At 36.7% G+C, this 72,089-nt stretch overlaps 4 protein-coding genes across 5 annotated transcripts; 2 read left to right on the top strand and 2 right to left on the bottom strand.

Annotated features, from left to right (window-relative positions):
- Window positions 1-15,473: 15,473 nt before the first annotated feature.
- LOC145006318 (uncharacterized) lies at window positions 15,474-23,685 on the bottom strand. Of its 2 annotated transcripts, XM_078965413.1 has the most exons (3): window positions 20,878-23,685; window positions 16,763-16,990; window positions 15,474-15,735 (listed from the first exon to the last, which is right to left on the bottom strand). In XM_078965413.1, the coding sequence occupies exons 1-3, from the start codon at window positions 23,636-23,638 to the stop codon at window positions 15,728-15,730; spliced, it is 2,997 nt and encodes a 998-aa protein (XP_078821539.1). In that variant the 5' UTR covers window positions 23,639-23,685; the 3' UTR covers window positions 15,474-15,727. The 2 variants fall into 2 exon arrangements, with proteins under 2 accessions (XP_078821539.1, XP_078821538.1); XM_078965412.1 differs by lacking the exon at window positions 15,474-15,735 and having other exon boundaries at window positions 16,435-16,990.
- A 1,776-nt stretch (window positions 23,686-25,461) lies between these two features.
- On the top strand, window positions 25,462-25,899 carry LOC145006728 (uncharacterized). The gene has a single exon (XM_078965786.1). It carries the CDS (start codon window positions 25,462-25,464, stop codon window positions 25,897-25,899), a length of 438 nt encoding a protein of 145 aa, XP_078821912.1.
- A 21,766-nt stretch (window positions 25,900-47,665) lies between these two features.
- EMB3113 (Ribosomal protein S5 family protein) lies at window positions 47,666-49,368 on the top strand. The gene is made up of 3 exons (XM_078964005.1): window positions 47,666-48,150; window positions 48,525-48,727; window positions 48,873-49,368. The coding sequence occupies exons 1-3, from the start codon at window positions 47,713-47,715 to the stop codon at window positions 49,120-49,122; spliced, it is 891 nt and encodes a 296-aa protein (XP_078820131.1). The 5' UTR covers window positions 47,666-47,712; the 3' UTR covers window positions 49,123-49,368.
- A 2,675-nt stretch (window positions 49,369-52,043) lies between these two features.
- LOC145006250 (VQ motif-containing protein 4-like) lies at window positions 52,044-52,832 on the bottom strand. The gene has a single exon (XM_078965341.1). It carries the CDS (start codon window positions 52,765-52,767, stop codon window positions 52,123-52,125), a length of 645 nt encoding a protein of 214 aa, XP_078821467.1. The 5' UTR covers window positions 52,768-52,832; the 3' UTR covers window positions 52,044-52,122.
- Window positions 52,833-72,089: the final 19,257 nt, after the last annotated feature.

Raw genomic sequence — 72,089 nt, 5'->3', positions numbered from 1 at the left:
CATGCCTGTATCAGGGGCAAGTGTGGAACATAACGTAAGACTATTTGGTTGGATAAACCCATCAAACCATGAATCCTAAAAGCCATTCCAGTAAGCTTTCCATTTAGCTCTGGCAACACCTTTCCCACAGCCTAATTTTTTTATAAAATATAAAAAGATTTATAAAAAAGAATATAAAAATTTACAATTTCGTTTTATATAAGAATAATATATACCTTGGCAGCAAATGACAAGAAACAAGATTTATAAAAAAAGATTTATAAATCTTTTTTTATAAAATATAAAAAGATTTATAGAAAAAAGGCATAAAAGCCCTCCTGATCCTTATCATCAATTGCAATACAAATGACAAGAAACAAGAATATGAATTATAAATTTATTTTTACCTTAGCAAGGAATCCAAATTGACCTAGCATGCAACTCCACTTGATAATGTTGTAGGCATACAGCTAAAAAGAGCTAGCCCTGTAAGAAAATAAAAAAAAAAAAAAAAAACTTCAATTATTGCATCTAACTGTAAAAGAACAAGATTAAAAGATATACAAAGAATTGATTGATGCTAGAAAAAGAATTCAAATATGTCTAAAGCCACACCTGTGTACATAGGTATACACCAGTGAGATTCAAATGAATAACTTCCTGCCATTGAATTGTTGCCTGTCATTCAGATTTTGCTGTCAAATTAGGCCAATTTGCACACTCTAATAAAACTGCACGAATCACTTCAGGGTTTATTCCCTTATCAACCTAAAATCACCAATCAAAACAGATTAAATATGTCATATTTGTATTCATTTCATAACTATAAGTACTTGATTCTAATATATGACTCTCAAGAGCAAAATGAGATGTATATTTTGAACTTCAAAGTTGACAAGAATAATATTTCAGATGTATGAAAACTAATAAGCACCTATGGATATAATGTAAAGCACGAAAACAAGATTATTTTGGTTGATTTTGAAGTTGGGGAGTAATTATCTGAATCTATAAAATTGAAAGGGTTGACAAATGAACAGACATGTCAGAAATTGCTCAAGTCTCCATGTCACAAACTGATGAACCTAAAATTTGGAGAAAAATAATGAAAAATCTATAAAATTGAAAAGGTTGACAAACTGTGACCAATGCATCTCTCTATGTCTGCATACCCATGACAACTGTCACATGCACAACATAGCGAATGCCATGTAATCAATTATTAGTTGTTGCACTGCCATCACTCTGGTCAAGTGTTACACTGAAGGTAGGAAGCATTAGGCCCCAACAGACTTCCACCATAAACCTCAATATGGCTGATCTGCTACAACATAGTAAGTAGATCTACACACACATACAAAGAAATTAGAATGCAATTGAATGGAATAGCAAATTCCAATTCCAATCCTAAGAGTGGAATTATTATCTTACTCTAATTTTCCTGATTTTACCTTGAGTTGTTCTTGGATATGCCTTATAAGAGCTCCATTTGCACCAAATGGTTTTTCTTCAGTTTGTTTCCAAACAAGATTAAGTATACCATCCAACCCTAATAATCTATTAACACTGTTTGTTTGTTTGTTTTGTGGTATTGATGAAGCATCTGCTTTCATCTTAATTTCATTTTTCTCAATTTGATCATAAAGAGCACCCAAATACTCTTCAGCTAAGTCCTTTTCATCATCAATCCCACGGTTGTTCCAAATAAAATCAGCTTTACTCATCTTACATATAAACAAACCAAGCCATCAAAATCAGAAAAATAAATGAATATATAAACTGGGAATAAATAAAAGATTGAAATCCTGACCTTATCTTTGACCATGCTATTATGGGCATCCATATTGAGCATAATCACATAATATGCAAGAACATATGTTGTGTCAGCACTAGTGAAGGAATTACGGTTGCACTTACAATATCTTTCAGCAAATTTTTCCATGATTTTGTCAATTTTTTATCCTTGCTGCCACAAAATTGGTAAAAATGTGAATTTAATATGCAAGTAAGAACAAATTTTGGGGAACCTAAATTGGGGAATCTAATTAACATTATAACCAATAAAGGAAATCCAACAATAGAACATGCTCATCGCACAAAAGCAACTGATAGATGTATAAATACCCATTTTTTCTAATGAATGTGTAACACCGTAAAATTTAAAACAATTTTTCATAGTTTAAATCATAATTTTATTCACAATATTAAAAATCTCATTGTTTCTCATAACAAAACAAAAGTCAAAAGCCCAAGATCATAACATATGTAAAACTCTGCACATGTGTGTACTGATCATGCCGACGCCTTCCCGCGATCCTCACTGGTACCTGAAACACATCACACAAATATAGTAAGCACAAGGCTTAATGAGTTCCCCAAAATACCACACACAACACATACGCCACTCGAGGCTATTTTACGACCCTCTGGTTGATGTGTCTCAACGGGACACTCCAGTCCCGTAGCTCGTTGGACCCTCTGGTCCGGTCATAGCTCGTTGGGCCCTCCGGCACGGTCTGTCTCGTTGAACCCTCAGGTCCGGTCTATACAACACATAACATAATCATAACACATAGCACATAAGCACATACATACTCATAGCATATATGACCCTCCGGTCTACACGTAACTACCACTCTAGGTAATGTATAGTGATAAGACTCGCCTCGGGTGAAGAACAGCTCCTAAAAACACTGCTGCCATGCACCGGCCTCTAACTCTGTACCAAACCCACAATTATCTCAATTAGGAGCTAAGTCTAACTTCCCACTTATCAGATCAAAGGACAGGCCACTGACTAGCCCACCAATGCCCTAAGCCCATTAGGCCCACCAAGGCCCAATAATAAATGGGCCCACACACAGACCAATTACTAAACAGAAAGGCAAGCCCACCCCAAGGGCTCCAAGCACAATTATACCCTCCCTTAGTCCAAAACTCTTTTGCATGACGTCCAAACTCCAGGCCCAACTCCTAAAGCCCAACACAAAGCTTAGCCCAAAAACCCCCAGAAGGAGTTACGTTGGGCGTACCCCCTTTGGTATGCTCAGCGTACCCAGATGCGCATGGATCTGATCGGGGCCTCAAACGCTACGTTGAACGTTCCTAAGCTTACGCCCAGCATAAGTCCCAAACTTACAATTCCTCTGATTTTGATCTGAATGGGTTAAGACAAAAGTTCAAAACTCAGATCTGGACATTCCTCAGTCTCCCAAACCATAAAGTCGAGACCTTTAGGCCTTTTCATGGCTGAAAAGGTTATAACTCACTTCAACCTTTTATCCCCTTTTCTTTTTAAGACCAAACTCATGCATGACTCCATAACCATGACCAAGATTGGATTTTTATGGCACTACAACACTAATATCACTGAAATGGGACAGATCTAGGTCCATGGAGTCCCTTTTGCGCATAAAGTCTTTACCTTTGGGACTTAAACCCTAGAAATGGACCATGAAGCATAAAATAAGAAGGTCAAGGAAAGCTAGGAGCTTTTTACCTCAGATAGGAGCTCCAACCCATGTAGAACTCGGATCTACTCTTGTTCTCCAACTTCAAGCTCTTCCAATGGCCTCCTCTTCACCTTCTTCACCTTGAAATGGCACCATCAAGCTTAAAAACACACACACAAGCCCACTACGGGTTTTCTTCTCTCTTAGGGTTCCCTCTCTAAATAATGTCGGCTGGGGGACAGGCCTTAACATCCCTCTTATAGTGCACAAACCAAAATTAGGGTTTTGAGTCCAGGCCCACTACGCCCAACGTAATTTAAGGTACGCCCAACGTACCGTGTATACTCCGTGTCCAACTTAAGCGCATGAGTATGCACAACGTACTCCTTTGTACACCCATCATACTCATTTGTGACAATTCTCATATATGGGTCAAACTTGACAATTTAGCAGAAGAAGAAGGGTTAAATAAATATACTCCAAATTCTCGGGTGTTACAATTCTCCCCCACTTGAATTAGATTTCGCCCTCGAAATCACTCCTTAACCACATATATTTCAATCTCTGGAAGGCACCTACCGAATGAATCTCATACTACACCAAAAACTTCTTCCATGGACAACTGAACCCACACAGAACTCCCAAAATCAAAACTAATCCAACCACTCTAACGCTGATATGCCCAATCCCAATATCTGGAAACTCTAGTGGCCTGACCCGCCGTCGGACCGTCTAATCCAATGATCACCATGATACTCGATCCTTAAATGTCAAACCCTGATAACTCACTGATCCTCTGACTCTGACGAGACTGAAACCCAAAATCAGCTACCGTTCCCTTATACCAACCCCGTTAAATGATCCGACTCACTCCCCAAGCACAGAAAGGTCCACACCTGACTAGGGCTCATACACTCACTATCTGCTATCTGCACCTATCCGAAAGGAGCCCCTAACACTTTGCCCTCATAACAAAATAATAACCATGCTCGATCAGAAGTGTCCTCACACATCACTCTCATAAGACTCAGCTTCAGTCCCCATATCCCTTTTGACACCACACGAGGTATGACCTCAACCCACACATTGAACCTTCATGGTTACTTATCACATGATCCAACGTCTCACGAAATTCTCTATCATATCAGCTCTCTCTGCCCAGTGACGCACAAGTCACAAAGTTCTCTTTACTCCAAACGGATACTATACTCTCAAATAGAATTGTCTCATGTACCCCATGGTATATCCCGTACCAATGAATTGACCATGCTCAGATCTATGATATCAGGTGACAGCAATAACCCCCCCCCCCCCCTCTCTTAACTCGGAATTCACCTCTACGTCCAAAACTTGCACCGCGTACCTGACGCATCACCACAGCCCAACTCATCTTGGGACTTTGGGGCTGCCCCAAAGTGGGAATTACTCATTCCAACAAAACACCCATCACATAACTCATGACTCACATCCTGCGCAGAAACCACCTCCCTAAATCCCTTTGGTTGTGACAGACACAACTTAATTTGAAATATCGCGATTTCCGACAAGTATGGAGACCCCAGTCTCGCCCCTCGTTCGACCGCCAGGCTCCCAAAACTCAACCATTAGGGCTACCCAAGCCTAAAATTCTCATGTTTCGTGCTCTGATCAAAGAGTATTCCCTCATAACCACCTCTCGCTGACTAGAGAATACTACGACTCCCTGTAGTATTACGACAACCTCCATCTGACTAGTGATTACTACGGCTCCTCGTAGCATCACAACACCCTCCTCTGACTAGTGAGTACTACAGCTCCCCATAGCATCACAACATCCTCCTCTGACTAGTGAGTACTACGGCTCCCCATAGCATCACAACACCCTATGACTAGTAAGTACTACGGTTCCCCGTAGCATCACCACACCCTCTGACTAGTGAGTACTACGGCTCCCCATAGCATCACCACACCCTCTGACTAGTGAGTACTACGACTCCCCATACATCACCACACCCTCTAACTAGTGAGTACTACGGCTCCCCATAGCATCACCACACTACATCCATTAACTCATGCTCCGCGATCTAACATAAATAGATGCCCACACTCATCCAAATCATGCATCAATATTTCTAGCAACAACCGCCAGAACCAGAACACTTTTTCCCGCTGCAATCCTCATTTCTAAATAATCCCTCTTGATGTCAATACCCGAAGGCTTCCATTGGAATCATAGATACTCGGTACACCACTTGCCGTCACAAACTCAAGACTCTTCGGAAATCATGTCATTATACTCGGATCCCTCGAAACACCAATACAGAACATTACAATATCCTGCCTCAACCCCTTATCTTCCGACTCTCAGCATCATGCAGATAAAACAATCCATTCCCTCCGAATCTCATAATTAACCCTTCGTTTTACCCAATGCGCAACCTCAGTGTCTCCAAACACTCCATTGGAACACGGAGAAATCGTTAACGTTTCAGAACGCGTTGATGACCATCCAAAGTTCTTTCCTTTACTGCTCAAAACCCATACAATAATACACATACCGATCTGGGATTTGGCTGCCCGATCATCTCCTATATACCCCAAAGGGCATATAATAATCCATACATCAAACCATAAGTCCTCAATTTCTAACACCCTCCCTACGAGCTTACCACCTTGAACATACCTAACCACCACCAGATTCCTGACCACTGGCCACCTGTCGTGGAGACACTCGTCCATTCTCATGCATTATCTCGCTCTGCACTTCGCCTCGACCACTAATAACCCTGGTCTCATGAATCCGAATCGCAGGTCTCTATATCCAGGTCTCTAACTGTTCTTGAACAAGTCTCTGGTCCCCTCAATAAAATACCCAGTTCTCCCCCACTAGGGTTCGAACCATCCTAACTGACACACTAATAATCTGTTCTACAGACTGTTTCCACCAATAACATCGCACCTACTCTTGGAAGGTACTACCCAATGCCCGATGATCTCCCCTCATAGAGATCAAGCAACCCCAATTATCCTGACTCTCCGAAGAAATCCCCAGGAACTTCTCATCACGACTGCCTCTAGTCCTTCCAACATCTTATACCACCCCACTACCGGACATTTCAACTGTCCAGTAATACCTAGACTATCAGACTGGAAATACTAACTCATCAGACTCCTCATCCTCGACTTCTCAACCAATGTGTGAATCATCATTAGAAAAGGGACTCCACTTCCATGCTCAATACCCATCATACACAAAAGAGCCACCGCCCTGTTGTACTCTACTAGATTACCCGTTGTTACAGCTAACACACGCCCTACTATACTCAATTAGGGTGCATCCAGGCCCTAGACCATCTCAACCCCAACTGACAACCTGCTCATGATATATCATTATCTCGCGGCGGACATGCCATCATATACTTTGGTGGGATATCGTCATCGCTATCAACCCGTAGGGTTTATTCCTCACCCCAAACCGAAGTCTCACTCCCCTTATGTTTTTCCACCAGAAACTGAAATAACACTACTCAGGTCACAGAAGGTGACATCTCTTCTTTGAACTCATTCATCATGGCCTTCTGGCCTCATATACTATCGTATCTGATCCTCACCAAATCAATCATGGCTGGTTAACCGAAAAACCACAAGCATTCTTGCCACAAGTCATGGTACTCAGTCCAGGACATCACCTCTCATTCTGCTACAATGCACGGTACCCGGACCATGGCATCACTCCTCAGTCTGCTACGGTGCATCGTACTCGAACCATGACAACACTCCTCGATCTGCTATGATGCATGGTACTTGAACCATGACGTAAGATGCATGGTACTCGAACCATGACATCACTCTTTAATCTGCAACCAACCATGGTACTCGAATCATGATGACTCCTCTCGATCACCTCTAGATCTCTCGCCCCTACTTGTTTCCCTAGTACCTTAAGGATTCTTACTTTGACTACTCACTGATCCGGTGTCTTCAGTAGTACGGGCCCTATACTACCACCCACACCGCATCATTATTCATCCCAAGTCCTCCTCCTAGGATCCCAGATCACAAGTACTCTGATCTCGCTATGCATAGTCTACTCTCCAGCAGACCTCTCATAAGCTCCTTGCTGCTACCTACTCACTCTCAAGCATCTCATAGTAGCAGAAATCTCCTAGGCTAAGGCATCACAAATCAAGCCACTCTAGTCCTAATATGATTACCTATCCTACTCTTACATGCATATCATATCATATCATATCATAACTCATCACACATAATGTAAGGGTATTTTGGGAAATCACCGTTAGGGCGCTGGATGATTGTACACACTGTTCTGCTCTGCTCTTTTCAAACCTTTTTCTCTTTTAGAAAAAACTTGTTTTATTTTTTAAAAAAAAATCTCTAAAATCCTCAGTTTGAGTTCAAATACGCCCGAAGGTGCATCCGAATCCCTCAAACCAAGGGTCTGATACCAACTTGTAACACCGTAAAAATTTAAAACAATTTTTCATAGTTTAAAGCATACTTTTATTCACAATATTAAAAATATCATTGCTTCTCATAACAAAAAAAAAAGTCAAAAGCCTAAGATCATAACATATGTAAAACTTCGCACGTGTGTGTACGGATCATGCCGGCGCCTTCCCGCGATCCTCACTGGTACCTGAAACACATCACACAAACATAGTAAGCACAAGGCTTAGTGAGTTCACATACAACACATACGCCAACTGAGGCTACTGACGACCCTCTGGTCGATGTGTCTCAGTGGAACCCTCTAGTCCCATAGCTCGTTGGACCCTCTGGTCTGGTCATAGCTTATTGGGCCCTCCGGCCTAGTCTGTCTCGTTGGACCCTCTGGTCCGGTCTGAATCGTTGGACCCTTCGGTCCGGTCTATATCGTTGGACCCTCCGATCCGGTCTATATAACACATAACATAATCATAACACATAGCACATAAACACATACATACTCATAGCATATATGACCCTCCGGTCTACACGTAACTACCACTCTAGGTAATGTATAGTGAGAAGACTCACCTCGGGTGAAGAACAACTCCTAAAAATGCTGCTGCCATGAACCGTCCTCTAACTCTGTACCAAACCCACAATTATCTCAATTAGGAGCTAACTCTAACTTCCTACTTATCAGATCAAAGGATAGGCCACCGACTAGCCCACCAATGCCCTAAGCCCATTGGGCCTACCAAGGCCCAATAATAAATGGGCCCACACACGGCCTAATTCCTAAACAGAAAGGCAAGCCCACCCCAAGGGCCCCAAGCACAATTATACCCTCCCCTAGTCCAAAACTCTTTTGCGTGACATCCAAACTCCAGGCACAACTCCTAAAGCCCAACACAAAGCTTAGCCCAAAAACCCCCAGAAGGAGTTACGCTGGGCGTACCCCCTTTGGTATGCTCAGTGTACCCAGATGCGCATGGATCTGATCGGGGCCTCAAACGACTACGTTGAACGTTCCTAAGCTTACGCCCAGCATAAGTCCCAAACTTACAATTCCTCTGATTTTGATCTGAATGGGTTAAGACAAAAGTTCAAAACTCAGATCTGGACATTCCTCAGTCTCCCAAACCATAAAGTCGAGACCTTTAGGCCTTTTCATGGCTGAAAAGGTTATAACTCACTTCAACCTTTTATCCCCTTTTCTCTTTAAGACCAAACTCATGCATGACTCCATAACCATGACCAAGATTGGATTTTTATGGCTCTACAACACACATATCACTGAAATGGGATAGATCTAGGTCCATGGATTCCATTTTGCTCATAAAGTCTCCACCTTGGGGACTTCAACCCTAGAAATGGACCATGAAGCATAAAACAAGAAGGACAAGGAAAGCTAGGAGCTTTTTACCTCAGATAGAAGCTCCAACCCATGTAGAACTCGGATCTACTCTTGCTCTCCAACTTCAAGATCTTCCAATGGCCTCCTCTTCACGTTCTTCACCTTAAAACGGCACCATCAAGCTTAAAAACACACACACACACACAAGCCCACTACGGGTTTTCTTCTCTCTTAGGGTTCCCTTTCTGAATAATGGCGGCTGGGGGAAAGGCCTTAACATCCCTCTTATAGTGCATAAGCCAGAATTAGGGTTTTCATTCCAGGCCCACTATGCCCAGCGTAATTTAAGGTACGCCCAGTGTACCGCGTATACTCAGTGTCCAACTTAAGCGACTGCGTACGTGCAACGTACTCCTTTGTACGCCCAGCGTACTCATCTGTGACAATTCTCATTTATGGGTCAAACTTGACAATTTAGTAGAAGAACAAGGATTAAATAAATATACTCCAAATTCCCGAGTGTTACAGAATGTGAACGGATTTAGATTTGAAACTTGAAAGAAAAAAAATAAAAGAAAAACAAAGAGATTCAAGCAAAAACAGCTAAATCTTTGAATATTCCATGAATCCTTATCAGTGTGAACTTTCACAATTTTCGGAATTTGATTTCCCCCAAAAGAAGTGAACCCGCGTTTCATTAAAAAAATATAAAGCGACATACTTAGAGGACGCGCATTCTATGTTATGTGCCCTCTGTGTTTTTTTTTTCCTTTTAATGTGACACTTATTTTAGGACGCGCAAAAATGTGTGCCCTAAATCCTTCTAATTTTTGGAAAGCAGACATTGTTTTTAGGGCACATACTATTGTGTATCATAAAATAGCGCATGTCATGGTTCGTGCGTCGTAAAAGACTGTTTTTCTATTAGTGAAACCATTTATGATTAAGTGTTATTGATTATAACCTATTTACACATAATTTTAACTTTACATAAAATTATGGGGTGAATGATCCCGTTTTAGTTTTAAAAGTAGTTTTAATTCCCATAAAACTGTTCCTTTCTTTGTAGTTTTAATTCCCCATAAAATTGTTCCTTTTGTTTGTAGTTTTAATTCCCCATAAAACCATTCCTTTTGTTTGGAAAATGAATGATGCATTAGTATTTATTAAGCATGCCCTACTGGGGCAACCACAACCCTGCTACTAAGATTATTAATGTGGGTTACTGCGAGATGAGTTTATAAACCTTAAAATTTACACTAATGGTGTAAAGACAACCCTATAACTATGTTTGTTATATTGGGTTAAAATGTGATAAATGTTGTAACCATGTTGATTGACGGATGTAAATATGACGACCTTCTGGCGTCGAAATAATGTGACATTTGTCACCCCTCGGCATACCGTATTGGACTGTAGCTAACAGTCGGGGTGTAGGATGGTCTGTCCTTTATAGATCTATACACACAATGCCCGCTCTCCCTCCAGGAGACTCTGGTTACGAAACATGGTAAACAGTGTAATTTGTGCCATGAAGTTGTTTCTCATCTTTTTAGTTTATTTGTTTTAAGTAAAGATTGAACGTTATCCTTTTCTTAATAAATTGGTTTTAAACCTGGTGTACTTATCTAGTAAAATATGTGTTTTACTTGTGTCATAAATTATAATTACTATAATTTATATGCTTTATGTGATTAACATGATAATTCATGAAAGTACCCCTTTGCTTTACTTTGAAGCAAAGGTGACTATATTGGAAATGAGGTAACTTTTACGTTCATATATATACCATATATATATATATATATATATATATATATATATATATATATATATATATATATATATATATATATATATAATCAAGAAGGAAATGACCTTCGGACAAATAAGTTCACCCTAAATACACATCCAAACAAGGAAAAGGAAGTAAGACTATTTATCAGTCCTAAGTCCTTTAAGTCTTATTTATATATCTATACATATGTAAACATGATTTCAGACTATTATTAGGTTAAGGTTTATATATCTATCTATCATGTATAATCATGGTTTAACTGACAGTCGGATGATTGATCCTACCCTAAGCCCACAACCAAACACGGAACAGGAGTTAAGGCAATTAGCAATCATCCTAAGTCTACTAAAGATTATTTATATATAGATACATATATAAGCATGATTCGATAATCTAAGGTTTTGAGAAGTTTTCACAGACAGTTCAAAGTTATTTCTAAACATTTTAAAAGGTTTTAACGTGACTCTAAAAGAGTTTATATGACTTAAGGTCATTTGAAAGTATTTGGAAATCTACGATTATTATCACAATCTTTCAACATAGGTAAAGTCTTTTTGATGTGATTTACATTTCAAATAGATTTTTATAACACAAGTAGATTGTGTTCAACTTGTATTCCCCCCCCCCCCCCCCCTCTAAAAGCATTTAAAATCATTTAAAAGGGTATATTATAGGGGTATGAACTCACCGTTGGTGGATGTTTCAATGGTAGATTCGCTTAAGGATGAGAGATTCCACAAACCCGAGACAAAAATGAGTCCTAAATGACATATAAAGGCATATATATATATATATATATATATATATATATATATATATATATATATATATATATATATATATATATATATATATATGCGCATGAATATAGTGTTTAGAAGCAACTACATGCAAGGAAACACCCTTAGGGACTAGGAAACACTTGGACCAAGTGTTAGAATCACATGTGATTCATCTTATGGGTGTGTACGGCCAAAAAGAGGAGTGTGCGGCCGTAGGTGTGCGGCTGTACACTCATGGTAAAATGTGCACAAGAGGGTGTTTTAATGATATGGAAACGTGTGGGGGTTATTACTCAACAAGAATTGGAACTAGATTCGAACTTTGGAGGCCCTTTTTGGGGTGTTTTGAGAGGTGTACGGCCACACATGGGTGTACGGCCATACACTCTTCTTGTTCTAGATAAATGTCGATTTAAGGATGTTTAACCTCAGTATCTGTGACATCCCCAATTTCACGGCTAGAAAAGACCGATTATGCTTTATAAAAATTAGAGTACCTCTTATAAAAAATGTTGCGAAATTTGTTCCCAGAAAAACATGATAATTACGTTATCAAAACATTTTCAAAGAAATGTGTTTTTATGCATTTTAAAACATTTGAGATGTCTTCGTCAATACAGAAACATAAGCATAAACAGAACTTACATTAATTTACATTAGTGATCTACATCTCTTTAATCTCTCAGTGTAATGTAACTTCATAACAACATCTGTGATAGAAATAAGCTTGAGTGGGTCAGGTTGGGAAACCTTGTGAGTACATAGGGTTTTCAACCCACATAGAATATAATTATTAAGTTTAAACATGAAACAATCAACCCCATTACCCATCCCCATTATCTTTTATAGGATTTATCCTAAGAATCAGCTATTCCTCGTTTTTTCATTCCTAAGGATCATCCTAAGGAAACGAAACGAAGTCCATCGTTTGCCATGGTTTACACAACGGGCATTAACTTTGCATAGTCGCCAAGGTTTAGGCACCAAGTCTGCATGATCGTCGGGGTTTACACAGCAGGCACTATGTCACATAGTCGTCATGGTTTAGGCACCAAGTCTGCATGATCGCCAAGATTCGGGAACTAAATCTGCATAGTCGCCCGTGTTTATAGTACACCAGGTGAACACATCATTCACAACACCTACAGGTTGCGAGCCTGCTAGTGTTCCACTGGACTGTCTAGAATAGTCTGTGGTTGTCATCCATACTCTGCTAGATGACGGGGCCAACGTTTTGGTAAAGGCTTCTCTCATTGTTCACCTCTTACCCTGTTCTCCTGGTCTAATTCACCTTTTATCTCATCGTCCAACTCATATCTCATCTACCCATGTTTTACCCAACGTATTTTGTAGATATAAAATACATATATGGTTTAAATTATTTAAAACATGTATAAAAATCTTTCACCCAGCCTAGACAACAAGTATTCAGACAATATGCACACATAGCACGTAATTTATATTAAATACTTTATATCTATGTGTACGATGAAAGGGACTATGCACTCACCTGATACGGTGGTGACTCGGTACTCGGACAGCACTTTGTTACTCTTAAAAGAATCTTCCTCGGACAAAACCTAGTATCATTACCACTAGAGTTTAGTCTAATGCTCGACGAGACTAATTAATAGTCTGGCTATTATTACTATTATATAAGTACGAAACAATATTTCTCAACCACTATGTACAGACAGGAGCCAGACATGAAACACCGGAGGACAACATCATTTTTTTTGGCATAAAAGCACTTTCTGAATCCAGCAACCCAAGCGGTCCTCCAAACCAGATTCCCTGTACCGCAAGTGATTAAAATATATTATAACGACACTTAAATATCTCATAATAATAGCATAAGTACTCCTTATAAGTTCCTAATAACATTACTCTATTTAATTGAAAGCTATATTAAAAATAGCGTAGGCGTAGCTCACTTACAGCGGGTTTTAAAGAAAACCGAGCTTTGGTCGGAGCAGCGTTTCAAAACTAAAAGACCCTTTTTCTTGGGACTCCGGGAGCCTCGGGGCTTCCTTCGAGTGCTAGGGGTTCACCTAGACTTTAGGGAGGGTTAAAAACCCTAGAGAGAGAAAGTAATTTAGAGAGAGAAGGAGAATGGTGTGAAATTTCCGAGCAATCTTGCATGCCCTTTTATAGGTGTTGGACTTCGGATCTACGCTGCGCGTTCAGCAGTATTACGCTGCGCGTAGCTTCGGATAGGGTTGCCAGCCTCGCACCAGCTGGCTTATACTTGCATCGGACCCAGATAAGATCGAGGGTATGCGGGGCGTACCGGACTTCATACGCGAGGCGTAAAGAGAAGGTGGCATGTCACAATCCGAACCAACCTCTTATCAGCGATGGATGGTCTAGATTGCGCCACGTCATCGGTATTCGCACCAGGTCTCGCAAATTTAAGATCCAACTTTAAAAAATTATATCTTCCTCATACGAGCTCCGTTTTGACGTTATTTATATCCACGTGAAGGTGGGAACGTACTCTATAACTTTCGTTTGGACTCCGTCGGCTAATTTTGACTTTATTTTAAAAGTTATATTATTAACAGGCCGGGACACGATTAGTCCGTTAAAATCTCCATAACTTCTTCATACGACGTCCGTTTTCATCCATCTTTTTATCATTACACTACTATTAACGAGATCTTCGATTCCCGTTTAGGTTGTATCAGCTAAAAGCCGCTCGATCTCATGTTCGAATTCCAGGTTGGGTTTTGTCGATCCGAAACCTAGAAAAATCATAACTTCCTCATACGAAGTCATATTTGGACGTTCTTTTTATGGACGCTCTCGGTTTAACGTATTCTACAACTTTCATTTAGATCGCTAAGGCTAAAAGTCGCTCTATTGTAAATTCACTATTTACGATTCCCGGTATTGTGTCGGTTCCGTCGCAAAACTTCGACGGGCCATAACTTCTTCGTTATAACTCGGATTTCGGTGGAGTTTGTCTTGCACCTTCCACATCATCATATCCACCAACACTACCAAAATAATCTTTCACGTTTTTGTGCTATTTATAAGCTCTTTGGCAGTCGCTCTGTACAGTCGCTCGAACGGTTTCCCACAGATCTGTACCCCGATACATATCAAGATTTAAATATGTCTGCAAAAAAAAAAAAAAAAAAAAAAAAAAAAAAAAAAAAAAAAAAAAACCCTAGAGTATGATAGATATAAGCTAAGGGCGAGGGAGGGCAGATCAGACTCATACTGAGGACTCATGAGCATTCTAGATACGAGCTGAGGGCCAGGAAGGGCATGTCAGACTCGTACTGATGGCTTAGCGGTATTCAGTCTCAGGACTGATCAGGTCGGAGAGCAAGCCAGACATAAGTTGTGGGTCGAGGGCAAGCCATACTTATGATGTGGGCTCAGGGGTAATCCAGTCTGTTAAGTTGTGGACCCATTGCATGTTGTTATTATATTTGTGCTATTTGTTATGTATTGGTATTTTGGGGGAACTCACTAAGCTTCAGGATTACAGTTTTGAATTATGTTTCAGGTACTTTAGAGGATCACGAGAAGGCGAAGGCGTGCACCTCCTTATATTTTGTTTTACTGTTTTGGGATTTCTCTGATGTGAAACTTATTATGAAAACAATTTGTAAACAATGATGGTTTGGAGTTTATTTTAAAAGTTTAAAATTTTCAAGAATTACAGTACAAAAGCAATCCTTGGCCTAAAACATCATTAGAGAACTCCCGGTATGAGCCCAAATCCTCTTCAAATCTTCGATGACCCAATGTCCTTCATGTCTTCATAAATTAATTATCTTAAAATATATGTTTGCTTCTAATTTCAATTCATCAACTATCGTGTTTTGCAACATCTTCAAATGTCACCAAGCTCAATTTTTTTCAATCTGCATGTGTACTTAATTCCCAAAATCCATGATCGTCTCCATTCCGCGCTAGTCTTCTAAAAATCTACAATTAAACACAAAAATTAGAAATTACTCGACATAGATAAAATAAAAAAAATACGCTCAAATAAACTATAAAAAAAAAAGTAAATAAAATACACATATCAGTGTATAAGCTTGCTTAATTTTTAGCTTATTAAAATAATTGTTTGGTGGGACCATTAAATTACCTTATAAGTTATTTGAGATTACTTATTATAAACTAATGAGTGTTTTTAACGAGTTTTCTAAATGTACCTTTATATGTTTGTTTCATTACATTTCAATGTAAAAAAATAAAAATAAAAATAAGCTTATCATATCTAAATTAGGGATTGTGTGATAATAAATGATGAGTCAAATTGACTCAGACCTACTTCTTTTATCAAACCCTATGAAAGGTATATCCTAAACTATAGGAAAGAATCATATGCTTCTAATTTGACTGATTCGGACTTAACCTCTAACAAAACCTAATAAAAACATATCAAACAACATCTTAAATAGTAACTAAACATAATCGATCATATTTTCAATATAGAAAATATATGTTATCATCATAGTTACTTATAACTATTAATTACACATATAAAATGGAGTTGAAAAAAATTAAGCATCTAAAAATCATATTTGAACAAAAATAATATAAAACAAATGATGCAAATAAGTTTTTAGCTTAAAATGAAAAATACCATTCAAATATAATATTTTGAGTTTTGGCTTTCACTTTTGCATGAAATCATAGTAACTTCTAAAAGTTTCAAGTTTAGCTATGTAATTCTTATAAAGAATATGATAAATAGCCTTTTATTCGAGTCTAGTCTTATATGTTTTCTCAACTCTTACATATGAATCTGCTCCACAAGTTTAAATAGAAGATGAAACAAGTGTAGAAGTCCCTAAAATATCATCTTTGACTATGCGAAGTGCTTCGACAACACACTCAGCATCCATTCGATATTGTGGCGATTCCAGAGAGCATGATACTCCGATTTCAAGCAATAAATGCAAACAATTTTGTGTTTTCATGTAACATGTTTTCTCTACTATACCTCTCTCATTCTTTCTCATAGCAAGGTTCTCATCTTCATCATTTAGAAGCAATGGATCTACGATTTCAAGTGCACCAACACCCATAGATTTCTTAGCATAATGGTGTAGGGTAAGTCCATCTCGAAACATGGCATCCGTAGGCTTCTTACTTGTGATCATCTCTAGCAACAAAATCCCATAACTATACATATCGCCACTTGGTGATACGTGGCTCCCAAGCCCATATTCTGAAACAAAGATTTTTTCATTATATTAGTAATATATGTAATCTGCCAATCAATAACAGTAATTAAGAAAATCTCCGAAATTTAGTAACTATTTTTGAATTATTGTTTATGTCCTTCAAACAACTTTTTTAAATTGATAATCTCAATTAAGGAAAACCTCCAAAAATAACAAGTGTTTATTCATTAGATTATTCTTTTTAGAGTCAACCTACAGTGTTTCTACTCGATAGATGATAGGTATCAGAATTACTATATATATATATATATATATATATATATATATATATATATATATATATACTAACTGAGTTTGTAATTGCTTATTTAAAATATTTATTAGTTTATTGGAGTTTGATATCACTAATACGATAAGTTGAAAGTATGTCACGGCAAAATATGTGCTTAAAACCTTTTCTCGGTTTGCTAGCGGAGAAAGGTCTAGTGGTTCCAATCCTCGACGAGGATTCCAATGTACCCCAAGAATTATGTATTTTTTACAAGTTTTTAAATAAACAACATCGCTATTAACAAGTGCTCACTACCTTATAAGTCCTTTGTTTTTAAAAAGTTTTTTAATGACGAAAAAATTATTCTAATACGAGTTGTCATCTACTCACATGTGTTTTTTACATAGTTACCCCAAATTGAAAGGGAGAATTTCATATATATCATTCTTAAATATCAAAATATCATATTTATCCAACTTAATTTCTAAATATTATATTTACCCTTCATAAAATTTCTAAATATCATATTTACCATTTATAAAATTTCAAAATATCATATATATCATTTTTAAACATCATAATATCATATATGCCCTTTTTAAATATCAAAATATCGTGTATGCATTTTTTAAACATCAAAATATCAATGGTAATATCTAAAATATCTTTCATCTACAATATAATCAACAAAAAACTAAAAAATCAAAATATACATTTCATAGAGAGGGTTGAAGATGAATATTTTTGTTTGTCAAGAGGACAACATTCCAACAATTTAGAAGTTCGCATTCCATTATCATAGAACTAAGGATAATATCGTTAATTTTTTTAATTATTATAGTAATTTTAAGTTATAAAAAATGATTATAAAATATTAAAAACATTATAAAAAGGATTTGAACAAATATGATATTTTTGTTGATGATTTTTTTATATAAGTGGCGATGATTTGACACATAACTGATAAAAGTTTTTATGTTATAGTGTTATATGGGTAAGTATACATTTATAGTGTAATGGATTTAAAAAAAAAAAAAAAAAAAAAAAAAAAAAAAAGTATAAGAACATTCACAATAGAGTTTGTTGGAGAGTTTTCTAGATGAAATAAGTTGGTTAAAATCAAACAAGTTATTGTAAAAAGAAAATCACAAGATAAGATTTTACTTTGCATGTAAATTTGCTAATTCTGTACATAAATATTTTTTTAATTATAATGATACTTTGCTTATACTAGTTATCCACGGTACGTATGGACTTATAAATAATATTTATAAAAGAATTTATCATGATATAAATATCTTGAGTTAAGAGTTGTAATAATGTCTTACCAAAAGGCTTTTTTTTGTTGTGGATGCTTTAAGGTTGGATGGAGTGGGCTCTGTAAGAGCTCGACACATTCGAGTTGTATTCGACAAACACTACGCCACGAACTAGGCATATTGAGTTCGGTAGTCTAACTCGGCAATTGTGTTTTGATGAGAGAGAAAGTGAATAAAATTTAAAATTTGTATGGTTTTTTTCAAAATAATTACCGTTTTTTTCTTAAAAATTTTAAATTTTTAATACTCTTACAATCTTTATAAATACAAACAACTATCTTATTTTATAACACACAATATTCTTCAATTTTTCACTCAAACATTTCTTATTTTAAGAAAAAAAAATAGTTTCTTCTAATTTCCCATCCAACCAAAAACTCCAAGAAAAAAAAAACCCCAAAACACAACCACTTCAAGCCGTTCATCAACTACCTTCTTCCAAAATCAAATTAATCATATATATTCACATCCTAGTTATATTATCCTGGTGCGTACTACACTTCATATCTTATTCATATTTCAATCTCAATCTCAATCCTAACCATAGTTTCAATTCTAATCTCAAGTACAATCATAACTAGAAAATGACTTCAACCCATTTGACAACCTTCCCAACTTTCAATTCCAATTCTAATCCCAATCTCAAAGCTAATTCCAAACTCACTCTCAACCTGAAATCATATTTGAAACAGATTTTGAGCATGAAGAAATTGAACCTCAGCCAAAACCCAAGCAAAAGGACAGGTACCTACCAAGAATTAGACACCAAAAGGAAGAAATGGCGTTGGCTCGTGGGTAATTAGATGTTTCGAAAGACCCAAAAGTCGAGAACAACCAAGATGCGCCAACTTTTTATCAGAATGTGAAGGTGTTTTCTATTAGAAATGAAGCTTGGAACTACATAAAAAAGATCAATTTTACTCGAAGTGGATGTGCACCAACAAAGTTGTCATGGAGTTTAATGTGATATGTGTAAGTGTGAAATGGTAGTGACAAAGTGGTGCGAACGATGAAACAATATTGCAGAAAGCTCTATCACTTTACCAGACTGATAAGAGTTCACCTTTCAAATTTCTTCATTTTTGGAATATTGTGAAAGAGTCGAAAAAGTGGAAAGATATCAAACTTCGGAATCATTCACGGGTGGTTCTAAAAGAACCAAAACATCTGAAACCACTCATAGTCAATCGTCAAATGCGTATTTCAAGATTGACCTCAACGAAGATAAGTCTATTGAGGTTCCAAAAGCTAGTCATCCCATGGTAAGAGACCAAGCAAGGGTAAAGGATTGCAAATAGTTCGAGTGACATCGAAAAAATAATAGTCGGCATGAACAACTTAATAACTACTTCGAAGTAACACTTGAGTGTTGCGAAAGAGAAGGAAAAAAGTCGTGACATGAAAATCTTAATGAAAGATATTAGTTACCTTACTCGAAACGAAAAAGAATTACGTTAACTCCCCGTTCCCAAGTTCAACTCAACGAGAGAAAAGAAATGAAATGGATGGAAGTGAGAGGAAAGTAAAAGAAATTAGTGTTCCCGAGTTTCATTAAAAGAAGGAAGTAGAAGGAAATTGAATAATCATTTTCCTTCCTAATTTTCCTTCTGATTTGGACGGATTTAAAGAATAAAAACAAAATGTTTAATTTTCCTTTCATTTCTCTCTGACTTGGAAATACAAAAAATAAATTTATTTTCCTTTTATTTCTCTTCTTTTCTCTCTTACTTTCTTTTTTTTTTCTTATTTTCTTTTTCATAGCTAAAAGCCGGGAACGAGGTGTTGTCAAAGACGTGATTGCAAAAAAAATATAATATGTAGGTTTATCTATGTTTCGTAGTTTTAATATATATGTTTCGTATTTTTAATATCTATGTTTTATTTTTTTATTTTTGTTAAGTATTATTGTAATTTTCCTTTCAAGTTAATGAGATTTTAGTTTTTATAAAAATTAATGTGTTTAAATTGATTTTTTTTATATAAATTAATGTTAGTTTTAAAAAAAAAAAGTATAGCATTACAAAAGTGACAAACGATTCCTTCTAATGATAAACTTTTGAAGAGGCCTAGCAAATGTGACGTAACGTAGAAAATTTAGTGTATCAAGAGTAGCACCACACCCTTTACTCCCTTTAGTCTAAACACTAAAGGTTTTCTTTGCATTTTGAGTTGCACAATATGTAGTAGAAAAATAAAACTATATCATGATATCTTTTTGTATGTCTAGATATGGGTATATTTGTATTATGCATATGTATATGTGTATGTCAGTATGTGTACGTATATATGTACGTAAATTATGTAAATCAGATAAATTAGTTGAGGTATCAGCACAACATACCTGGAGCTGCATATCCGACGGTTCCTCTAACTCCAGTTGAGCTGCTATGCTGTGTAATTGTGTACTCAGGTTGAAGGATCTTTGAAAGCCCGAAATCTCCAACATGTGCAACCATGTCTTCATCAAGTAGAATGTTGCTTGGCTTCAAATCACAGTGCACAATAGTCTTTCCAGCGTGACCATGAAGATATTCAAGTGCGTAAGCCACATCCAATGCTACACACACTCTTTGAAGTAGACTGAGTCGAGGGAGCTTGTTTTCCACGTCATGCAACCATTGATCTAAAGTTCCATTAGGCAAGAACTCATAAACAATGGCTTTAAATTCATTGCCTTGGAAGTCGATGCCACTGCAACAAGTTATAACCTTTGCAAGGTTTCTATGTCGGGCATTTTTCAGAGCTTCACACTCAGCGATGAAACTCTTGGAACCTCCTCGACGATGGAGGTTAAGTACTTTGATAGCTACAATCCCACTATCTGCATCGAGGTTTCCTCTATAAACTGATGAAAAGCTACCCTCACCGATGAAGTTTTTAGTGGAAAACCCATCAGTTGCTTTGTAAAGCATCTCGTAAGAAACCTGAATGAGAGACTCTCGGGTCATAGGCTCATGACTTACATCATCTTTGATTTCACTTTTTCTTCGATAAAACACAAAAAAGACCACCACAGCTATGCCAATCAGAACTGCAACTAAAATGATAGCTAATATAACTGCAAATCTCCGCCAGTTTTTCCTCTTTGGATTTGTAGAATGGCACTTGGGCAACCGGAGTTCAGGTACGCCGCCACAAAGCCGACTGTTTCCAACAAGAGATACTGTACTTGCGTTAGCAAACACTCCTTTGCTCGATACCTCCCCTTCAAAACCATTGAATGATATGTTGAGATTCTCCAAAGGAATTTCTTCAAGGTAAGTTGGGATCTTCCCTGTAAAGTTGTTATGCGAGGCGTCAAAAGTTTGAAGGGCACGCAAAGATCTCAACGACGATGGAAGAGTTCCCTGAAAGACGTTGCTGCTTATGTCAAGATTCACAAGGCTGCTACAGCTGCTAATGGTGGTAGGAAGATCTCCTGACAATCGATTATTTGCCAGAATAATTTCGTTTAAGTTCTTAAGGTTGCCAACCTCTTGTGGAAGTTCTCCCGACAATTGATTGCCACCCAAATTCAAGCTAATGGATAGCGTTGAGAGTTCAAATAGTTTCCTGGGTATTTCTCCAGTAAGGTTATTTCGATCGATGCTTAACGTAATCAGCCTCCTGCAGTTCCCTAAACTTGATGGCATGCTACCATTGAATTCATTTAAGCCCAGGTCGAGTTCAATCAATAATGAAAGATTTCCTAAAGAACCAGGAATGTTCCCTGAGAAAGAGTTATTCTTAAGATCTAGTTTCTGTAAACTTCCAAGATTGCTAAAGTTCACCTGATTAATTGTGCCTGTGAGTTTGTTATTAGACAAGTCTAGAGAAGTTAGGCCGGAAAGATTACCAATCGATGAAGGAAGGCCTCCAGAAAAAGCATTTGAAGCGAAGCTTAGAAAACTTAGTGTATTCGACAAGTTTCCTAGAGAATATGGCAAAAAACCTTTCATCTCATTGTAACCAATATCTAACATTCTTAAGTTTTTGCAAATCGACAAAGCCTCTATAAACGTCATTTCATCATCCTCCCCGCTCCCAAAATGATTCGAACCTAGGTACAAGACTACAAGATTACATGCTTCACGAGAAGTGATTATTAGTTTTCCAGAGAAGTTGTTTCGAGAAAGATCAAGGATTTCAAGATTAGGGGAACTGAGAACAGATGTGGGTAAGGGACCTGTAAAGTGGTTATCGGGAATAGAAAGTGCCTGAAGATGAGGCAGCATCGAACCTAAGTTCGTGGGTAGTCTACCAGTGAGTCGATTATCATCTAGAAGTAGTATCTCTAAAGAGGAAAGATTGTAAAGAGAAGGTGGGATGGAACCAACAAGTTTATTTTCAACCAATACGATAAATGTGAGGTTACTCAACCGGTGAAAGACATCTGGGATGCTTCCACCGAGTCCACATTTACCAAGGGAAAGAATTTCAAGGGATGTAAGATTCCCGATGAACCTTGGAATCCCACCTGATAAATTGTTGACCGGAAGTATGAGTTGGTTTAGCATCAACAAGGAACCAAGTTCATCTGGGATCTTTCCAACCAGATTATTCTGACCCAAAACAAGCGACCGGAGGTTGGAGCAATTCGATAAGCTGGCGGGAATGTTTCCAACCAGAATATTTTGACTCAAGTCAAGCAATTGGAGACTTGAGCAATTCGATAAACTGGCTGGAATGTTTCCCTGGAGAGAATTGTTATAAAGAGATAGTTCTTGTAACAGAAGCAGCCGGCCAACTTCAGGTGGAATCTCACCGGAAAGGAAGTTGTTTTGGAGCTGAATCTCCCTGAGAAAGGTTAGATTTGCGATGGAAGGAGATAAGGAACCGAGTAAGCCTCCATCGGAAAGATTCAAGGCGATGACTCTTTGGTGGTTGGGGTTGCATGTCACACCTTCCCATTGGCAATGAAGGGAATCGTTCCATGAGATCATGAGACCTTTTGGGTCTTCTTTAATCTTGGATTTGATTGCAAGTAATGCGACACGATCCCCAACACAGGTGGTGCAGTTCTGTGCGTGGATGACTGCCGGAAACGCTGCAATGTTCATCAAAGTGATGAAGAGCAACGGGGTTGCATGTCCCTTAAAGAATGGTAGCCGTTTGGCACTCATTTTTTGGAAGCTATGGCAATGGTGAGTGTGAGTGGGTGACTAACGATTTCTGGTACTACTTTGTGCTTTATTTTCTTTAAATTTACTACATATAAAGGAAGTATCTGTTCAGCATTTTACATTTTCATGGCGTCTCGATTGTGACGTGAGTGGCTGATTTTTTGTCTAACATATTATAGATATAAATGGAATCAAACCATTGTCAACGGGTGCATGTTTTCATACTAATTTTGGTGTGTTCTTTAGATTTTTCTTGAAATTGAATGCTCCGTATAGGAGTCACGATCGACAAAATCAAAACTATACGTCCATCATATTAGACTTTCATTGCGTCTCGACTGTGACGTGCGTGGTTGATTTTTCTCAAAGAAATTTATGGATATATGACATAGACTCGTAGTAAACGAAGTCAACGAGTGAATAATAAACACTCATTTAAAGGAAGTCGAATTTGACTTTGTACATACACATTTCCATGCGTATTAAATATTAAATTTAGGAGTTATAAGAGCATTCATAACCGTGAGTTTAATGGGAGAGTTGAATGAGGTGGTAATTCTATGTGTCATTCAATGAATGAAACTCTACCATTATGAGATGTCACCTTGGCATTCAATAGATTTGGAGTTCAATAACCATTGAACTCTTCAATGGGAAAAAAGAAAGTTTTATTCTTAAATATTTACTATAAATTATATTTTGTAACATTCTACTGAACTTTGTAGAGTTCAATGCATTGTAGGGAAAAAAATAATAGACTTGTATGGATTCTAGAAATATGATGTGGCAATTCGTTAAACTTTATGGAGTTCAATGCATTGTGGATGTCCTTAATACAAAAGTGGTTTCCTTTTTTATGCCATTCTTTTAATCTACAAAGATATAAGAAAAAAAAATATTTTTTAATTACCAAAAATATATATAAAGAGAGAGTGAGAAATGAGTTGTTTGTTTTTTTTCTTAATTTATCAATTGCTTTTTTTCATATATAAAAAAATATCAATTTCTTTTTGTTTAATTTTTCTTTTTATGATGTTGAACACCAATTTTCATTATCACCTTGAGTATTTAAGTTTTTTTTAATAGTGAAACTTTTGAATCTATTCCAATCATTTACAAATGGAATCAACAATCTTATGACAATGTCCTTTCTAATGAGCTTTAACATTTAAAACTTGGAATCCATTCCAAATACAAATGGAATCAACAATCATATGACAATATACTTTCCAATGAGCTTTTAACACATTGACACTTTGATTCAAAACATAAAAACCCTATTCAGTAATCAAATGAAATCAGCAGATGATACAAATGAAATTAGCAATATAATCAACAACTTATAAAAAAAAATTGAAACACATGAAATAAACTATATGATCATCACATTTTGAACATACTAAAACAACAATATAATCAAAGACCTTATGAACCGATTGAAACAAATAAAATCAGAAAAATCAGACAATTGATATCAACAATATAACCAAAATGTCCTTATTAGATGATTGTAAATATGCAGAAGGGTAGTTTAGTAATTTTGTAGATATAAAGTTGTAACCACTTGTTCTAGTAGTTTTCTTGTACATATAGAATAGCAGTCATCATTTTTTTCAATCGATGAGAAGTTTTTGTTTCCATCTGTTCTCTCTATCTCTAAATACAAAATGGTATCAGAGCAAAATGCTTCAGATTCAAGCTTCACACCTTTGATTTTCTAAGTTTTCCAATTCAGGCTTATTTATCTTCTAAACCAGATCCGATTTGAAGATCCTCCTTTTCCTTTCACGACAGATTCATTGATTTCTTAAAAAAAAGCAAGCATGTCGACTTTAAGTGCAAGAAATTCAACTTCGTCTGAATCAGTTATGTCTCCTATTGACGATCGGTTGCATCCATATTACCTTCATCATTCAGATAATCTAGGTTATGTTCTTGTATCTCAGCCTCTTATCGGAGATAATTACTCTTCGTGGTGTCAAGCAATGTTGATTGATTTGTCTGTTAAGAACAAAACTGGTTTTATCAATGGATCTTTTCCTAAACCTTATATATCAGATTCTATCATGTATAATTCATGGACGCGAAATAATAATACGGTGATATCATGGATTTTAAATTCTGTATCCAAAGAAATCTCTGCAGGTATCATGTTTGTAGAGACGGAGTTTGAAATATGGAATGATATAAAAGAGCGTTTTTTACAATCCAATGGACCTCGTATATTTCAGATTCGTAAGGAATTAGTTAATCTAATTTAGAATCAAGACTCAGTTGGAGTGTATTTCACGAAATTGAAGTCCTTATGGGAAGAGTTGTCAAATTTCCGACCACATTGTTCATGTGGTAAGTGTGAATGCAATGGTGTCAAGGAAATTGAAAAGTATTTTCAAGATGAACAGATTATGAATTTCTTAATGGGACTAAACGATTCCTATTCACAAACAAGAGGTCAAATCCTTCTCATGGACCTGTTACCTCCTCTCAATCGTGTGTTCTCCCTTGTCACTCAAGAAGAAAAACAAAAGTCCTCGTTTACTGATAATCACAACTCCATGGCTCTTTTGGCTACAACTAATGTTCGAAAGCCTCAGGTTGGTAATCAATGCAAAGAACGCCCCTATTGCACTCACTGCAAATTTGCAGGACATACTGTTGACAAGTGCTACAAAGTACATGGCTACCCTCCTGGATATAAATCAAAGGGAAAAACTACTTGTGTTGCTGCATTCACTGGAAATGATACTCCCACATATGATAGGCCTGAATTGGAAAATGTTGTTCGAGGTTTCTCACAAGCTCAGTGTCAACAACTCATGTCTGCCCTTACCAATCACATGATTTCAATTAATCCAAACGAAGAAACTCCTTAAAGTAAATATGTTTCTTTGTCAATTCACAATGGGTTTCATTCACAAATTTGGATTATCGATTAAGGGGCAACACATCACATATGTTACGATGTCAATTTGTTTATCAATAAATGAAAAATTAATCATTATACTATTACATTTCCAAATAAGATGGTAATTCCTGTTCATATTATTGGTGATGTTCGAATTGATCATCTTTTCATCCTCAAAGATGTCCTCTATGTACCATATTTTGATCTTAACTTGATTTCGGTTAGTTCACTAACAAAGATACAAAAGTATATGATCAAATTTACATGTGATCATGCCTATATTCAGGATGTGAAGCACAAGAAGATGATTGGCAGGGCTAATTGTATTGAAGACTTGTATGTTTTGAAGAATACTAAAGCAAACGTGAGTGTTGTTTCTCTGGATACTTGGCATCGGTGTTTGGGACATCCATCCAATAAATGTATTGTTTATATTTGAAATCAATTAGAAAATGTAACTGGTACTTCAAACTTTCATAAACATTGTTCAGTATGCCCACTGGCAAAACAGAAAAGATTACCCTTTCGCCCTTTAAATAATGTGTGTGATGAAAATTTTTCTTTAATTCACTGTGATATATGGGGACCTTTAAAAGTTCCTAGTTCACAAGGGCATCGATATTTTGTCACGATTGTTGATGATCACAGTCGGTATACTTGGATATACTTGCTTAAGCAGAAATCTGAAGCCCAACAAGTTATTCCCAGGTTTTATCAACTGGTCCTTACTCAATTCAATAAGAAAATAAAAGCTTTTCGTTCAGATAATGCCCGAGAACTTGATTTCTTGCAATTCTTCAATGAAAAAGGTGTATTACATCAAAAGTCTTGTATGGAAAGGTGACAACAAAATGTTGTCGTTGACAGGAAGCATCAACATCTTCTTAATGTTGCTCGTTCACTTCTTTTTCAATCGAATGTATCAATCTCATTTTGCACAGAATGTATACTTACAGCTGCATATCTCATAAACAGAATACCTTCTGAATTCCTAGGTGACAAAACCCCATTTGAAAAACTTCACGATAAGAAACCATCTTACTCATACTTTCGAACTTTTTGATGTATGGCTTATGTCTCAACATTGGTTTCACAAAGAAACAAATTTTCTCCATGAGCAAAACCTTGTGTATTCTTGGGTTATCCACCTTTCATGAAAGCTTAAAAGTTTCTTGACACTCGCTTCACATCAGATCATATATTCACGGGATGTTATCTTCCATGAAACAATCTTTCTATTCAAAAACACCAATTTGGTTCCATCAAATGATCCATTCTCTGATGTTGTCTTACCACTTCCAAGTGATGAATTTATACCCATGTCTTTTTCACCAAATTTACATGTCAATCCTAATAATTCCAACATTGATCTTGTTCCAGTCAAACATGTTGAACCTTCTTTAAGTCGTTCTTCCCGCAACCATTAACCTCCATCATATTTGCGAGATTTCCATTGTAACATGGTCCAAGTTGCTTCTTGTAAATATCCTTTACAAGACACCTTATCATATGATCATATTTCATCAAAACATAAGGCTTTAGTTATGGCTATTTTGCCAATTTTGAGCCTAAGTGTTATATGCAGGCTGCCAAATCTAATGAATGGCCTGATGCTATGCAATCTGAATTACAGTGTAACGCCTGGTTCCTGGTATGTATTAAAATAAGAATTATTCATATTTGCTAAGGGACTTGATGATTTGGAGACCCCAAACTCGTTGAGTAGGAATTGGAAATGTTGGACGCATGACTTAAAGTCTACTCAACAAGTCAAGGAGCCTCGACTCGACGAGTAGGTCTGCCATAGTGAAATCCTAATTTTCAGGGTTTGCACCCTATTTAAACACCTTAACACACCATTGTGGCCTCCTTCATCGCCTCCCTTAATCCAAAAAACCCTAAATCAAACCCTAACCCATTTTGAGTGTTCTTGAGCCATTTTTGTGTGTTTTTGGTGGTTTTGAAGCTTGAGAAGGAAGAAGAAGCTTGGGAGTTCAAGAGGAAGCAAGTAGATCCAGAGGTTGTGTTCGATTTCCAGCTCATTTGAGGTATAATATTTATACATTGACCATTCATCTATTAGACTTCTTCTTGGAGTAGTTTAGGGCCTTAAGGAGCCATTTTTGGAACCATTCATGGATGCAAGCATGTTTTGGGGCATTGCTTCAGATCCAGAGCCTTTGAGGGACTCCATGGCATAAAGGTGCCAACTTTGTGGCCATGGGAGTCCCATGCATCCTAGGAACCACTTTTTAGGGTTTTTTGAGCTAAATAACCTAAGCATGCACATAAAGTTAGAAACTTTACGTGTTATATCGACCCTAGGAGGCCAGATCTATGTTTTGGATGTGTTAAGCCCGATTGGAATCGACTGTATAGTCTTGGATCATAGGGGACTCGACGAGTCGTTCTTAGGACTCGGTGAGTCGGGTCGTGGTTTCCCAAACTTCTCTATTACTTAGCAACTTGTTGAGTCTAGAAGATGACTCAGCCAGTTAGACATGTTTTGGACTTAAAAGTCAAGAACTTGACAAGTCTAAGGATGAACTCGCCGAGTCAGTGAGCAAATGTCCCGACTGTATAAAGGACAACTCGACGAGTCCAAGGAAGGACTCGACGAGTTCAAATGGAAAGTCCCGATTCTGTCATAAGGAGAAATTCGATGAGTTAGAGGGTAACTAGACGAGTCAGATCGTGAATTCGAGATTCTATGAATTATGGAACTCGACGAGTTGATGGACCAACTTGGCGAGTTGAGTCAACCAGGATGTTGACTTTGACTAGGGTGTTGACTTTGACTTTGACCATTACCCAAGATTGACCCTTAAAGGGGATACGAATATGAATGAGTAACTAAAGGAGACTATTATGTGTAGCAGTTTGAGGAGAGTTGATCCCAGCACCGAGGACAATTCAATTACTACACAACATTGAGGTGAGTTAATTTCCCGTAGAAGTGGGTCTAAGGCCACGATGTCGGCCTACTAGTAGGAGTTTTCTTGTTAGATGATTTTCTTTGTGATAATTGTCTGGTATGCCACTATCAGTTATGTTTATGTGCTAGTAAGTTATGATGTTATATGATAGTGGTAGTAGGGGGAATAGTCCTTGTATCAGTCGAAAGGACCAAAGGGCTAGTTCGGTCACCTCGGTATGCTTGACAGTATGGTTATGTTATGTTGTTATGTGGTAATACTAGTAGGGGTGGAACAGTCCCCGTAACTGGTTGGGATAAACCGGAGGGGTAGGTCGGACACCCCGGTATGCCTAGCATGGGTAGGTTGAGCACCCCGGTATGCTAAGCAAGGTAGGTTGGGCACCCAGATATGCCTGACAGTATGTTATAGTATGGTATGTGGTATGATAGGGGAACTCACTAAGCTTTGTGCTTACGGTTTTCAGTTTTTGTTTCAGGTCCTTCTTATTTGAAGGGAAAGGAGACGGCACAGTAGCAGCACATCACACACATGATTTTCCGCACAAGAGATTCTTGGGATTTGTACCTTGACACTGTTACTATTTGATGATATGGTTTTTAGACATGTGACCTATGGATTTTATGAAATGAAGTAACTTGATGATGTTTTTCTATAAATGATTTTATGAATCGTGATATTAAAAATGAAAATTTTGGTCTGTATTTTTTGGATGTTACAAGTTGGTATCAGAGCCATGGTTTGAGGGATTCGGACACACCTTCCAAGGTGTCTGGACTTAAATCGATGGTTTGAAAGATTTTTACAAAGAAAATAGTTTTTCTAAAAATTAAAATAAATAGTTTCGAGAAAGAACAAGGTGTGTGTGGTGCGTGCGATCAGCCAAGCTCAAGTATGTTTTCCCCAAGATACTCATACATGTTATGTTATGATATGTTATGATTATGAGAAGTGCATGCTAGAGTAGGGCTGAGGATCTAGGAAGGATGTCTTATGTGCCTATTATATGTGTATGAGAACTGCATGCTAGATTAGGCTAAGGATCTAGGAAGATGCCTTATGTGCCTGCTATATGTGCTTATTGAATTTCATGCTAGAACTGATTAGTCAGTGATAAGATGGCCGGAAATGCTTGGTTTTGTTACTCAATGCTCGAATGCTGCTTGCTTTGTGCTTTTAGGAGCTCTAGTTATCTTTAAATAACTGATAAACAAATACATTGAGTTACATATTGAGAGGACTATATAATTTCAGAATTTTAGTTCTAGCCCTATTTCGCAGCTCTTTTTTGAATCCAACCATTGTAGGGTAGGACCTCTCATTCGAAGAATTATCTAGTTTGAGTGATATGTAATGGTATTCACGAGCTAGTTAAGTAAAGGTAACAGGAAATTCTTATGTAGATGATGGTAGAGAGTAGGTTGGAGAGTTACCCTAGGGTAAGGCAAACCTTGAGGAAACCTTGAGGAAAGTAGAAGGGACATGGTGAAGTCAAGGCAAACCTTGAGGAAAGTACGGATAGATGTGGAAGGTAGTATGGGCCCATACTACTGAAAGCATAGGATGCATACTTGAGTCAAGGAGAGCCGAGATAGAACCAAGGAACTTGTAGAATGTGTGAGGCCTATCGAGGTTATGTATGACCCTGACGATTATGTGTTTTGTTTCAGAATGGTAGTGACACGTCATGGAGCAGGAGGTTCAAGGTCTTGTCAGGATCATGTTCAGGTTCAGGTTCTGATCCAGTTGATGATGAACTACGCAATTTAATTGCGTCTGAGATCATGAGAGGCATTCTTGAGGCGACCCCGGTGATTTTTGGGTCGATCAAGGAAAGGATTATCGACCGGATAGAGGATTGCCTCAGGGCATTTCAGAGGGACATGGCACCTAGCCAGTCAAGGAAATGCACACTATCCTTCAAGGACTTCAGGGGATGTGGTGCACCAGACTTCCACGGGGTGAAGGACCCCATCGTGGCCAAGAGGTGGATTGCAGACATGGAGTCTGCTCAATTGACGAGCTTCTTCCCTGAGGGGTCGAAGGTCCAGTACGATGCAAGTGGTTTGAGAGACATAGCTCAAGATTGGTGGGAGGCGGTCAGTGATTCCTTGGGATCCCCAGCCATTGAGGCTATGACTTGGTCAGACTTTGTGACCAGGTTTAGGGCTGAGTTTGCGCCAGCTATGGAAATTCAATAGACCTTGTCAATCATATCATCCAGGGTCTTGCACCATGAAAAGCTCACAAACTCCCGGATATCATCTCTCAACATAACATGATATCTCATCTTCATCATCTCCTCATCCGCAGCGTACTGTGGAACCAACAATGCACTATCCCTAAACTTATCAGTAATCTCCGCCACAGTCTCTGTAATCTAGTGAAGGTCCTAGAACTCCCTCACCAGCTACTGCACCTCAATGGCCGGTGTAAAATCCCTCAAAAAAATCCTCTCATGTCATTACTGTCACAAAATCCTATCACGACTAGCAATTAGGTCCTTAGCCCCAAAGAAATCAGGCACTCCGTATTCCTTGAACTCCCGGAATGAGGGAGTTCAAGTCCTAATCTGACATGCAACGATCTTGGCTCGAAAGGACCAAAGCCGCTCCTCCATAATCTCCATGATCCCCTCCTTGACGATACCGAAAATCACCGGGGTAGCATCAAGGATGTCGCGAGTAACCTCGACTGTGATAAGCTCATGTAGCCTATCATTAATTGGCTTTGCACCGGAAGCTGAACCTGATCCCGAACGTGAACCTCCTCGTGTAGCCATCACCATCTTGAAACTGAAAATACAACATAGAAAAGAATCGATAAGGAAGTTCGAAGGGATTCCTCCTCACCGGAATCCTTAGAGTTCCCAGGTCTTCCCTTGTCTCGGGTATAGGTCATGTGCTTTTAGTAGTATGGGCCCAATACTACCTTCCACACCTACCTGTACCTTCCCCAAGGTCATACTTGATACCCCTAATTCACCCAACCATACTCAAAACATGACCCACAAAACACAACACATACGCATATCCTAGACTCTTATTGGATTTCTCAATCCTCAAAGAACCAGAAACCTCAATCAACACCGCAGGTTGCCTTATGCATGCAAGTTATACATAAATAGAATCACATACACTATCAAATAAAGTTTATACCTTAAGTCCACAACTAAACAAGGACCACGAAATGAGGCAGAATCCATCATTCTAGGACTATGCAATCCTAAGCATATATAACTTTGAAACCATACACTTAGCAAATAACAAGGTCAACATTGATTCCTAGAAATATATAGCATCGAATTTCCTAAGCTATAAGGCATCACACAAATCAAGCAATTTTATCACATAATTCCTAAAGGTATCCTTAGCCCTATTCTATAATGCACTTCATATATTAACATACTAGTTGAAATTCATAAGCATGGTTTAATTTTGGGAAACACTTACTTGAGCTCGGCCGATCGCACACATTGCACTCTCCTTCGTTACTTAAGAAACTGTTTTCAGAAAAAACTTGAATTTTGTTCTTTGGAAAAGGTTACAATTTCCTCAGTTTGAGTTCTGACACACCCGAGGCTGTGCCCTAATCCCTCAAACCAAGGCTCTGATACCAACTTGTAACAACCCAAAAACCAAATAAAATTTTTCATTTTTAAAATAGGAATTACAATCATAATTTGTTTCCAAAAACCCATTACATCATATAATGTCAAAATATCAGAGTATCAATATCAAAAAATACAGAAAATGTTGGAGAGAGTGAATGTTGTGCCATCAAGTCAGGCCTTTCCCTTTAGTATCGGAAGTACCTGAAAACACCCAAATAAACTGTAAGCAAAAGCTTAGTGAATTCCTAAAATATCACATAACATACAACCACAGAATACCATGCGACATACATATAATTGCCATGGGTTACCCCCATGGTCTTTACCTGGTGAGGCATGGGTGTTGGGGTTTGTATACTACAACATCCTATGGTGCACATACAACCCTAAAAACTTTGAAGCTATGTTTTCTCTAATTATACATGTAATATTGTTTCCAAAGCTTTAAACCTACAACTAGCATATAAATGTTATAAACTACATAAAATACTAGTTAGAAGTTTACCTCTTTGTGTAGCTTGTAGAACTTGATGAATTTGGCCTTTAAAAGCTTATCCCTAACAGTGTGCAAGCCTCAAATGGAATCGCAACACATCATAGACAAAGGTGAAACTTGATAGAGAATTACATGCACCAAAAAACACCCATGAACTCCAAGAACATGCATGTAGGCATTTTTAGGTTAAGAACATGTATTTTGTGACAACCGTCAAATTTCGGTCAAGTCAAAGTCAACTAAAGTCAGCAAGTCAAACCGTTTGACTCAATTTGCCCTTGGGTACTAAAATTTACACTATGAAACTTCTACATAACTCCTTATTCTAATGAGAAATCATAAAGCAAAAAGTGCGAACATCTAGATCTCCTTAACCTAAAATTGTGGTACGTGGCGAGCCAAACCGATAAAACAATGATGCATACTCATAGGGAGTGTGTAAGATCCTTAAACAAGGCTTAACAGGGTTTACGAACCATGCATTGCGATGCCGGACACTCACAATTGTCACACATGGAACCTCTCTCAATCGTTTTCACTCTATCTCTCTCTATGTCAAATCTCTCCCAAATCTCTCCAAGTATGTGAAATCTCTCTCAAATATCTCTCTGTATTAGAAATCTCTCCAAGGATGTCGAATCTCTCCCAAATCCCTCTAAGTATGTGAAATCTCTCTCAAATATCTCTCTGTATGATAAATCTCTCCAAGAATGTCAAATCTCTCCTAAATCTCTCCAAGTATGTGAAATCTCTCTCAAATATCTCTCTGTATGAGAAATCTCTCCAAGAATGTCAAATCTCTCCCAAATCTCTCCAAGTATGTGAAAACTCTCGCAAATATCTCTGTGTATGAGAAATCTCTCCAAGAATGTCAAATCTCTCCCAAATCTCTCCAAGTGTGAGAAATCTCTCCCAAATCTCTCTCAAAAGTTTCCCGTAACTTTTTGGAATCATTCGGGTCATTCCAACCCTTAACCGGGTCAAAAACGGCTTAAAACGGGGTAAAAACGAGAAAACGGGACCTTAGGAACCGAAACCCTTCTTAAGGAGCCGAAGCTCCTTAAGGCCGAGACTAGGAACCAAAAAGGCCCCAGGACCGAACAGAGCCTCTGTTGGCTGAATCCGGAGGACCGAGCCCCTGTAGCTGAGACCGAGCCTCTGCCTCTGTTCGCTTCTCGCACTCTCTGTTCGCCTTCCGCCTCTATGTCGCTTCCTCTCCTCTATGTCGCTTCTTCACTCTCTATCTCTACCCGCCTCTCGGTCTCTGCTCTCTCTTCCTTCCTCTCGGTCTCTACTCCGCCTCTCTGTCTCTTCCCTCCTCTCGGTCTCTACTCCGCCTCTCTGTTCTCTCCTCCCCCCTCTCGGTTCCTACCCTCTCTCTTCTCCCCTCTCGGTTCCTACTCTCCCTCTTCTTCCCTCTCGGTTTCTACCCTCCCTCCTCTCGGTTTCAGCATCAGAAGGCCGAACCTCGGCCAGAATTCGGAAATTTGTCACTTTTAGCCATTTTTGATATTTTTAACATTTTAAGCCCGTTTTTCGTGATTTTAAAGCGGGATTTTCTCCAGAAATTATATTTTAACATAATAAACTCTAAATATTCATAATTTAAACATATTTTGATGAAAATCATTATTTTAATAATAAAAATCAAATGGGTGAATTATTAAAGGTGGAGTGTTGACTTTGCCTTATCCAATGTCACAAGCAACCACCCCACACCCACTCTTTGACTAACCACACCTCCCCACCTTACCTAAGTCACTTCAATGTCCCTTACACTCAAATTACACTCATTCCCACGTTTTTAGAGCTGGAACAAACATCCTCTCTCCTTATTTCTCTCATTTGCTCTCATTTCACTAAGTATCAAACACCACTTTTCTCTCAAACTTTTTCTCCACCAAACTCGAGATTCAAGGCTGATTATCAAGTGTTCTTCCACATTTGGTAATAATAATCCATTCTCCTTATGATTATCTCACTTATTTCCACTCAAATCATGGATATCTTACACAAACTCCATCATATTTGTGTTAGAGCTTCGAATCTTCAAGTGATTCTTCAAGTGTTCTTGGCTTGAACACTTCTCTCCTTCAACACTTATCTACTGAAATCACTCAAGGTGAGTTCATACCCCTACATTTTTATGTTTTCTCAAGTTTTCAGGGGGGAATACAAGTTAAAACACCAAGAACATAACTAAAATTTTCTAACAGCCTTCATCAGAAAAGTTCAACTCCATTCACGGACTGTTTTGGGCATCTTAAACATTTTTGTTTTCAAAACTGTACAAGGTGCAAATAGTTCAAGTTTTTAGCTTTAAAATGACTATTTGCACATCTCCATACGATTTTTCTACAATTTATGGTGATTTTTACAAAACTGCCTATCATTTCAAACAACAATCCGGACCAGTTTGTGATTATGGACTTTTTCACCCAAGTTGGAGGTCATTAAAAATCGTGATAAAAATTATGAGTAAACTAGACACATTTTTTGAACTCTCAGAATTTACGGATCTAGTTTTCGACTTCATATGATTTTTCTATGATTTTTCCAAAACAGGGCTGAATGGCTAAAGTTAGCCAACAGCATGTAAATATCATAACACTTTGTATTATGTTGAGCAAAGTGTATAAACCTAAGTTCTAATTATTGAATGTGTTTCCTTGTTAGTTTGTCATCATGAACTGAAACTAAGTCATTCATAATAAATATTGATTATTCATTTTCGAACACGTATATCAAACTATAAAAGTATAGTTTAATAAATTCATAACACTAATACATTTCCATAAAAGAGTTCATACATATTACATACATTTTAGATAAACTATAATAGGTATAGTTTATGATACATCACTCAACACACTCGTACAGAAAGAGTACATTCATACAAGAAAGATTTATATTCACACACATTTCACGTAAATTTGTTAACCTATATTGTGAGACTCTCTCTCTCTCTCTCCCCGTACATCCGAGTGCGGGATATAATTCCTGGTAGTTATAATCAGAATCTCCTTGAGGGAGAACGTGATACTTGTATATAGATCTATATTGGGTTTGACACCCCACACCTTGCTGCTAGCTACAGTGGGACCTACAGGTCTACGGGTGACAAATGTCATTTTATTTTTCGCGACGCCTGAGAACGTCGTGGCAGGTTCACATAGTCATAGTATGATTATAGCGACTCACATAGGGATATAACAATCCATAAGTTTACGGGATTTTATTTTTAAAACCTAAATGAATTTTATGTCGATTTAAAATCACTTTTTATCTCTATGAGTACAGATATTACTGTACACTTTTGGTTTTGGTAGTTACGACTACACATCATTTGAAACCACATTTATACTTTTAAGTATGGTCAATACTTGTTATTTCTCGGTCCTCTAATTTAGGACTACATATATATAAAGTATTAACGAACATGAGAACATACAGAAATTTCATTTAATTCAAACGCGCCCATGTCCATTTAAGTACATAACATTTTCTATTAATAAGAAAGGTTACTTATACATTTTGGTCTTTAGTCATAAGACTACATTACGCAGATTTTAAAGAAAATATCGGATTTTCTGGATACATATTCTAACGCTTTTACAAGGAAAACGATTTACTTTTCCAACGAAATCTCTTATGAACTCACCAACCTTTGTGTTGACACTTTTCAAAACTACTTGTATTCTCAGGAATTCAGTGAAAACAGGAAATCAACAACGTTTTGAGGATGGGACGATAAATCGTCAAACAGTTCACTGTGTATTATAATGTAATTGATGTGAATCATGTAACCATGTGCTTTGATGTAACGTTTTCAATTATATTTGTGTTGGTTGTATTTACTTTGAGCACTATTATACTCATTGTTGTGATACTCTACATGAAGTCCTCCACCCCCGGACGTTTCCATCATCCTTGGTTTGGGGGTGTGACATATTTATATGTTGGATTTCAAGAGTCATGGGTATAACCCAAAACCATACCCATGGGTTTTATGATCCATGGTTCATGTGGCCCAACTCTTTATGTATCCATACATAAACTTGGTCCAACATTGATCATAAACCCAACACATATAAATATAACTAATTACCATAATTAGACCCCATAGATTTAATTAGTCTTATTTGATCACTAAATTAATTCCAAATTAATTCTTGATCAATACTAATTAAAAATATGATTTCATATTAATATATTATAACTTATAATATATTAATAAATCATATATATAACCTTCTCTCAAGAATCCATTCTAACAAATTAACCTGATGATATGCAACCCAAATGGACCATGCTATTCTCGGGTCAAGTACATACCAATAATAGGTATGGGCTTATACATCTAATCCAACAGTCTCCCACTTTGATAACTCTAAAACTATTATTGCAAGTACGACTCCAAAACCCGACTAGCAATCATAGCTCTTAAAAGCCGCTGCCGAACTCTACCTAGTCAATGACGTGTCCATTAGATAAGGGATCATATATTCCTCCATTCTAGATATTATATAGACTGAGACATGGATTCAAATCATTCTCTCTATCCATCTGTTGTTTCCCGATTCCTGATTTGTGACGACCGACTAAATGAACAAATCAAATCAGTCCAGGCCCGACCGAGCACTTAGGGTTGTCATCACTAAATCATCGAGGGGCCCACAGATATCGCTTTTATCCACATAAGGTAAAAGGAATGGACAAACTTCAACCCAAATACTCGCTTGTACTCACTCATCAAATTACACACAATGATATGTTTATGACATCCAAGTTACTGGTGTGTTTACATATGTCAATGTGCAATTTGTAGAATCTAAGAATCGAGTTTGAATCTTAATCAGAGTAAGTAATCAGAAACTGAATGAAAGATTGAACACCGATGTAAATAAGATCGTGATTCAGCTCAATATTACGCTTTAGGTTTACAGAGTACAAAATTAGACAAGACTGTAAAAGCTTATCTAACTCTAGTAAAGACTCTTATTTATAGGAGAGTAAAAGCGTACAAAAAATATACTAAGGACTAGACATCAAAGCTTCATATAAAATTCCTTAGTAAAATAGATATCAAAACATACGAAGAGTACATACAAAACTTCTACTCTTTACAACCAAACTACCCATACATTCTCCCCCTTTGTAAAAAGAGTTGAAGACTTCAGTTTGTAAGAAGTTGAATGGAGTACAACATTACTCTTCGTATCTCAGTATACCAAGAGATAATCTTTTTAAGTTCCTTCTTGTCACCTTCATTATTCTTCTTGCAATGGTTCATATGAACAATTAAGTTCGTATATTGCGAAGTAGAATATCTTTCAACTTCACTTGCCTGGAACAAAAATCTCTTTGACTTTCCTGACTTGTCCTTTCGAGAGAAGACTAAGCCAAAAGGCTTCAAGCATATATCACCATTAGCATATTTCTTCAAGTCTGCTTGAGTCTTTGAAGGAGCCATTGGTGTTGTAATTTCCAGACCTTTTGTTTTAGCTAACTCCACATCTGTCATTGCCAAACATTCATAATAATTCTCGATAAAAATTTTGATGTGAGTAACTCCCAGCTTGTATTCGTCAGGCTCAATGTTTTGAATATATGAAAATGATCTTTCCTTCAGCAGTAATGCAACTTGTATAAGATCATACAAGTTCATCAAAGGAAAGTCATCTATTGTAAACTCGCACACATCTCCATTTGCCCTGGTCATAATATACTTCATGTTTTGGACTGTGTTTTCGAAAACCACATCCTTCTTTATACTGATGACCTTCTTGATCTTGACTAAGGACCACACTTCTTCTGCAGGCTTGGCAAGAACCGCATGAAATCTTATCTTCATGTGTGTGCCTTTATCCTTCTCCTTGAATTTACTTTCAGCTTTGAACTGAGGCATGATGAACATCATTTCGTTAATTGGAAATTCAAATTGGCTTGCATCCGTATTCGTGACAATATAACTCTGTTTAGGCTTCTTATCAAACGAATACATGTGATTGAATGCAACCTTGTCTTCAATTGTTTCATAGTTGTAGTTCTTCGATGGATCACCCTTGTTCATACAAGGAGGATCACTAGCCCTCTGAGTCATGATGCTTTGTATCATCCTCATCTTCTCAACTTCTGCTTCAGCCTCTGCCTTCTTTTCATCTTTAGATTTTTCAATTAAAATTGACTTTCCCTTGCCTTCGAACCTGATTCCTCTATCACTTCTCTTCTACCAGTATCAATAGATTTACCAATCACAATACCTTTCGAAATTGGTCTTGTAATAGGCACAGTTGTAACAATTGTAGAAGTAATAGGACCAACAGTTGCTATAAATGGTTTTGAAGTTGGAATTTTGGAAGGAAATACCTTACCCACAACCTTCGCATCTTCATCACTAGGCTTCGTACCTTAGACTTTATTTTCTCACTCTTGCACCCATGTGCTAGCAGGTGGGGCATCCATGGTAGGAAGAAGGCTTGATATTCTGGAAAGATGAGCCAACTACTGAATAAGTAAGGCTTCGAATTTAGAAATTTTGTAGATAAGATCTTCAGAAGAGAGTAAAGAAGACGAAACAGGTGCAGAAGATAAAGCTTTAAGCTCCTTTAGCATTGAAAAAACCCCCATGAAATTTTTATTCTCAGTTGTAGAAAGTTGAGTAATTTGACAACTCAAACTTTCATACAACTTTGCGAATTTAGTAACAGCATCGCAGATGATATCCATCTTTTGATTTAGAGATGCAAATTTAGTACGAACATTTGCAATCTCTTTCTCCATATCTTGACGCAGTTTTTGGAGTTTGTAATTGACATCTTCTCTCACCTGCTTCACATCTTGAATAAACAAAATATGTTGTTCCTTTGCAATTGATTTTAATGACTTCAGATCACCACTAAATGTAGATTTCTGAGCATTGACCCTCAGCTCATTATTCTGATCACAAATGTCAATTTTATCGAGAAGACGGGACTCATAATCCTTAATCATGCCAGACACTTTCGAAGAAAGCCTTCCTTCAATCATCTTCAACATACCATCGACTTCAAGACTTGTTATAGAATTTCCTCCCCCGAGATCTTCCTGAGACTGAAGAATTGAATTGAGTTTGGTATTCAATATCTTGAACTGTTTCATTGTCATTAGCATATGATCTGTAAAGTTTGTCTCTTCTTCATGAAACTCTAAATTTTCAAAGGTTCCACCAAAACCTTCGGACTCGTGTCCTGTTTCCATGAAAGAAGAATCTTTGATTGGAGAAGTAGTGGTAGGTGGATCAGTTGATTGTGAAGAAAGCGGAGATGTGAATGGTTGTTGAATAATAGTTGCAAAAGTAGGAGAATCGGTTGTGGATGTTGTTGGAATGATAGGTGTAACCTGTGAAGATAAAGAAACAGTTGTGTCTGGGGTAACATTCGAAGATTTACCTTTGTCTTCAACATATGAAGCATCCTCACCCATTGTGACACTTGCATCCATATTAGATATATTTACAATAATGTCAGAAGTTTGTGCCTCCACAGAAACGGTCTTGGCAATCGAAACTTCGAGTGGTATTACAATATCTTTTTGAAGATCAGCTCCTGGTGTCTCTGGAATGGTTTCAGTTTCATCAGCTATAGATTTTGATGAAATAAACACTCTTCCCTTCGTCTTCTTTTTTGAAATATGTTTGGCCATGTCTGTTTCCCTTCGCTTCTTAGAAGACGGTGATGCAGGGGCAGGAATCTCACGAAAAATGACTCCTTGATGCGAAACGTGCGGTTTACGAACAACATTGGTCAAATGTGAGCGACTGTTGTGCTTAGACTTCATCTTGATTCTTCGAAAAACTCCAGTCTTCGAAGGAATAATTCCCTTTTGAGTCGAAGGAGTGTCAGCAATAACAACATTTGGTTGGATTGGCTCAAGCTCTGAGATTGGTACTTTCTTTGGACACTTTGCTGATGTAGATTCTTTAACAAATTTCGTAGAAGATTCAGCAACAACCTTCTTCAAACATTTTGATTTCTTATCTTCCTCTCTAGCCAATAGAACCCCGGTTTCAACAGAAGTATCAATGTTTTGAAAATAAGTAATAAGAACGGTGTTGGTTGGATCAACTCTCTTCAGCATAGCATCCGGAATGCGAGCAACAAATGGGAATTCATTTGTATCGTCAGTTGGATCCTTCGTACAACTATATATATGAAACACCGCCTTTTCTTCGTCTGCTGGTACCAAAATTCCTTCTTTCTCATAAAAATATTGAAAGATCAAGCTCCAATAACGGGCACACGAAATGCCATGAATAGCATTCGTGTTCTCTCTACTTTTCAAGAACTCCTTCCATAACTGAGTAGAATAATCGACCAGAAGATCATAGTATAGACCTGCAACCATTGCATAAACTTCCATCCGCCCTTTATCCAACCCAACAATTCTTCCGGTCAAGGATCTAAGAAAAATTCTGAATAAGAAATTACATACACTCGGAAGTCCTGACTTATCCTTTTCTTTGCTATCAATGGAATCATATAAAAAACAATTTTTCACAAATGTCATTGTAAGGAAATTTAAAATAAATAAAATCAAAACTTTTCTTTGATTTTAAAACTTACGGGAAAAAAAACTTATCCTTACAATGCAAATACATATGAAAACTATGTTGTTATCTATTCCTAAGCAATCTATCATAACTCGTAAGCAGCAGCTCAAAATTCTGATCTTCGAATCATGCGATCGAAATCCATCTTCGCGATCAGATTCAACATACTCTTCTTCTAAGCTTCCTCTCCATTTTTTATTCTACAAAACATCAAAATGCGACCTAGTCACATCATGTAATAAGAATCTCCAAATAGGAACTTAATAGAGTTAGATAGTGGATTTTACTTGAAGCATAGTCAAATTTATTGACTTTTACCATCCTAGTGAACTTTTAGGTAAATAGGGTAGCTTCACAACCAATGCCCCTTCCTTTTGGCAATAGAAACATATGGACTCTTTAGGAATGGTACACATGACTATCTCAGACTTTGCCTTTCTCTTTACCATTGGATCAGATGACTTGACCATGGTCGATCCCTTTCCATTGGAAAGATAAAGCTTTTCTAGATTTCTACTGTTACCATTGTCAATGTCCATAGAAGTTTGGGAAGTAGATCTTCCAATCAAATTTGCCTTACCGGTGCTCCAAATCATTGCTGATTCAGTAGCAACAAGAAATAGGTAAGATCATTAAGGGTCATGTCGTGGTCTGTCACATAGTAGTCCTTAATGAACTCACTATATGACTCGGAAAGCGATTGAAGAACCCAGTCAATAGTCAACTTCCTTGAGAATTTGACACCCAACTCTCCCAGCTTGTTAGTATGAGACTTTATCTTCAAGATGTGAGTACATATAGACAGTTCTTGCCAATAGGGATTGAGTGACCTTGAACTATTCACGAATTTGTGGCTCAGGGAGAATAATTGGAGGAGGTGGAGGAAGTGAAGTATGATTTCCAGTCCCATTAATGCACAACAAAGGGATTAATCTTTCACCTTGATTGCCATTTGGGATATCATCTTCATTAGGAAAGCTTTATCCAAAATGATAAGGAATACCATATTTGTCATAACTAGACATCTATGAGGGAGAATTTCAAGTTTAGTTGATTTAAGTCCTTAATATAGCACCCAATATAAAATATTAAGGCTAGGGCCCAACACAATATTTTATAACTTGGAAGAGGGATGTCGTAATCCAAGCTACAAAATATTTGAAGGTAGGTAAATGACGATTTATCAATTCCCACCATGAAAAACAAAATTTAACATTAGGTTTTAAATTAATTGAAACTCCTAGATCTTTTGATATTCATTGACCTATTCAATGGCATGTTTAAATCTCGATTGTGACTTTCAAGTTTGTGACTGGGATGTCGAGGATCACAAACAATGACTGAATAACCATGCAAATTAGCTTGGTACACCCAATATTACAACCACCTAATCAATGTATCGGTTAACCATACACGCTCCATTGATCTATGATTAACATCAAGATACCCTTTGCCACACACTATCAGTCCCAAATTAGTGTGCCGGTTAACCAAACAACGCTTCATTAATGACTTAACAAGGTGCAAAGTGTAATTTCATGGGATAGCACCAAATTCACATTTTCCTAAAGTAACTAAGATTGGGAATTTAATAAAGTTTAGTTACTTTATATTTATCATTATATATACTTTTAATGAAGGGAGAATTAATGTCATGTCCTACCCATTAGGCTAACGACCCTCCACCAGTTAAGGAAGTGGTGGGTGAGAGTGGACACCCATTAAACTGTCATTTTATAGGCAGTAACCTTATACCCCCTTATAGACCGACTTCGTGAATGAGGCCTACTAACGGTAAGACTGACTTACTCTTATATATATATATATATATATATATATATATATATGTATGTATATTATACCTATAATATTATAATAGTATAAGGTTTGAATTTTAAACTTTTAAAATTCTAGGGTTTAATTTGCAATTAAAGTATTCATGGGGGGAAACTTTACAAATTTCAAAACTTGAGGGCAAGTTTTGAACAATTTAAAAAACTTTTGGTTTCCATAACTTATGAGTTTAATATGGTTTTTATGGAAGACTTTTCAAGTTCCATAACTTGAGGACAAGTTATGGAAGACATAAAACTATTTTATGATGACATTAAAATAAGACCTTTCATTTTTTTTCATAACATATGAATCTTAATGAACTTTTAAAAGAAAAACTCTTCATTTTCCATAACTTGAGGACAAGTTATGAAGTTCATAAAAACCATTAAGATCAAATATTCCAATTAACACAATAATCAAATAATTTTTCCATGATCTTGATTAAACTCATAATAACAAGATAATTTATATCAACTATTTTACAAGAAATTAGTCTATTACACAAACTAATAAAATCTTGAAACTATGAAAATTATTTTTTATTTGGATGAGGATAATTATTTTCACAACATAAAATCGAATTTTTATCAAGAAAACATTTTATAGTAATTATCCAAATCCAAATTAAGTCAATAAATCCAAAAATATGCCAGACCCGTCACCACCTCGTGGTAATTTTGACCACCTCGTGGTGATCAGGCAGAGTAAAAAAATGATTTTTTAGCTTTGAAAAAAATAACCAAGCATCAAATATAATATAAAACAACTCATATCTCTGATACCACTGTTGGGTTTTGTATACTACAACATCCTTTGGTGCACATACAACCCTAAAGCTTTGGAACTATGTTTTCTCTAATTATACATGCAATATTGTTTCCAAAGCTTTAAACCTACAACTAGCATATAAATGATATAAACTACATAAAATACTAGTTAGAAGTTTACCTCTTTGTGTAGCTTGTAGAACTTGATAATTTTGGCCTTTAAAAGCTTAGCCCCAATAGTGTGGAAGCCTCAAATGGAATCACAACACATCATGGGCAAGGGTGGAACTTGAGAGAGAATTCCATGCACCCAAAAACACGCATGAACTCCAAGAACATGCATGTAGGCATTTTTTAGGTTAAGAACATGTATTTATATGTTGGATTTCAAGAGTCATGGGTATAACCCAAAACCATACCCATGGGTTTTATGATCCATGGTTCATGTGGCCTAACTCTTTATGTATCCATACATAAACTTGGTCCAACATGGATCATAAAACCCAACACATATAAATATAACTAATTACCATAATTAGTCCCTATAGATTTAATTAGTCTCTTTTGATCACTAAATTAATTCCAAATTAATTCTTGATCAATATTAATTAAAACATATGATTTCATATTAATATATTATAACTTATAATATATTTAATAAATCATATATATAACCTTATCTCAAGAATCCATCCTAACAAATTAACCTGATGATATGTAACCCAAATGGACCATGTTACTCTCAGGTCAAGTACATACCAATAATAATTATGCGCTTAGACATCTAATCTAACAATGAGCTACCCCCATGGTCTGATATCCAAGTGTCATGGGCTACCCCATGGTCTTCATACAAGTACCACAGGCTACCCCCAGGGTCTTCAAACAATTAAATACATAAACAATTATCAATCTACATATCAGGTAATGGGCCGGCATTGGTGCCTTCAACCCATTAATATAGTGAGAAGACTCACCTCAAACTGCTGATAAATAATAACTGCTCGGTTACTGGTCCGGAAATCTCACACTGAAAATATACAATTTACCCAAATTAGAATTATGATACAAACCCACTCATGGGCCCAAAATCCCTATGTCCAAGCTCTTCAAATAAGGCCCAAAGGTCTTTCGCCTTTAATAGGACCAATTACCCTTGGTCTAAAATCAATAAAGGGTCATAAGGCCCAAAAGGCCAAACCTTGCCACCTAAGGCCCATTTCATGACACACAAGGACCACGAAGGAAATTGAGCCAACCTACCCTAAAAGGGCCATGGCCCAACACTAGATAAGGCCCAAGAGTCCCAAAAGCCCAAATCTTGTCCCATCTCCCCAGAGGACGTACGTACAACGTACACCATCAGTACGCTTAGCATACTTGGTCTTAAGGCAGTACACACAATGTACATCCCAATATACCCAACGTATAAGGCTGCTAAGCATAACCAACCATTAAGAGCTTAATCCATGTAGCCACTATGTCAAATTCCAGATCTTGGTCATTTTAAAGGTCCTAGGGCATAAAGTTGGCAACTTTATGCCTTTGCATGCTTCATGGGATCCCAACATCCCATTTTGTCCAATAAGACTCACTTTAAGAACTCCAACCCTTGCATGGTACCATTTACAACCATCAAGATAGCATTTTGATGCTTCTAACATGCTAAAGGGACTCAGATCTAACATTTCTAACCTCTGGATTTGCGCAAACTCACAAAAGAGGATCCATGGACCAAAAATGAACTCACTATCAAACCCTAACTGAAACTAGCAAAAGGATTATCAAGGTCTGGACTTTTTACCTCCAAAAGCTCTCCAAGAAGATGTGGATGCAGGATCTAGAAGTTCAACCACGTCCAAGGCTTGCACACCAAACTCCTCTTCTTGCAAACACACTAAAATGGCCACCAAAGACACTTTAAAGCTCAAGGATCACACTCACTAGCAATTTAGGGTTTAAGGGACGATAACAAGCAGTTGAGGCTGATAAGAGTGAGGTCCAAATGACATAAGTGAGCTTAAATACGGCTCATGCCCTAATATTAAGGTTTTTATCTCTGGCCACGTACGCCCCACGTACACCTTAGTACGCCCAACGTACGTGGTTAAAGTCCACGTCCAAAACACCCATGTACGCTAAGCGTATACATATGTGCACCCAACGTACGACCGAGCCTCTCATGCAAAAATAAATTTAACCCAAGGGCTAAAATGTAACATACCTGAATTCTGAGTGTTACAACGTTGATCCTGCTCATGGGATACCTTGCATGACCAATACTCTGGTTGGAACTTGTAGCCACAATCGATGAAAAAAAATCAGTCGGCTTCTTGGGAGAAGCGGTTTGATGGTCTAGTTAGTGTAGGGGATAATAAATGTGAGTGAGTAATGAATGTGATTGATCGAGAGAGCTCCCCATCGCATGGGTCGTCCATTTTGTTTTATTTATAAGGTTTTGTGTACCTGAGGTGAGTAATAGTGTAACGGTAGCTTAAGTACCGATACCAACCATGCAACATGATAGTGGTGGGGATAATATGTTAGCTAATATCATCTTACTCACATATACCATATAATATAACGCATCATATAATATAACACATTAGTTGTTACCTAAGAAACCAATGGAACCTGGTACCAACCCATTTTCGGAATGTCTTCCTAAAGTTAATGACAACATAAACAAATTTAAAAAAATAGGGCTTATTGCAAATGGGGTGTAAGCTTAAAGATATTTAGGCATTAACCTTTTTATAAATAAAAAAAATATGGTTTCTAACCGAATACATTCGAACGCACTAAATTGGGTCTTAATTTAAATTTCTCAAACTTTGAGGGGGGCTTCATGCCATTTTCTCAGTATCTTCAAAGATAAGAGTCGGAAAATCACCTTATCTATCCTCTTCGACCTTCTCTTCGACCATAACCATGGCTGCCTCTTTTACTTCCTCCCTCTCCTCCACCTTCTCCTCCCTCTCTCTCCGCCGCTTCTCTCTCCTCCCCACTCACCAACTACCCAACTCTCTCTCCCTCCCAAAACCCCTAAATTTCCCCTCCATCAGAGCGCAGTCTACCGATATCGACACCACGTACTTCGACAATGTAGACCCAGATGAAATCACGACCTTCGACCCTCCGGAAAAACCGGAGGACTTCATCCCTCCGCCATCTTTCGACGACGGACCTCAGGAGTCTGAAGATGAAATAGCCGCTGCATACGAAGAATTATATGGACCAGCCTATAGCGGAGTCAGTGTGTTGGGTAATGACGTATATGTGATGGATTCGAAAGTAAAGAAAACAACCTCTTTCGGAAAAATAAAGAAAGATAAAGTCAGAGATGGATTTGATGAGAGGGTGGTTCAGGTGAGTAATTTCTTCCAAAATTAGGGATTCTAACTACATTTTGACTCTTAATGTCAATAAATCAATTTTCAGTTTCAAGATTATACATGAAAATTTTATTTGATGAAATATGATTTCCTTTGCTTGTTGTGACTGTTACTACAAGTAGATTGGTTATGTTGTAGAATTTGAAACCAAATTCATATTAATTTTGCGTCGTAGAAGATAGGTTTGACCTCAAATGTCAAAGGGTACAGTTTTTAGGTGAGGGATAGAAAATTACATCGTCAAAGAATTCCTTATATGATCCAAAACTGATATAACATCATCTCCAATTACTGTTTTGAATGTCCAAAATTCGATATACATGTCTTTAAATTTTGGTAATGTTGCAGGTGAGGAGGGTGACGAAGGTGGTTAAAGGTGGGAAACAGCTGCACTTTAGGGCGGTGGTGGTGGTCGGTGACAAGAAAGGGCAGGTGGGAGTTGGGGTAGGCAAAGCTAAAGAAGTGGTTGCAGCCGTTCAAAAATCTGCAACAAATGCTCGAAGGAACATAATAACAGTTCCTATGACAAAGTACTTGACCTTTCCTCACAGGTATAAATATAAATATATAATATATAATTCAGATTTCTGTGATCTTATTATATCATATCAAAATGTTTAATTAGGAAAACGTCTGAATGATGAAATTCAAAGGTTGCTATAATTTGGTTTATTGACTTTTGTTGACCATTGGCAGGGCGGATGGAGATTATGGGGCGGCAAAGGTGATGCTAAGGCCCGCGTCCCCGGGTACTGGAGTGATTGCTGGCGGTGCTGTTAGAATCGTGTTGGAAATGGCAGGTGTTGAGAATGCTTTGGGGAAACAACTCGGGAGTAACAATGCTCTTAATAATGCTAGAGCAACTGTGGTGGCTGTTCAACAAATGAGACAGTTTAGTGAAGTGGCTCGTGATCGTGGGATCCCGATGGAAGAATTGTGGAAATGATTGAGATGATTGTGTTTGAATGTGTACAATTTGTGTTCTTTTTTGTTGATGTTGTTGTTCGGAAGGGCATTTTGGGAACTTCATGACTCTAAATGGGTATTTTGTAGATCACTTGCATATCCCAAGTCTTTTATGTTTATCTTTAGTTTCATTAATCACTTAAAAACGGATATCTTGTGGATTAAAGGAAATGTGTCGAGTAAAAGCAATTGGAAAATGGAATAGAATTCTTTTCTATTTAAGAAAGTGCTTTATTTTTCCCTATGAAGGCTTTTGTGCTTTCATGTTTTTTTTTTATTGATAAGTATACCAAATCTGAATCCCATATGTTATTGATGATTATGAGTTGATTCTAATGCTTGGAGTGTACTTTAGAACATCATGGGTTTGCTATTCAACTGATGAGTGGTTAAATTTCATCTCCATTGATGGAATTGTGTGATTGTAACCCTAACCTCATGATTTGAGTTGTACATTAGCTTATTGTCATAACAATTGATGCAAATGTAAATTAGTTAAGTAAATGTTAATCCATGTGTGGTTTTGGTTATGATTCCATGAAGTTCCATTGTTTTTGTAATTGGAACTTGTGTTTCCAATGGTAATTTACCATTGGAATTTAATAGAGTAATTTGGAAGGAGAGTTTATAATCAAAACATGGTTTATATTACAAAGGAAACACGTAATGGAGATCTAGAATGATTTTTGATTGATTAAAGGATGTTTCAAGTCTTAATCGCTTTTGCAATTTCAATGATGGAATGGGTTCAACAAAATTATATAGGTGTATTGAGAATCACAATGGAATATGGAATGATGGAATCATAACTTAGAAATGGAATTGAGAATCACATGATATACTTATGATTTAGTGAATGTGATCATCATAAGTTCATGTGAAGATAGGTGAATTATTAACTCATTGAAGTATGTGTATTATGTATCATGTATGTATGTATGTATGTATGTATGTATGTGAAAAGTTAGTAATAGAAGCGCATAGTGGCAACTTTTGTCTTTGCAATTGGCATGTCCTTAATCATCAAAAGAGTCGAGATTCCATCACCGTTCTTTTACTTTTCTTTTGACAAGCAATCCGGCTCTTTTTTCTCGCACTATCCATGCCAATCTTTTGCAAATCTGATTTATATTTTATTATTTTTAACTAAAATAAGCAGATTTTAGTTATGGTAAAAACAATAAAAGTATACTTTAATTTGTTTTTTATTTACAATGTTAGTTTTAGTTTATTTTCTTATACCTAGTAATTATAGTTTTTTTTTTTATAAATATTATAGTTTCAAAAAATCTATGTTGATTTTTATTAATAAATTATAGTTTTCTTAATTGACCTAAGTATTACCATTCAAACTGTTTTGTATTCAAATAGGGTGCTTTAATTAAATAGAACTTTTAAAATATATTGCTGTAATATGAATAAATGAAAGTAAAATGAATAATAAACAAATTAATGAAAATATATTATTATCTCAATTATTTAGCATTTTATAAATTACCTAATAATATTTAACCAAATGCTTTAATTTGTCACTTTGTGTCCAACATGTGTATTGAAATATGTCCGGAAGTTCAAATCTTATACAGAACAAATATATACATTTAGTAGTAGAATAGAAGTTTTTGTGATTTATCAAATAGGGAGGAAGTTTTAATTATCTTATCCCCATCAATGTTGGTTTTGCAAACCACAAGAGCTACAAAATCAAAATATGTAAAAATATAAGTACTTTTAGGCTGAATAGAGTGTGAAAGTTAGAAAGGTTTGTTATGCTCGCTACACTAGCTAGAACACCGTTTCCCTAGCGGCTCGTTAGGGGGCTCGCTACCCTTTGATCGTTAAGCTTTTGGCGAGTTGAGATAGAATGAGTTTATGCAATTTGACCGGTGGAAGCTTATTTGAGTGGATTGCAATCTGCACTTTTATTTTATTAAAAAAAACATTATTTTTAAAGGAGTGTTATTATCCTCTATCAAATACTAAAAATTAAGTGTTGATAGAGAAAAATAATATGACATTAAAAAAGATGATGTTGGAATGTCCTATGATTATTACCACTCCTCCCAATCTTATCGATAATAGGACAAAATACCTTATTGCTTCATTCCATTTGTCATTTTTTTTAGGGTTGTTGACACCGTAACACAATAAAGTTTGACCATTTTACACATTTAGCCACTCATTTTTTGTGTGTGTGCGTGTGCGCGCGCCTAATAAACCATTAAAGTTGAATTTTATTTATCAATTACACTATTATATGACCTGATATAGAAACAGTCGGTCACTTGAATGATTAAATGTATAAATTCGTTAAATTTTATTGTTCTACAGTACCAAAAACCTCATATGGGTTTTGCTCAAAACATTCAATGATATCATAATATCACCTTTAAACCGGATACAATTTCCTCAAAACTCTTAATTAGCGGGTATTTTCTAACGTTAATGACCAACTGAACATAAAAAAATACTTGAATGGTTAAATATATAAATTCATCAAACTTTATTGTGCTAAAGTGTACCAAAAACCTTTTTTTTATTATATGATTATAGTCAATCTTTATAAAGAACGATAAACCTTAGTCCTTTATAATAATTAACGTATTTTATGCTCAATACTTCCAACAAATAAACCAAGTAAATTAATTTCCCTCGAAATTGAACCTAGTTTAGGAGAGTTTGCCCGACAAAAGGTCTTAGTTATAACAATACATTAACGTGTTAAAAATCATTTTTTAAATACATTTTCAAATACCAGCTAAAACAAGCCATTAGATTTTGTTGTTTTATAATATTTACATTTCAATAAATTATTTTTAGAACGATATAACATTATTTTTTTAGCATTGAAAACGCCATCGTCAAAAGTCTACTTTAAAGTGAAGAAATACTCCAAAGTAGTAATATCCAACGAAAACTCTATTTATTAAAAAACCACTACATTCATAATTAACCAAAAAATAAACTAATAACTCATGGTTCACGAAGAGCTTGAAGAGCCGGAAAATCTTGGTGAAGTCACGGGGAACAAAGGCAAAAGCTGAGGTTCCGATTCCCTCCTCGGAGTAGTCGCCGGCGACGGATGTAAGTAAAATCCTTTCTCTGCAATCGCCTTTTCTTCAGCCTCAACGTCCAAATTTGGGGAACATTCATTCGCCGGAGACCTGTTAAACGGATCGGAAAGAAGAGGTGTGACCGGACTAAGCACCAACGACGGAAAACCAAGAAGACTTGGGGACATAATCTCCGGCGCGTTGGGATTCCGTGGGGATCCGGAGAACCCTCCGCCGTTTGTGAATCCAGGAGGCAACGGACTGATTTTGAAGTTCTTGAGACTGCTCCGCCGTTCGTACAGCTTCGATGGTTGTTTGTTCGGACCCGTTTTCATGTCAGGGATAGGGTTTCTCGCAGCTAAGTCTGTCCTGGTGGTGGCTGTGGATTGTTTGACTGTTTCAGATGATCCGGTTAGCATTTGAACTACCTTTTTGAAGGATGTTGTGTCGGCTTGGATGAAGGTTGTTGGGTACGGGTTGTTTGGATTGGAGATCGTAACGGGGGTTGTCGGCGGTGATGGGTGGTTGATGGTGGTGGTGGAGCCGGAGGTGGAAGCAAGGTAATTCTCCATTTTAAGAATCTAGCGATGGATAGAGAGGTATAGAGGTAGATAAAAGTGTGTTGAATAAAAAATGGTATTTTATACTTTGTAGGGATTCATAGATAAATGAGTTGTAGGTGGGTCCTAATGGATCGATTCCCCAAGACGTGTGAGAAACTCACGCGCACATTAGAGACTTGTGTCCTACGTGTTACATGGTTACCGTCGGATTGCAAGTAAAGCCTTTAGCCTTGTATGGTGGTGTAACACACGCGGTATTGAAAAGAGTGGTTGTGGTGAGGAGAAAAGGGCACTCGTGACAACGCGATTGGTTAATTACAACTATGTTAGATTAGATGTGAAGTGTGATTGGAATTTGGAACCAAGTTTAAGCCAAAGTCCAACAAGGTTGTAGCTCGCCGTTGACTTTCCTTTCCCATTTGATTAGTTTTTGACGAAACTGTAAAATTGTATCTGCCGTGTTCACAAATACTTTGAATAGTCTTTAAAATTTTCAACTTAGCATGGTATAAAATCATTTTTTTTTTTTTTTTGGTTTTGATCTGAAGAACTTAAAAAGATTGTTTCGCTATTATTATTCATCTTTTTTTTTTCTTTGTATTTTTTGTTCTTAATGGTAGTGTTGTTGATTAGGAGATATCATAAGGATAGAGATTTATGATGTGTGAGAGAGAGGAAGGGTGGATCCGATTCTTTTCTTTTTATTTTTTAATTAATAAATTATTAAATGAATTATAAAAAAATACAAAAAAAGCGCAAAACAATATTTTCAAAATTTTCAGATACCAAAACCAAATGAAATTCTTTATTTTGAATCATTCATGCAAGTTGGAAACTTTTTATATCTATCCAATTTTTTTTAAAAGGCAAAACTACAAAATTTGTCCATGTGGTATTCAAAAAACTTTGGATAAAATTCAAAAAATTTCCAACTTGCATGGATGGTCCAAAGTTTTTCTTTAGTTTTGGTCCTGAAAATATTGAAATGTCCATTTTACCATTATTATTTATTTTTTCCATTTTTTTAGTGTGTTTAGAATTTAAAAATTATAAAAAAAAAATATATATCACCCTACCCCTCTTACTCCACCCACTGTACCCCCTTCTCTCTCTCTCTCTCTCTCTCTCTCTCTCTCTCTCTCTCTCTCTCTCTCTCTCTCTCTCTCTCTCTCTCTCTCTCTCTCTCTCGCACGCGCGCGCGCGTCAGCAACCAATAACACTCACATTTATTTGTTCTTCAACATTCAAGAACACCATTGTATCTTCTTCGCTCACATCCTCTCTCGACTCCGACTCAGGCGAGGATTTGCTTTGTAATTGGTTGTACGATACCTTCCTCTCTTCCGATCCACACCTTTGCCTTGTCGTCCTCACATTCATTTATTTTGTACTAGGAAACAAAGAAGACGCGGAAAAACCATAACTATTTCACCATCACTAGAAACCCTAGCTCTGCAATTCTGGAGATAACCTCCATGGTAGGCGGCACTGCGAAGCCTATATCTCAATGAAACCCTAAAAACGAAATGAAAAATGAAGTCAAGATATCGATTCCTCAACAAAACTTTGTCTCTGTCTACCTCCACCTCGATTCAGGAACATCAATGGCCAAATATACATCACTATCATCTTCTTGTAATCTCCAACCTATTTTTTAACCGATTTTTGATCTGAAAGGGTTGAACATCTGAAATCGAGTTTTGAACCAAATTCTGTTCGTCGGGGTAGCTCTATGGGAGAAGATGAAATCTAAAGTTGAGTTACATAGCAAAATCGGGGGCCCAAAAACACGCAGATCTAACATCAGAGGTCCAAAAAGAGGGATTTTTTGGAAGTGTCCCAGAGTCTACGATGAGGAATCTTTTTGTGCCTTTTCGCAAAACTCCATTGTTGTTTTGGCTGTTTAGGCTTTGAACGTGAAGATTGGGTGGTGGGGGCTTTGGTGGTCCTAAATCCGAGGAGTGATTTGAAGAATTTCAAGTTCTTTCCCATTTTGAAATGTGGTTAATGGTGGTGTATTTAGAGTAGCTCCGGCAAGTAGTTTGTTGGGGAATGCATCTTACTGAGAGAGAAACCGATCTGTGTTTTTGGGTGTATGAGAGAGAGAGAGAGTGAGAAATTATTTTTTTATTTTTATAATTATCTGAATACAAAGTAAATAAAGAAAATAGAAAAAAGAAACGAAAATGGCAAAATCGACTTTTCAAGTGTCTCAGGGACCAAAACTCAGAAAAACTTTGATTTTGGACATTTCATGTAAGTTTGAAACTTTTTGGACCCTATCCAAAGTTTTTTACATACCATAGAGACCAATCATACAATTTTATCCCAATTTTATAGTTTTGTCTTCTACTTTAGTTCTCAAAGTAATTTAAGAGTGACGAGTGACCACTTTAGTAATTTAAGAGTGTTGAGTGACCATTTTTACCATGTATTATCTTTTTACACAAAAGAACATTTTATATAAAAATTAATATAAAATTAAAATTTCCATTAAAATACCAGAAACACATATATTTCAAATTGATAAAATTGTAAATTTGGTCCCTGTGGTATGTCAAAAAATGTGACTTTTGTCCAAAATGTTTTGGATTTGCACTACAGGTCCAAAATGTTTCATTTGTTGCGACTTTGGTCCAATTTGTTTTGAACATATTTAAAATGACAATTATGCTATTATCTTTTTCTTTTTACTTTTTTTTTTCAATGATAATTATGCCCTTATCTTTTTCTTTTTACCTTCTTTTTCAATTATATATTTATAAGAAAATAAAAAGTAAAAAACTCACCCACCACCTCCTTAACACATTTTGTTTCTCTATCTCTATCTACTCTCAACACCACCATAACAACCGAGCGGAAAAACCTAAAAACAATTGCCACCACCACCTTCTGGAAAATTATAACGCCACCCCCACCACTTACCGAAAATTAGAATGCGGCCATGAATAGCATCTTAGCATCACCTTCTCCAGAGAGAGAGAGAGAGAGAGAGAGAGAGAGAGAGAGAGAGAGAGTGTGTGTGTGTTTGTGTGTGTGTGTGTATATAGGAAGAGGGATGTGGGTGGGTGGGGTTTATATTATGTATTTTTAATTTTATTTTAATTAAATAAGTAATAAAGGAAATAAAAAGTAAAGTAAAAAACAAATAGAAATGGAAAAAAATGTCATTTCAAACACATTTAAATCTGACATGAACAAAAAACGCAACAAAAAACTTATTTTGGATCAGGAGTGCAACTCTAAAATATTTTGGATCAAAGTCCCAATTTTTGACATACTATAGGAACCAAATTTGTAATTTTACCTTTGAAATTAAAAGACAACAAAGTTAAAGTTAAAAAAACACTAAACACTAAAAATTAAAATATTTTAAACATTAGAACAAGCTTCAAATTAAAATAAAACACAATACACGTACATTTGAAATGTTGACATCATTTGTCACACCGTCTCACAACTTGTCAAAACTCAACAAACCGAAAATATTTGTTAGTTTCTTCATGGAAATCCTCAAGAGCATTGACAAACAACATAATCCTAATTAAAAAAAACTAAATACACACTAAATATTTTGGTGAATAAAATAACCTTTATATAGTGTGTCACAATTAGGGTTACACCATGTAAGCCCTAATTATCATGACTTTTCATTTCAATGACTCATGGGTTATGTAACCTCCATGGATCATCCGTGGAGCATCTTGTGGGTTTAACCTAACTTGATAATCCATGGAGCTTTGACCCACTATATAAGTTATGGATGATTGACACAATCAAGCCATATATTTAATTAGTCTTCTTTTGATCACATAATTAATTATAAATTAATTATTGATCAATACTAACTAAATATTCTTCTTCTTATTATTAATATATTAGAACTTATAATATATTAATAAACCATAAGTGTCTTATTTCTCTCATTTAGTCTATCCAAGTGCATGATGCCATGCAACCCAAATGGACCATGTCGGGTCGGGTCAAGTACATACCAAATATAGTTATGGACTTAGACACTATATCCAACAGTAAGTTCAGCCGCTACGTCCGAATGTTGTTTTGTCACAAGAGAAAAATCCAAGAGAGTCTAAAGTTGATAATCGAAATCCAAGACATTTAATAAGTGTGGGGTGCATGTCGATATTTGGAGGGATTATTATTAGAATTCTAAGAGTGTCAATTCTGACTTCATCGATTTCCACAACGTAGAAGAGTTGTTCCCACGCTATGGAGTTTTCTTTCAATATTGATCAGAAATGTCATCCCAGCTGCCACGAAGTGGTTGAAACTTTCCCACGTCGTGGGGGAGGTTTTCATCATGAGCGGAGATTGCCATCCTAGATGCCACGACGTGGTCGACACTTTCCGATGTTGTGGTCATTTGTTCGTAATTCAGATTTTTCCTCGCTCGACGCCACAACGTGGTTGACACTTTCCCACGTTGTGGTCATTATACATTACATTATTTTTCAATCTTTTGCACTACATTTCAGAATTCAATGTTCTTGGTTTTATTTTTCGGTACATTCAAAAGCAACATTCCAGTTTCTAGTCTTCAAACAAATTTTGGAGCAACTTTTAGCAACCCCTATTCATTTCGATCTCGCCACTACTAGTGCATGGGAGTCTATTCCAATTTCCCTCTTTATTTTTATGTTCTTTAAATGTTTATGCATTCAATGGGGACATTGCATGAATTAAGTGGGAGGTAGGGGCCGAAACCTAAAAAGAAATTTCAAGATTAATTGACATTGCTAGATTGGAAAAAAGAATTAATTAAAATAATAATAAAGACTTCTAAAAATAACCTAATTTTGGAAATCTAGTTACATATTGAATTAAATTGTTGTATTGTTGTGTTGATACCTAGGTTGTAAGTGCTATGTTGGATGATCTGATGCGATCTTCGATGTTTATTTGAGCCAACATATGTTCTAGTGTATTTTTAGCTTCCCTATCTTAGTGAAATCATGGGAAAAAAACATAACATTGTTTAGTTTGCAAGACATAATACGTTTACAACCGTGTACCAAAAATATATCTAGGAAAGCTTATGTAGTCATTGCACTCTAGACTAATGCCTTTAACCAATAAGGGTTGATGATTAAGTTCCCTTGCTTAAGCATATATTTTTCTTAGGTTTTTATGAAACACCCAGTTTCCCAGGTATATTGACTTATTTCGCAATTCTTTATTTATGTAGGGTGACTCGATGAGTTTGTGCTCAGACTCGTCGAGTCTGGTCGCGACTGGATGATGTGGTTAATGAGGGGACTCGACGAGTCAGAGGAGTGACTCGCCGAGTCAGAGTTGATGAAAGAAACCCTAAGTTATCGGGTTTGGGACCTATTTAAAGGCCCTTATGGCCTTCATTTGCGGCTACCAGTCCATAGAGAGAAACCATAGAGTGCTTGAGCGTTTTGAGAGAGAAAGGAAGCCATTCTTGACCTTTGTGGTGTTGTTTAGGAAAAAGGAAGTCCTAACCAAGAGAAAGCAAAGGAGGTTGCTATTCTGTGGATTTGAAGCCAAGATCATCGCATTTGAGGTATTAACTCGGCTCATCTCCTATTTTATGAAGTATATATGGATTTAGGGTTTCTTGTGCCCTTTGTTAGGTTGATTTGATGTCCAATAGTCCCTTTCTAGTGATGAGGCTTTGGATCTGGATCCATAGAGGTCCAGAGAGCCTCACTCATCAAGCTTTATGGAGAGCAATGGAGGTTATGACCTTGTGTTGTGGTATTTGGGGCTAAATCATCATATATGGTCATATAGATGTTGCATGTACATCAAGATAAAGACTTTACGTGATTGTTGAGCTTGGAAAGGTTAGATCTAAGGATTAGAGGAATAGATCTAACCTCAGAAGGTTGTTTGAGGTTGTGCATGAAACAAACTCGCCGAGTCCATAAGCAGACTCAACGAGTCGGAGCGGGTTGTCCCATGATTCAGATCAGTGGATGACTCGCCGAGTTAGGTGAGTGACTTGGTGATTCAGAAGGGATTTAAAGGACTCGAGTTCATGTATGGACTCGATGAGTCTATGCAAGACTCAACGAGTTGGGTCAAAGGTTGACCGTTGACCAGCGTTGACCAGGGTTGACTAGAGTTGATTTAATAGTGTTAGTCAAACTAAGTCAGGAAGGTATTAATTAGAGATGTACTTATGTTATAGGAGGCGATACATCGGGGAATCGAGCTCGGGTGATTATCCAACATCAGCGAGGTGAGTCTTCTCACTATGCCATACTTGATGGGGTAACTAGGTTTGACCGGAAGGTCTTATGTGTATGATGTTTAGGTGATGCATGTTATATATGTGATATGTTATGGTATGAGTATGATGGTATGGACCGGAAGGTCAATAGAGTATGAGCCAGAAGGTCAACAGAATTATGGGATGGAAATCCCCTGAGACACTTGGATCGGAAGATCTTATAGAGTTATGGCCTGGAAAGGCGTATGTGTTGTATGTGGTATTTTGGGGAACTCACTAAGCATTTATGCTTACCGTTTGTGTGTTATTTGTTTTAGGTACCAGTGATGATCGCGGGAAGACACCGAAATGATCAGTACACACTTGCAGATGGCATTTTTTTTTTTTTTTGAGATCTTGGGATATGGATTTTGTATTATGTTTTTGGTGAAAATATCGGATATATGATTTTGGGATGATTTGGAAAATGAAATGTTTTATTAAAATTAAATGAAAAATTGTTTGAAATTTAATGGTGTTACATTTTAGTTTTGTGTGAAAAAAGTTAGTTGAAAAAAAATGTTGAGTGAACAAACCTTATGAAGATTGAAGAATAAAGCAAAAATTGCCAAGAAGTCAATTGGGTATTTTATTATATTATAATTTTTCTTTTCTAGATTATTTTTCTATATGTATGCTTGTGAGTTTAATAAAAGATTACCTTGAGGTTAAGAAAGATTTATGAGGTTATATACAGAGGGATGCATAAAATGAATGTTGTTTAAAAGAAGTAGGGAAGTGTTTATGATGATTGTGAGTATTTAGGATTGGGGAAGTTCTTAGGAAAATTTAGACACAAATACGTGCATTGCGATCTTGATGTATTGGAGAACTTTAAAATGGTTTGTCTGGTGCGATGTTAGTGACTAGGGTTTTGATGTGATGATATGATAATATAAAAATCAGTTTTGCTTGGGGGAAAAAATGGATCTTGATGTAATGGATAACTTTAAAATGAATTGTCTTGTGCGATGTTGGTGACTACGGTTTTGATGTGATGATATGATAATATAAAAATCAGTTTTTCTTGGGGGAAAACAAAAGACTAGTGTGGGGTAGTTTGATAGCGTTAATTTTATACATGTATTTATGGAATTTTCTTATTATTTTATACTATGTTTTTATGCTATTTAGAGCTAAAAGGTACTTATAATGCTTTAATTTATATTTTATAGGTATAACATGTTGCTATTGTGAAAAGGAAGTGAAAAGGATGGAAATTGGAGTTGGATTACAAAAATGAAGAAATTGGCTAAATTAGCCCATTAAGACCAAAGTAATTGTTGTACGCCTGGCGTACGTTGCTGGGAGAAAACGTGTCTTTCATTCAGTATGCCATGCATAATCCAAAGTACGCCCAACGTATGACGTCGGTTTAAAAATGTATATACAACCATTTTTCGGTAACCTAAAGGGAGATTACTGTAACATCCCGGAAATTCAGAAGAAAAGTTGAAGGGCTAAAAGTGTAAATAAGAAGGTCGACTCGGCGAGTCTACGGATAGACTCGACGAGTCGAGTCGCATTTCAGGTCGCGTAATGAGTGACCAACTAGGCGAGTCACATGGATGGACTCGGCGAGTTGGTGTTGTGTGAAGAAAACTCTAATCCCGGGGGTTGAGCCCTATATAAAGAACATAATACCCTCTCCTCAGCCTATTTACCTTCCCTTTGAGTTCCAGAAGCCCTAGATTCATGTGAGCTTTCCTTTGTGAGTAATTAGAGCCTTGGAGGAGGAAATCTTGGAGGGGAATTGAAGAGCAAGAAGATTTGGAGTAAGGGGATTTATAGAGATTTGGTCCATTCTCCAGTAGGAGCTTGCATTAGAGGTAAAAGATCTGTTCTTGAGCTTTTGTGCATCTAGATTTATCAGTTGTGGGGTTTTTGGAGCATAAATGAGGTCCATCTCGAGCTTGGTGTAAGATCTGAGGTTGCTACCTCAGATCTAGGGTTGTAATGGTCCAGGAAGCCATAAAGTTCATGCCCAAGAGTTGTTAGTGAAGCCTTCTTGTCCCAAACCCTAGCCCAATAGTGTTTTATGCTTAGATCTCTTTGGATTCACGTAAAGTTTGCAACTTTACATGAGGAATAGCTTGTGGAAGAGTAGATCTATGGATTGGAGCCCCTGCATGGCTTGGAAAGCCTCTGTATGGGTTAAGAGCTAGTGGTACTCGGCGAGTCACATGGGTGTACTCGGCGAGTTGCATGAAGATAGGAAGAAACTCGGTGAGTTGGAAGAACAACTCGGCGAGTTGGTTGAAGATAGCCTTGGAATCGGTGAGTATGTTCTTGGACTCGGCGAGTCTGGTCTTTAGGTCCTAACCTTTTTTGGTTAAGCTGAGAATCGGTGAGTCAAGGGATGACTCAGTGAGTTGAGTACGATTTGACTCAGAGTTGTGGGACTCGGCGAGTCTTGGGGAGACTCGGCTAGTTGAGTCGTGTTATGAGAGTTTCAGAGCATGGGGACTCGACGAGTCAGCGGGTTGACTCGGCGAGTAGAGTTAGTCAGGAGGGTTTGCCTTGACTGAGGACTTTGACCTTGACCAAGAGTTGACCAGTTGACTTCAAAGGGTAATTTGGTAATTATTGGTATTTATTGGGTTCAGTCTTTTGGTATTATCAGTGGTGGAGTTCGTGTTGGAGGTTGGAGCAGTGTAATCTTATCTTTTCAGTCAACAGTTGCAAGGTGAGTTATCCTCACTATATCAATAGGGTCTAAGGCACCAAGGCCGGCCCTTTATCGGATTGTAATCCATGTATCGTTGTTATGTTGTTGCTTTGCTATGTTTGCATCCCGGTAGTTAGGATGGTATATGTTAGAGACCTGGTTAAGGTCGGTATCCTGGTATATAGGATGATGCTATGCTAGTGACCGGTAAGGTCGGTATCCTGTTTAGAGTATGTTATGTTATGTGATCTGCTAGATTGGTTTGATTGGATGTGAATTTTTATATGATTGTATGTTTATGTGCACATGGTTGTTTGACTGGGGTTGGGTTGAGGCGGGTCCTGCTTTGTGCTGTAGGCCAATATACCCAGGGCGGACCGGTTATCCCAAAGGCCCAACGAGCGGTCCAGATAGGCTGTAGGCCCCACAAGGGCAGACCAGACGTGTTGAGGCTCGGAGAGTGGACCAGACCGACTGAAGGCCCGATGCGGGCGGACCAGTCATACTGTAGACTCAGAGAGTGGACCAGGTGGGTTGAAGGGCCGGTGCGGGCGGACCAACCACACTGCAGACTCGAGGGATATGGCTAGACTCGGAAGGTGGACCAGGTGGACTGAAGGCCCGGTGCGGAAGACCAGTCACACAGTAGACCCGAAGTGTATGGCTGTTGTGTTCGGTTATGATATGTTATGTGTGGTATATGTGGTTGGTATTTTGGGGGTATCTCACTAAGCTTTCAGGCTTACAGTTGTGGTTTAATGTTTTTTAGGTACTTTAGAAGACCGTGGCAAGGCGAAGGCGTGATCGTACTGCTCCTCATGTTTATGTTTTACGATATGGTTCTGGGAAGACTCTGATAATAATTGTATTGAAAACCTTTTTATAATAACTTAATGAATTTGGGTTGTTTTTGAAAAGTTTAAATTGGTTTGAATTTTTAGAGTGTTACAATTACGTTTTTTTATCTGTCCTTGGTCGACAAAAAACATTTTTTTTTGATGTTTTGAGGTTCTAGAAGGTAGTTGGATGGCCGTTAAGCTGATAGGAATGAAGATCTTAAGGATTGGAGAGTGGATTCACGTCGGAAATCATTTGGTTCGTTGTTCCGACCATGATTAACGTTCCAATGTGATTCTATATGCATTTACTTTCTGATTTATGGATGTAAAAACCCTTTGCTTTGTGTTTATGATTAGATGAATTCTTGAATCTGTGGATTAATTGCTTTAAGCTTTATTAGTTCTTATTCAATTTAATATGATTGCTTGATAAAGATCCTTATGTGTTGAAGTTGTATTCTTATCTGTTTATCGTTGAGCATTGTTAGGTTAGATGAACAATCTAGTTTGATGTGCTTGAATCATATGAGTTTATGAGTTATAAATTTGTATGACTAGTGTTTGATCAAAACTAGGGTTAAACAGTAAGTTTACGATTAAAATGTGTAAGTATACATGTGATGACCATTCATATATAATTAGCTTCATGATCTTGATGCTAGTAGTTCAAGTCTCTCATAATACAAACTGAATACTAAGTTTTAGGATAATTAGTGCACTTGATCACTCTTATTAAATGTCTTGAAAGTCAAAGGGTTAGTTGTTTATACCTAGAAACTAGTCATATTAGGAATCGGTGGACAAATAATAAATAACTTCTGTGTGAGCAATTATCTATGATTTTAAGATTTAATTTTGTCTAAACCAAAATACCTAAAGAGATTTTTCTTAAATCAGTTTATCTAGATTTGCTGTTTAGTTGTTTATTTGAGATTTAATTCCGTAAAAACCCTCTTTATTGTTTTTTCTGTTTAGTGTAACATATAATCAAAAATTCCAAATTACTTCATCACCGTTCCCCTTGTGTTCAACACCTGATCTTACCACAACTATACTATTTCACGATTAGGTACACTGTCTAGTGTGTTTATTAGTCCGGTTGCAAAAAAAAAAATCATTTTTATAAATTTAAAAGTTGAGCTATTAAAATATATACATAAAAACACACATCGGTTGCATAATTTGCAGCCTTGGCATAAGTTGGTTTCTCGTTGTCACCTATAATAATCCCCCACGTAGTATTTTCTTGCTAGAAATTCTTCATAACATAACTCTAATATGCACAGTTCTTGTCATTGATTTGGATACCAATGGACTGGAGAGAATAATTTATTGGGGCCATATTTCCAATACCAATCAAACGAGAATAACCAAAACATCAGTAAATACGAATAGTACCATCAATAATCAAGATCTCGAAATCAACAAAACTAACAAACAAAATGAATCCCTTGAAATCGACGAAATAAGCAAATCAAATCAAATGGAATATAGAAACGACCAAGAAAACCATACCCAAATTTGCACAACCCTCGAAATCAATCCGCGCAACTTTGTGTCTGCTACAACTCAACCCCAAAAATGAAAGTACATATGATAAACTATGCAGTGATACCATGTAAAATAATAAGACATAGAACGGTTAGGGTTTTATATTATTATCAAATGATAAGTACAATACAATAAAAGGAAAATACATAATAAATAGACTAGCTAATTTGGCTTTTCTAGCTAATGTGCCAACATAAAATCTAAAACAAAAAAATAAAACCCAAATCTTATGAGGCTCGCATTTAGCATGTTGCAACCTCTCAAAACCCCTGTCAAAACTTATATTAATCATCCCTTAAACTTTATAATCCTTTTGGATGTGCAAACTCATGAAAACAACACCCAAATACATCTATGGCCTTATTAGGAAGGAAGGAATCCTTCCCTCCCAATCCACTCAACCCACTGTCATACCATATGTTCTCTCTCCTATCTCTTCCATCTTTCCCAACCCACAACACATGCAAACCATATTTCTCAAACCACTTAACCTACTCAATTAAATAAATACAAAACAACAAAGGTACAACTCTTAAAACACATGCTACAAGAGAGAGAGAGAGAGAAAGAGAGAGAGAGGGGGGGGGGGGAGAGTATGAAGTGGGTTAGTGAAACCAAATAAACAACCCGCCGCTCCTAACCCTCACAACCCACTTAAGAGGGAGTGGTATCTTGAAGGACCAATGTTACCTCTTCTCCATTTTACTATGACTCCCTCCTCCCTTATATTAACAAAAAAAGGGTGACCATTTATGACTTGGTGATGTTAATTTATGTGGTAGTGAAAGCAAACCTACAATTATATATTATTTAATTATGTCCAATAGAGTTGCAAGTGTGCATAAGCTAGAAAAAGTACTTGAACAGTAAATAAAATGGTATAGGTGATTTTTATCATATATATATATATATATATATATATATATATATATATATATATATATATATATATATATATATATATATATATATATAGGAAAATCTCCAATAAATCCCTGATATTTTAGATCAGTTTATGGTTTAGTCTGAAATTAAATTTTGTTTACAAAAGAGTCATAATATCGGCTAAAACTTCGGAATAACCCTTTGTGGCCGGTTTCGGAGATTTAGCCGGTATTCTAGATTTTTTCGTTAATTCGATAAAATATTGGGACTTTTTTGTTAATTCAGATAAAAGTTCTGAATAACCGTTTTATCAATATATAAAAAATGGTTTGTTTTTTAAATGAGTGTATTTTTTTCATTTATTTTTATACAACGTTATATATCCAGTTTTACAGTCACAAAATTTATAAAAAAGTATCTATACAATCCAAAAAACTAACAAACTTCATAGATTTGTTTGAAAAACTTTACCGAAGATAGAGTGCTCCATGGTTGAAAGATTAAATTCATACAAAAATATTGTATATTTTCTTTTTATTTAAACATTGGTTTAAGTATTGAGATAACCACAAAACATATATAATAACACAATTAGGTATACTTAAATCTATGGGATAACCTTTCTCGTTAATATTCATTTTCTACTTCATTCTATTGGTTGTCTAAAACCTTAGTTCATCTGCCCTTTTTCTGTCTCTGTTTCTTTCTATCTATTGCAAAATTGGGAAGGATGCGATAAGGGATACATACACACACCCCTCAAATAGATTTATGTCTTTCGTTTTTATGTGCACACACACACATAAAAGTTTCTGATTTAGAAAGTGTGTGTGCGTGTGTGAAATGAGGTATCAATTTTCAAATGAATATTTGTTTTGTGGTCTTTCCAAGGCAAGATTAGCTGCTACCAAGATGTTGCTACCGTCCTTGGAAAATTGAGGCACGAGTTTAACATGAACATGTTGATGTGCATGATTCATCCCGTTTGTTTTCGTATCAATCAATTTATTTTCATGTCAGGTTGATTGGTTTAGAGTATAGACATTTGAAGTATGTCATTTCGTGCTATATTAAAACACTAAATAAGTTGATGAGTACAACTTGGAAAGGTGGATAACAAAAAGTGAAAAACAGAAAGGAGTAGTAGTTTGAGACGTGGATGAGTGAAATTCACAATAAATTTTAGGGTAATTGATCAATTAACGAAAAAACCCCAAAATTTTGATCAATTAATGAAAAAGCCCAGAATATTGGCTAAATCTGCAAAACCGGCCACGAAAAGTTATTCCGAAGTTTTAACCGGTACTCTGTCCTTTTTTGTACATAAAATTTAATTTGGGATTAAATTGTAAATTCACCCAAAATATTGGGACTTTATTGCAGATTTCCCTATATATATATATATATATATATATATATATATATATATATATATATATATATATATAGAGAGAGAGAGAGAGAGCTAGGTTTAAATATGGATTAACATCTATTGTGCGGATGTTTGAACAGTGCTATTCTACGAGAATAACAAAGAAAATATGTTGTTTAATAATATAAATATGCTCAATCTTATATAACTATTGTCATTCTCAGACATTCTCACTAATTAAACCGTCTATAAGGTTATTATAGACTTTTTATTATTATTATTATCATTCTGTCTGAATGTTATCAAAATATTTATGGAGTCATATTTTGTAAGAATGAAAATGAGGGAAAAACGATGTGTAGAAACAAAAATGAATAAGAATTAGCGAGAATGCATGAAAATGATGATAATTGTATAAGATTGAACGTAGTCAAATTACTAAACAACCTATTCTCTTAGTAATTATCATAGAATAACATTGTCCACACGTTCGCATAATAGTTGTCCATTCACATTATAACTTATATATATATATATATATATATATATATATATATATATATATATATATATATATATATATATATATATATATATAGGGAAAATGTCACTGTAGCCCCACTAACTTACAAGTTTTGGTTTAAAAGGTCCCTTATTTTATTTTTTGGCTTTAGAAGGGCATAAACTAACATTTAACCGGCTAATTTGGCCATTTTTTATAAAGTGAAGGGGTCACCCGGTGACCCCAATCTCAATCAACATTATTTCTTGGACATGTCATTAAAAGAAAGCCAGGTCATTAAACTAAATCATATGCCACGTGTTAGTGTATCGATAAATGACACCAACCCTTCCTCTCCAAGTAATTTTCGTCTTTAATCGGTTTCATCTACCAATATCTTCTTTTTCTTCTACTGTTCATCCAAAAATCAAACCTGGATTTTTTCTATGGCTGTCTACATGAAGATAAATCTTCATTTTGCTGGTTTGTTTACGAGGTATCCAATGATCAGTTACTCAGATGGAGTGGAGCAAAGGTTTGAGGATGTGGATTTTGCTGGAATGGACAAAAACGAATTTCTATTGTTCATTCAGAGATTCGCAAACGAGACGTGTGTTGATGTGTACTTTTGCATGCCCGATATCGAGTTCCCTAAAGGACTGAGGATAATAGCAAGTGAGAAAGACTACCGGGAGTTTATCGAAGTAGGGTATGATTCTGTTGTGTAATTTATGTGTACATGGATCATGTTGGTGTTCATGTTCATCAATGGATTGTTGATGAGATGGCTGAAGTATGCACCCCCGAGGATAAGTTTTCTAGTGTAGGTGAAGTAGTAGAAGAGTTGCATGTTGAGGCAGAAGGAGGCATTGACCTAGATGAAGTACAAGTGCAAGGTGATTTGGACGACAACTTTGAAGATGGAGATTGCATTCCCATGAACAAGACCTTGAATGATGTATTTTTGAACAAGCTCTACCCCAAGGAGCAACCAACTCCATCCACTCCACCTCAAGAGGATCCATCTCATGAAGATCCATTTGATCAGATGGATGACCACGACCCAATTCATGAGGAGGTAACAGCTTTTAATGAAAATGTTCATTAGAAAAAAACAAAAACCTGTGTTAGGAATGAGATTTGAAAATCCTAAACAGTTAAAACATATGTTGTGTAATTATGCTGTTGCTAAAGGATATCAATTGTGCTATAAAAAAATGATAGTAGGAGGCTTTTAGTTAAATGTTGTTCAGGGCAATGCAAGTTTAGATTGTGGGCTTCATGGATGAGTGAGGAAAATTCATTTAAGATTAAATCTCTTATAGATGACCATAATTGTGCTAGAAATTTTAAAATGGGGTCAATTGTAAGCTATGCATGGATTGGTAGCCATTTCACATCTAAATTTTTACAAAAACAAAAAATGAGTGTTAGGATACTAAAGGAAGAAGTAAAACAAAAATTTGTAATTGATGTGAGTATGGGATAGTGTAGAAGAGCAAAGAAATATGCAATTGAACTTATTGAAGGTACACTAGTTGAGCATTATGCCAAGCTTTGGTCATATGGTGAAGAGATAAGAAGATCCAATCCAGGATCAACTGTCAAATTGGATGTCAACAGTATGCCTGATGGGAAGACATATTTTAGTAAGTTTTACATATGCTTTGAGGGCCTGAAACAAGGTTGGAAAGGAAGTTGTAGAAGAGTAATAAACCTGGATGGTTGTTTCTTAAAGGGATTATGTAGTGGAGAATTGATATGTGCCGTAGGAAGAGATGCTAACAACCATATTTTCCCAATAGCATGGGCAATTGTGTGTGTGGAAAATAAAGAAAATTGGAAATGGTTTTTGGAGAATCTTCAAGATGATCTACAAGTTGATGATGGTAGTGGTATCACCCTGATGTTAGATCAACATAAGGTATATCACTTACTATACTTCATATTTCTTGTTAATAAAATTCCATTTCTTAACATATGAATTTAAATTGTATATGGGCTATTGGAGGCTGTAAAGGAAGTAATGCCTAATGCTGAACACAGACAGTGTGCAAGGCATATTGTTGCCAACTTTAGGAAAAGGTTCAGTGGTGTGCATTATGAGAGGATGTTTTGGAAAGCTTGCAAAGCATCACCTGAACCTTTATTCAATGCAGCAATGAAGGAAATACAAGTACTAAATCCTGCAACATTTGACTACCCTATGGAAAAGAACCCAAAATCATGGAGTAGAGCTTTCTTTAGAGAGGGGAGGATGTGTGATGCAGTTGAAAATGGATTATCTGAAAGCTTCAACAATGTCATTAGAGATGCAAGGAAAAAACCAATAATCACAATGTTAGAAGAAATTAGGTTGTATGTTATGGAGATGTAATTCAATCTCACCATCAAAGGTTGTTCGTGGCCTGATTTGAAACCATGCCCAGCCATTACAATCCTATTAAATCAGTTGAAAAGAGCTCAAAGGTTTTTTCTTTTCTATTAATACTTTATTTAGTTTTTCCACTATACACCCTAACTTTTATACCATTGCATCAGGTATTGGCAGGTTTTACCTACTGGTTTAAACCAGTTTGAAACAAGGAATTTGGCAGAGTCTTACAATGTGGATGTGGATAGGAGAACTTATTCATGTAGAGTTTGGCAACTAAATGGGTATGGATGTGTGCATTCAGTTGCAACAATCTCATACCTTAACAGTGATGTTGGTAATTATGTGGATCCAATGTACTATGGAGCAATTTATAAGACCACCTACAAGTATCCTATGTGTGGGATGAATGGTAGCAACATGTGGCCACCTACTGAATTCATTCCACCTTTGCCACCATTGAAAAGAAAAATGCCAGGTACACCTAAAGTTAATAGAAGAAAAGATTCAAGTGAAAGGGGTGCTAGACATACTGTGTCAAAGGTTGGGAAAAAGATTATGTGTAGTGTATCCAAACAAGCAGGACATAACAAGGTTACATGTTCTAAATCTGAAAAGCCAACAAAACTAGAGGTAAGGAAAACGAAGAGATCAGATTTTATTGATGGGAAGGGAAGTAGTTCTAAGAAGGCAAAAGGTATGCTAGATGAGGAAGGAGGGAGGGGTAATAAGGGTATTAATGGAAAAGTTGGGGGAAGGAAGCAGTGCTAAGAAGGCAAAAGGTATGACAGTTGAGGAAGGAGAGAGGGGTAATAAGGGCATTAATGGAAAAGTTGGGGAAAGAAGCAGTGCTAAGAAGGAAAAAGGTATGACAGTTGAGGAAGGAGGGAGGGGTAATAAGGGCATTAATGGAAAAGTTGGGGAAGGAAGCATTGGTAAGAAGGCAAATGATGTTATAGATGATAAAGGGGGGAGGGGTAAAAGGGGTAGTGATGGAAAAGTTGGGGAAGGAACCAATGGTAGGAAGACAAGAAAGAAGTCGGAAAGAATTTTGAAGAAAAAACTTGGTACACGGGTTGAGGGTAACAATGGGGAAGGCAACACTATTGACAAGCCAATGGAACTAGAATAGGTTAAGTGTGGTCAATGTTGTTATGTAGTCAATGTGTTTATGACAAATGATTTCGGGTTAAGTGTTTTAATTTGATGTTTTCCACTCACTTTGGTCATGCTAAACAATGTTGGATTAAGTGTTTCAATTTTATGTTATGTACTCACTGTGGTGTTATGTAGTCACTATGCTTATGCTAAACAATTTTATGTTATGTACTCACTGTGGTGTTATGTAGTCACTATGCTTATGGTGTGTTGTGTTTATGGACGTGCATGGTATTGGGGTCCATTATTTACATTAGTGCTGGTTATATATGGTCCAATTTACTCTAGGTGAACATGGCATTGATGTCTATTATTGACATTAGTGATTGAAAGTCATTACAAGGATAATGTAAATAACCATAACAATTTCCTTGACAAGGACATAAAAAACTGCTACATACGAATTACAACTTGTACACAATTATGCCAAAGAAAATAATCCAACTTAGAACTAAAGACATCTTCAGTTTCCAAATCTTTGATTCAAGCTTCTTTTTCGACCTAGCTAATCCTGCAATCATAACTGCTTCAGCACTCATATTCTTAGAGTCTGCTTCTTTAACCCAACAAATAAAACCATTACGAGGTCCCTAACAAAATTCATTTACAAGTTAGAAGTGTAGAATGCAAAGATAAAAACAAATAAATTAGGGATACAGTGTCCTAATAAAGAAAGTCAAACAAACCTTAGTGGGGCAAGCATAGAATGGTCTTCCAGGGTTTGATGGAGTGGAAGACATTCTGATTATGGTCAAACATCCACATGAGCATTTCACCATTTTTGCTTTGTTATTTCTGAGAGCTGCTAACTTCAAAATGCAAACAAGAACATGTACAAAGAAATGGGATCTACTGCCGAGTAAATGAGGTAAAGTACTTATAAAAAGCAAATGACGAAAATATCCCAGCCGAGTAAGGAAGTAGGTTCTTAAAAATTGTAAATTCCGAAAATACCCCTTGACGAAATTACCCCAATGTTTGACCTCATTAACATCTGTCACAGTTGGTGTACCAACAACAATTAATTTTCATTAATTAGGCCAACCAAGTGTCCAAATCGTTAGTATTAATCAAGAACATTGATCCCAACAAATCAAAACGCATTCAAGGTGTTTACATTTCATCAAGATAATATCAAAATGGCTGTTACATGTTCCCATGACTTCAAAAAACATCTGTAAACAACCACCACTAGATTACCACAAACATCATAGACGATTACCACAAACACAAACGAACACACACAATCCTAATAACATATATTACAATAAAAACCTTAAACATAATAGACGATTAAGACGAACACTAGATTTTCCTACCACTACTATTCACCTCCTTGAGAATCACTTGCTAACTATCAAGTGAATGATGAAAATCATTAGCAGGAGCTTCACCACGACAAGACCCACAACCAACAACGCAATAGATTTAATCTGCTTCTCAACCTTTTCGAACCTTTGCTGCATGTTCAGGACATCAACCCTGGAATGAAGGTAATCGCGACCCATCTCCTCCTTCATGCACTCCACCTCACCTTTTTGCTAGGCTATTTTATCACCACAGTCGCAAAAAATCGTGTGCAAATCGTTCAAGTATAGCCCGTCTCTTGAGCTAATCGAGTTGTTAGAGTTTATAGTATCTGGTGATGGTGGTGGGGTAGGCTCCATGGAAGACAGTGAAAGGGAACACGAGTATTCTATTTTCGTTTGTTGGTTTGTGTTTG

This window comes from Lactuca saligna, chromosome 7 (assembly GCF_052625555.1).
Source record: "Lactuca saligna cultivar CGN05327 chromosome 7, ASM5262555v1, whole genome shotgun sequence".
NCBI classification, from domain to species: domain Eukaryota; kingdom Viridiplantae; phylum Streptophyta; class Magnoliopsida; order Asterales; family Asteraceae; genus Lactuca; species Lactuca saligna.
The sequence above is the reverse complement of the archived record's forward strand: the minus strand, read 5'-3'. Positions and strand labels throughout refer to the sequence as shown.

Bases quoted from the DNA above. Each gene is read 5' to 3' on its own strand.
- LOC145006318 (XM_078965412.1), bottom strand. From the start codon at position 23,638: ATGAGTGCCAAACGGCTACCATTCTTTAAGGGACATGCAACCCCGTTG. The intron at 16,991-20,877 runs GTATGTTGTGCT...TCTTTGTTTCAG, and splicing joins CGTCGGATATGCAGCTCCAG to AATATGGGCTTGGGAGCCAC.
- LOC145006728 (XM_078965786.1), top strand. From the start codon at position 25,462: ATGTCGACTTTAAGTGCAAGAAATTCAACTTCGTCTGAATCAGTTATG.
- EMB3113 (XM_078964005.1), top strand. From the start codon at position 47,713: ATGGCTGCCTCTTTTACTTCCTCCCTCTCCTCCACCTTCTCCTCCCTC. The intron at 48,151-48,524 runs GTGAGTAATTTC...GTAATGTTGCAG, and splicing joins TTGATGAGAGGGTGGTTCAG to GTGAGGAGGGTGACGAAGGT. The intron at 48,728-48,872 runs GTATAAATATAA...GACCATTGGCAG, and splicing joins TACTTGACCTTTCCTCACAG to GGCGGATGGAGATTATGGGG.
- LOC145006250 (XM_078965341.1), bottom strand. From the start codon at position 52,767: ATGGAGAATTACCTTGCTTCCACCTCCGGCTCCACCACCACCATCAAC.